Below are 72089 nucleotides of genomic sequence, written 5' to 3'. Positions count from 1 at the left end.
GGGGTCTTGGGAAGCTTTACATTCTTTGCTTCCACACACACACACACACACCATTTACCTAGATGTTGTGAATGGGTACTTGAGCCATGATTTTGACATGCTTACACAGCTCTGCTAATGCACTTCAGCCAAACCCTGGGTCTCTTCTGAGCAGTTTCGCTGGAAAAGATATTCATTTTGCAACATGCAGAAATGGAAGGCAAGATGGAACCCTGCACCAAATGGCTTTTGGACATGTCTAGAGCAAGACAAAAGACCGAAGTGAGAAAGATCAAGAAAACACGAAGGATTTCCTATGTCTTTCCCCCACACTCACTTCATCAAACTGGCTTGAATTGCAAAGTCCATAAGATCTGTAGGATTCTGCTCCAGGAGGAATGAAATGCACAGGGAAGGTGAAGATGCCTGTTTGCAGTACCCCCAGATCGTACTTTCGTACCTCTGGTGTATAGTAGATTCGTACCCCTGAACTGTCGATCAAACCTTTAAAATAAAAATAACCGCTCCTTCAGCAATGACTCCAGAAACATCTCTGGTTTACATGACCCATTTCCTTAGTTTTCCATCCAGCCTGTGCATGTCTGAATGCTCACTTTTCCCAGCTCCCAGGTCCACATCCCCAGTCCCCTCAATAGCCAAATAGTCACAGCTTGACTCTCAGCACCCTGTACACATCAGTCTATTCTGCTCACATCTGTACATTTTTCTGTTCACAACTGTACCTTGAGTCCCTTGTGTTCTGTGTTCTCCTTTACCTTGGCCCTCTTCCCACCCCTGGGCCTCCAGGCATGCCTTGCTGTTGTGACTTTGGATAATTTCCCATTCTTCAGGAGGGAGCACTGTCTAGTTATCAGCAGAGGTGCCTGAAGCAACAACACCTAGAGTGTCTCATTCCCAATTACAGAACTGGAACAGGCACAGATTGACAGGAGGGCCTAAGCCCTCCACCCTACCTTCAGTGACACAGTTCACTGTCATGTGCAATATCAAAGTCATGCAAGGTGCATGGTTGCACAAATCTTCATTCACAGTGTATCTCTGTCTGACCCTGCCTATAGGCTCAGGTGATTCCCATCAAAACTTTAGTTTTGCCTGCTGTAAAATTATAATAAATAACACAGTTGCATCCTTCATCGCTTGTCATATGGATTGAGTGCTGGAGGTCATGGTAGAAGCCTGAGGTGATACTATTAGTCTCTCAGGACTTAATCCTGACCTGATATACCTATTTCTCCTGTAGTCAGTCTGACACTTTTCACTCTGCTCCTCTTTCCCACGATGCCCACCTTTTCTTGATGTTCTTCCTAACACTCCCATGTACCGTACCTGCTAGTATGTACCAGCAGATAGATGTGCTTAGGTTTCTCTGTAACAAGACTTGTCTAACCTAGGCAGGTATAACTTCAGAATTCTTCCTGAATTCCAGTTAAGTTTCCCCTTACTGTCTGAAGGTTGTACTGATCAATACATGGAAGGATTTCACACAGTAACTGGTTCCTAATTGGTATGTAGGTGAGGTCTGAGACTACCATCCTGCTGCTGTTCTTTGTCGGACAACTATCCAACATTACCCACCTGATACCAAGTAAAAATTGCTGTAATGGATTTCCAGTCGGACATACTGAGGGTCCCAAGGTGTCCCAATGGAATATGCAGCATCATCTGGAAATTGATAAGACTTGTGGAGAAATAAAGTTACATAGTTACATGAAGTAATTAGTAAATTTAACTCTTCTCTCTCTCCTTTTTTTTTTTTTTTTTTTTTTTTTTGACAGAGACAATATGGAAACTTAGAAAAATGAAGATTTGATTTTCTTGCATCTGTGAATATATTTTCAGACTTTGTTAAAAACAAAAATGTTGTCAAAAATTCTTCCTGTTCTATTTTTTTTTTCTTCTGAATTGAAAAAAAGAAGAATTTTCAAAATTTATTTTTCCATGCAGGATGGTGAGGTCTTACTGGATAAGCTGACAAAAAGGGTTACCACTATTCACAACAAGAAATAAGGAAGGGGATGGGCCCCACAAACTCACCTCTCCTCCAACAGCCCAGCCCACAACCACCTGAGAGCACAGGGCAAAATCTGGGTTGGCTCCGTAGCAATCATCTATGCCACTTGGTAACACACTGGCATTGCCACAGGCATAAACCAGAATATGATGAACTAAAGTTATGTTGTGTGGTGTTATTACAGGTTCAAACTGTAAGCAAGAGAAAGAGACAAAAAATGAAGTTATTTTCAATCCTAAAATGTTTATTTCCCAAGCAACAAGGAAGAACAGCTAACCACAGCTTGAGTGAACAGATAATCAGATTCACAAGACGAATGGAAAACTGGATGATGGTTTATCCACTAATTTCAATATGCACCCAGCAGAGTCCATTTTTTCCAGAATGGAATTGCACCTTCCTCTAAAGCACATTTCTTTAGTCAGAATTACAGGGATGTCTATTTGCCCTACTATGTTGGCGGTGTGATTCCAGACTAGAAATATAACTAGTTTACCTCATGAACCACTTTATTGGCTGAATAGCAAGATAAAGAACCTTGACCTTGGATGCTTGATCTAGGTTCACTGTAACTTGCTGTCCCCTCAGCTGTGCCAACACAACTATAGTCAGTATAGTTTAAAATAAACCTGCAAATAACCTGCATCTGTTTATGAATCATTGAAGTTTTACTAGTACCATTGAAATCAGGCCTCAAAATCCTGACGTTACCACCACAACTGACTAAAACTCCTGAGTTTTTTCTGTAGGCTTGTCTTTCTGTCTTTTAAATTCTCACTTTTCAAGTCCATGTAAATTCTTCCTTCTGAAATTTTATGTCAGTTCATTGGAACATCTCTTTTTTAAACCTTCAAAACCTGCAAAATTAAGAAGGGTTGTGTGTCGTTAAAGCAAAATTATCTTAATTTGAGAATTAAACTAGGTTTGGTAAGTTCATGTTTTTCCTTTCCTTTCCTCTCCTCTCTTCTCCTCTCCTTTCCCTTCCTTTCCATATTCAATCTTGAAACTGCTACAAGTGTTAATATTGCCTTTTATATAGGTATGCTTAGAAATTTCCAAGAAGAAAAAAGGAAAAGTCCTTGAATTCTTTTCAAATACAGAAAATTCTGCAGGCTCCCTTTGCTCTCAAAGACACTGATTGGTAACATGGCCTGAGTTCATTACACTGAGAGAGTCAGACTTGTAGGAAGATTTCTTCCAGTGTGATGTACATTAAGACAAAGATAATGCCAAGGTTAGAAATGAGGCAGAGAATATTTTTACACAATCCAGACATTAACTGGCTCATCCCAATGGCAGTGAAGGACACATGGAATGCTCCCAGATTTATGCTGAAAATGCTGTAAGGGACAGACTTGCAAGCATAATTGAAGGAACAAGTTTGTTCTGCCCTGTTTTTTTTCCCCCAGGAAGACAGCCACTAAGTTTACCTTGTAGATGTGGTGTTTCTGCTTAACCATGGGCAGTGGGAGAAAGGTACAGGCATACTTGGTTTCTTCAACGGGAACAGCAAACTGGAAAAGAAGCAGACACACAAATCACCTGAAGATTCCTCTGGCAGCACAATAACGTGAAGGAAAGTGGAGGATCCAAAAGGAGGCTGTGCAAGGAGAACGAAAAACAGAACTGGACCCTGTTCCTCCAGTCAGGAGGGAGGGAAAGATGATGCATTTAGCAAGAGATTGATGGGGTTTTGGTAGCAATGAGTTAAATGATTAAAGGTTCAAGAAGACAAAACTCCATTCTGGTGAAGAGAAAATATATTGGTCAGCTCCACCAGGTCTTAACAATTAACCTGTTCGATCAACAATTTTTAATTCCTTTATGTCTAGAGTTTCAAGCACAACACATACATATCATTTCTTTTCTGAACAAGTCTGTCCTCCACTAACACATCCCAGGTAGTCTGCTCCAGGATTCCAGTTCAGCTATCCACATCTCTGAGCAAGCACAGCTTAGACATTGAGTCTGGGAGCTAACTGTTTTTTGTCTAATACTTACGTTGTCCAGCCTCAGGTCATAAGTGAAGAATATTTTAGGGTCAGTTGAGTTGGATGGACTTCTGTATCTCATCAAGAAAAGAGATTTAGAAAATTTTTGGCCCTTAAAGAATTGGACTGTGTCATCAGTGCCAAATGCAGTAATGAGACGTGCTGTGTCCATCTGTAATGAGAGTGTTTCATTGGAAAATCTTACTTCCTTCCCATCAACGATAAACATGTCATTCATTCACATCGTATGCGTTATACCACTGCACACATATTAAAATCCAATGCAATACTAACCATGTGCAGTTAAAAGTCACCTGTATTATAAATGCAAATGTTTGGTATGTATGTTACATGTGGGCAATTAGGCAATGTATCAGAACACACAACAGGAACTAACCACTGTAACACAAAATTTGCTTTGTCCAGGCACAAAAACAATATACACGTATATTTTGTGTGTGTGTGTATATATATATATACATATATATACAGACACACACTTTTTTTTTCCTTACAAATACAGGGTGCTGGCTTTAGAAATTTTTACTAAGAATTGCTACAAGACAAATTGCTACAAAATGCTAACAAAACTGTAGCACCATGATTCTCCATTAGCAGCTAACACTGAGCATACATTCCTGCCTGGATCTGCCCCACTGTGTAAGAACAGCAGTAGCCTTGGAAGTCTGAACCTTCTTACCATTTAGAATGGGATTTTATTTTCTTCCAGTTAGTGAAGGTAATCAGAAAGGTCTGTCACTTCAAAGGAATATAACTAATTTTTTAAGCATGTGTTTGAACTCTGGAAAAATGTTGAATATACACCTACCTCTGGACAAACATTTTTGCGTAGACTAAACTTATATGCAAGCTTAGGAAAACACTGAGACTTAAATCATCACAATTCTTTGATGGAAAACATTGTAAGAAAATATAAAACACATCAACATCATGCCCTTGAAATGGGCATTGTAAATGTGTCTGTATGATCCCATATTTTTCTTCATATTCCTGTAACTTTACTGTTGTGAGAAAATCTTGTTATTATCAGATATGATCCAGAGAAACTGGGACTACAGGGGGACATGAGAGCAGTTTGGTTTGGTTTGTTGTTTGACCAGTCCCCTTCCTTACTGTGATATCCAGGTCATTTGAGTCACATGTCCGGAGGTGGCGCTTGAACAGCATGGTGGTGGAGGTCTCGTTCTCTGTCACTGACAGTAGTTGGTAGTCCTGGCTGTCATCTTCCTCAAGGGTTGCCTCATCTACCACATGAAAATCCTGGAAAAGGAAGAGTGGTAAAAGCCATAGAGAGGAGATAAAAACTTCCTAAACTCCAGGAAGTCATGTTTCTAATTACTGTTGGTGGCACCTGAATAATCTAAGTATTTCTTTCACCAAAAAATCTCCCCCACTTTCACTGCCAATATCCACAAATAAATCAAAGATAACTCCCATCCAGTCCTGCTACATCCAGCTTCTCAAGGGAAGAGCAGCCCCTGCTGTCCCGTTGCCCAGAGGATGGCTTGGATAGGGTGGATTCTGGATGATCTTCCCCACTCCCTGACAGAGAGAGTCTCCTCCTGCATACCAGGGTATTTTAGCACATTTGGCTAAGTTACACAGGAACTGGGAGGTAAAGTAAGCCCTGCTGAAAAACAGGGGTAGTTTAAATATTAAATATTTGGGGCATACCAAAGCTTCTAAGATCACAATTTAAAGATAAGTATTTTGCAAGTGAAGTACTTTGAAATAAATATGTAAAATTAAATATACCTTAAGAAAGAGAAAGGCAGTGAACAGCTGTAACAACAACAAACAGAAATCCAAAGAGATTTTTTTGGCTAGTTTTTCCACCCATTGGTCATTATTCAGATAATGAGTTTGGCACGGTTGAAGTAAAAGGGAAGATTAAAACAAAAATCAAAGATGCAAGAAAAAGAATTAAGGGAAGAACACAAACAGAAAGCTCCACAAAAACGCCATTTACAGTAACTAGCAATTTTTTCCTCAGTCAGTTCCATGGGTTCAGGAGAAATGACACACATCCTACAACACATGTAGATTTTTGTGTTCAGTAATGTGCTTGCTTACTATAATGTCTCCATATTTAAGTAATTGGGACATATTTTCTTATATGTAGTAAAACTGATAAAAACTAGGATGTTTGTGGGACTGAAGTGATTTTCTAATTTAAATTAAGAATTCCAGCTACTAAGGCAGAGAAATACTGAAAATGTTAAATATTTAGTCTGAATATTATGGAATGTTTAATATTAATAATTTTGAAACTGAATATTTCAATTTCTTATTTTAGGTTGTACCTTTTAGGAGTTATTAAATGCTTTCATTATACCCTAAATTATTATTATTATTATTTTGTAATTACTCTTAAATAAAGTACAAGCACCAGTTTCTTCTAAGTTGACCATATTACTTCCCCCCTGTAGTTTCATTTACTCCTATAATTCATTGTGTCATAATCACAAAAAAGATTTGAAACTCAGTATTACAACAGCTTGGCAAAAAACTAGACTATGAGTGAAGCTAGCTACCTTACCTCCTCCAAAGTTCACTGACTTTAGAAAAGCCTAAAGACACATTTCATGCAAAACACATTTTACTGTTATGTAAATAGGGAAAATAAATTGTCTGAGCAAACTAAAACCACTTTGAATTGCAAATATTTAATCGGTGTAACCTTTTTCTTTTCCTGTGTCTGGATAATACTAAACTGTTTCTCTTTCAAACAAACACACACTGTCCTTGTATTTAGTGCCCTATTGGGCATTTTTTTCATCTGCAGTTCAGCTGTCCTAACATCAGGCATCTAACCTTAGTTCTTGGAAAAAATACCATAGTCAATGGAAAAAATCATCAAGCCCCAAGGGTGTCCTATCCTATTAATAATGGAGCATTTAACACTGTCAGGAAGAAGCCACCTGTGGAGGTGAACACATCTCTCCACTTACTCCAGAAGAAACCCAGAACACTAGTTCAAACCAGATGACTGCCTCTCCAACAACTTTACTTTGGTAGGAGGACTCCCATTCACAGTACTCAAGTCAGAGCTAGGCTCCAAGGAGGTCTCTCACTTTACAAAGCTAGACCACAATTCTGATAGACTTAGGCTATGAGCTCCTATGCAAAATCAGGATAGCTAAATAAATAAATTGCAGAGAGATGTGAAAAGTTGTTCTCCTCCCCATCCACTCAACATCTGTAGCGAGCAAACTATAAACTTTCATTTTCTTGAATTTTATTTAACCTTTTAAGAGGAAGAAAGTGAGGAAAAACAGAAGAATTTCACATCAGAATCCCATCTGAAGTAACTCTCCCAGCAACCTTTTCTAGTTTAATGGTAGGTGACTGCTTCAATCATATCTAATTAGTTCTAGCTGTGGTTTTGACTCACAGATGGGATCAGTTTATTTGCCTAACAACATCTAGTGTCATCTGGGATATCAAGTGTATGTAAGGTAGCTGCACGGGGCTAGCAGCCATGATATAGGACCTGCAGAAGATCTGGGGCCTTTTGGGCTCTTCCAGTCGGAGGCTAATATAGCATCTAAAATGGTCCCAGATAGCTAGCTTTAGCCAGTTAAACCCATATGCTGTCAAAACAACACACTGACAATATGGCCTTGTCAAAGAGGGATGCAGAAGAAGACTTTTCAGAAGACTTTTCAACTTACAGAGAAGTAGACGCTGCCATTAGGGAAGACACCTCCAATCACAATGTCAGATCCAGGCAACTCTCCATGAGGGCTGAATCCAAACGCCACCCAGCCAGTTGTACGAACCTGCAGCTCAAAAGTCATCATCTCCTCTTCATCATGGTCCCAGCGAAGGTATACCATGTTTGAAGGATCCAGGTAGACAGAGAAACGTAAGAGTGGAGGTGCAGGCTGACCAGAACAAAACCATGTGAGGAACAAGAGGAAGAGCATGCCCTTTATTCTTGAGAAGAGAACAGACATTATCCACAGGACCACTGCAATTTCTGTGTTCTGTTGATATCCTGAGCAGCTATTCTGCTGTGAGGGGCCCATCTTATATGGAATTACATGAGGCTGACCTGTTGCCAGAAAGGGGAACTGGAAACCGACTGTTTTATATCTAATTTAACATTTAAGAAAGGTCAACACCTTACATAATATGTCCTGGCACCCTGCCTCTGTGAAACCATACTAGTCCATCCCCTGTACATATTACAACATTTTTAAGAGCTCTTTTGTACACACAGCCAAAAAAAGCAATAAAATGTTTTTGTTTTACCCAGTACTCCTTAGACTAGGTGAATGATGTCTCTTTTCATAAAGGAAAAATGGCTCTTCTGACTGCCTGTCTTTCCTTGCAAATGCTGAAATGAACCCTGACTATACCACCCTATTACCTGTTGCAATAATTATTGGAAAGTTTGCCAGGAAAAGGCTGGTGAGCTTTAGTTCCTGGTTTATCAGAGGAAGCTATGGTGAAGCTATATAAAGAGGGCTCCTGTGGTAGTAATCTGGACTGGGGCTATATGGACAAAAAGCCCTATCATAGTACTATAGAATTGTTTGGGTTAAAAGCAACCTAAGGTCCCTTAAAGATCATCCAGTTCCATCCCCCTTGCCATTGGTAGGGACATTTTCCACTAGATCAGACTCCTCAAAGCCCCATCTAACCTGAACACTTCCAGGGTGGAGTTACACAGCTTCTCTGAGCAAACTGTCCCAGTTCCTCACCACCCTCACAATGAAGAATTTATTCCTTATATTTAATCTAAATCTACTCCTTCACTTTAAAAACATGACTGGTCACTTGTCCTTTCACTACACTCCTTTCATAGAGAGTCCTCCCCACCTTTCTTTTGAACCCTCTTTAAGTACCGTAAGGCCACAATAAGGCATCCCCAATAAGGTATCCCAGAGACTTCTCTTCTCTAGGTTAAGCAACCCAAACTCTCTCAGCCTCTCTTCACAGGAGAGGTGCTCCAGCCCGCTTATCATCCTCATGGCCCTCCTCTTGACTTGCTCCAACAAGTCCATGTCCTTGTGCTGGGGGCCCCAGAGCTGAACGCAGTACTCCAGGTGGAGTCTCATGAGAGCAGAGTAGAGGGGGAGAATCACCTCCCTCAACCTGCTGGGCATGTTTCTTTTGATGCAGCCTAGGATAAATTGGACTTCTGGGCTGCAAGAGTACATTATTGGCTCATGTAGAGTTTTTCACCCACCAGAACTCCCAAGTCCTTCTCTACAGGACTTCTCTCAATCCATTCATCACCCAGTCTGTACTGATGCTTGGGATAGCCTTGACCCAGGTGCAGGACATTGTATTTGGCCTTGTTGAACTTCATGAGATCCACATGGGCCCACTTTTCAAGCCTATCAAGGTCCCTCTAGATGGCATCCCTTCCTTTTGGAATATCAGCTGCAACATTCAGCTTGGTGTCATCTGAAAACTTGTTAAGATGCACTAAATCCCACTGTCCATGTCACTGATAGAGACATTAAACAGTACCAGTCCTAGTACAGACACCTGAGGGACACCACTTGTCAGAGGTCTTCACCTGCATATTGAATCATTGACCGCAGCTCTTTGAGTATAGCCCTCCAGCCAATTCTTTATTCACTGAATAGTCCATCCATCAAATCCTTGACCTCCAATTTACAGTCAAGGATGTTCTGTGGGACCATATCAAAAGCTTTGCACAAGTTAATGTAGATGACTTCCATTGCTCTTGTCCACCAATGTTGTCATTCTGTCTTAGAAGGCCACCAAGTTAGTCAGACCTGACTGGCCCTTTGTGAAGCCATGTTGGCTGTCTCCAATCACCTCCCTCTCTTCCATATATCTTAACATGGTTTCCAGGAGGATTCAGAGTACTAATAAGAAAAACAAAAAGCCTCAGCTGTCTTCCAACCAGTTCTGCCAGGAATTGCCTTGTGAATCTCATCTACAATTTGCCTAGTTGCATAATGCACTACAAAACATAGCCCAGGTCTGTGGGTTTTGAAGAAGGTTGTAGTTCATTCTGACTTACTTGCTATGAAAGCCTAGAAAAGCCCATTTGTATTGTTCTGCTAAGACAAGTGCTTGCAGGAAAAATGAGTAACAGAGAAGGAGAGATATCTAATCTGATCTTCAGGTTTAAACAGATCACATTGCATACAGATTTCTTGGATCCCCACTTACTTTGCTGACAGCCTTGCTGTAGGCAGCAAGTACATTTGTGGTTTCTTTTATGAATTATGTAGTACAATGCCAACATTTTAAAGCTTCTCTGCTCCAGAGAGGCCCAGCACACTGTTCTAGGGACACCAGCCAGGACTGAGGTCTGTGATAATGTATTAGGACAAAAGACTAAGATATCACAGGGTGTCAAAACTGAGGGACTTCAGCCCGCATGTGGGGAGAACTCAAGACAAGAGTTAATGATGAAGAGGGAGGGAAAAAGGGAAGGGAATATACACAGCTACAATTAGGATGCTCTGCAGACCTGCTGGTGTGAGAAATTTTCATCATTGCTAGTTCTCTATTCTTCTAAGCAGAAAATCTCTTTTTTACACTGAGAGGAGTAAGATATTAGGGGATGTAACTGATACACTGCTGGAAGACATGGTTATCCCAGGATTACAAGGAGGGGTGTCTTAGCTGTGTGACAAGGATTAGAATTGCATGGTTTCTTTGATGAAACAGGATGTGGTGTTTGCACACCACTACTAAGGGGCATGGGAGAGATATCCAGGAACAGTAAGATACCACAGATTATCAGTGAGCTACATGCCAAAGATGATGATAAAATGACAGAGGAAAGAAGATAACCCTTTCTTTAGAAAACTAAGTGCTCATACAGGAACCAAGTGTGAAAAGAATAAGGAGGGTCAGAACCACAAGGCACAACAGTACTTCTGAGGATCTGCCTTATGCGGCAGATGGAGACACACAGAAAGAAGAGGAAGTAAATGATGTTGCACTGCATTTTCTGTTTGATATACATCAAACTCAATGTACAATACGAATATTGACTGCAATGGGCAGGTCCTTAGAGGAAAGGGCCTTTTCCCCACTGTTTCTCTCAAGTTCCTCATGATTGCCCTGACTCCTTGGGTCAGTGAAATCCCCATGTTGCTGAGTGGCTGCATAATTTCCAGTGTCTCTGCCCAAGCCTCATGCTAAGTTGTGGATGTTGCTTCATTCCCCAAAGCTTCTGATGGGAGAGATGGGGAGGGAAACCTTTCCCCATTTGGAGGTAGACACATCTACTGTAGTGATAGTTGATTGATTCCTGTTAGCTCAATGTATAAAGGTTTCTCAGGAAAACAAAGACCCAGTTGCTTCTTCTGCTTATCTTTCATTAACACAGGTGAATGTGGCCTCCAGAACTCAGGACTGCCTCATCTCATCCCAATTTGATTCCTCCTCCTCCCAGCCTTTAAGTACATTTTCTCATCTCTCCCTAGAGCCATTTCAGCCCCTGCCACTTTGTTTCTTTTCCCTTCCAGCATGAACCACAAAACAGTCACAAACTACAATCAGAGACTGGCAATCCATGACTCTGGGCAGACCCAGGTGGAAGGTTCACACAATAGTTTACTAGTACAAGCTTCCCACATGGGTGGAGAGCCAGACAGTAGTAGCATGTTTGAACTAAGAGGTGTCAAGACGGAGTCTGAGAAGGAATTCAGTAATGGGAGCACCAAAAGCAACAGTATTAAAAAAATAAAAATAAAAATAAAAAATCTTGGTCTGTTCTTGTTGGGTTCAGACTTTCACAGTGAGTCATACGCATATTATTGGGGCAAATAAGATATACAATGGCCTGGGTGATAAGAGAGCTGAGCACTAAACTCTTCAGAAAACAGACCTGCCATTCTTCTCCTGCCCTTGGCTCTGGAAGAACTGGACTTCTGCTTCTCAGCAGGGAGACAGGGTGAGGGGTCACCTACCTTGCTGTTGTTCCCACCCATCGCCTTTTCTCCCTCAAGCTTTCCCCTTTACCCAGCTGCTGAGTCTTCCCTCTCCCCTGCCAGTACACAGATTGCAGTTGACCTCTCCACTGTTTGCTTGTAGAGGAAAATGCCTGACATGCCCCACCCTACACTAAAAAAGTTCTTGTTTTTTTCCCAGTGGTATAGAGGAGAGAGCATAACTATGGGAAGACAAAATGGCTTGCTCTCTTTACAAGTAAGCAAGCCATCACTGAGGATCCATTATTAGGTTTCCTTTAGAGAACATTAGGAGTATGTGTAGTAGATTTTTTTTTTTAATTTTATTTTTTCTGGGTGGCTTTTGCAGCTGCAGAGGTTGTGCAGGGTTCATCTAGTCCCATGACCTGTGGGGAAACAGAGCTGGGATGGGTAGTGGGTGTGGAAGAATAGGGAATATCCTGACTGACAAGCAGTGGCTCAGTTCTCTGAGTGTGGATAAACTTACTACAGCTTGTAATGTAGCTATTATGTTACTGCTGAGATGCTCATCAGTTGTTGGTAGCCATCCTGTCCCCTCTGGTCATCTCCAAAGGTAATGTCAGTAGGTCTTAGCACGGTGCGCACAGTCAAGAAACCAAATTGCTGTTCCTTAATATCCCAGCTGCATTGATTCAGTGAAACAATTACTGAACTCAGACCTTTTTTTTTTTCTTTTCTTTTCTTTCTCTGTGGTACAGATAATGTTCCACATAGCTCAGCTCTACCTGTATATAGATAAAATAATGTGCTTTTCTTGCTATGTTGAGGTGTGGCCCTAAAACACTCTCTATGCCCAGGCTAGGTTTCAATGTTCTAGATCTAAAGAGAGACCTTATCACCCCCTGTTCTATGAGATGTTCTTGGTGAGCTTATTACTTTTTTTTTATTGGGCGTTGAAGAGCCATTAGCAATGCACTTAAAACAGACCACATGCAGCCTGTTCTAACGCTAGATGGCATCAGAACATTAGCGAAGGACCCCAAACGAGCACACAGGCATCACCTCGTGAACAGCTGCACCTCCGCGTTATTCCAGCTGGGGCTGCAGTGTTTCAACATTGCCGCCGATAACTTTATCAACCCTGAATAAAAGAACCAACTTCAGGACACAACACGAGTAAAAGAAGTACATGGAAGTGAGGATCTGCACGGTTTGGTCTCGTCTGATCTTGGGTCTGGCAGTGACTATTTGTTTGACTGACGGCAATTGCACTTAGATAGCCTCCTAGGAGGGGCAGTGGGGTGCCTTTTTTTTTTTTTTTTTTTTTTTTTTTCTTTTCCCAAAATGCATCAAATACCAGAAAAGCAGCAGAGCCAAGGTGCATGTATTATCATTAGTTTTCACAGATATTTTCTAAATGATGTTTCAGGGAGAGAAGGAATACACTTCACTTGTTCAATGAGCACCTATATTCGCACAGCTTGATTTCCTACAGATTTGTGTCCTACATCCTGTAAATACCCACTTTTGCAACAGTGCTGGTTGCCGCAACTTCTCTTAAACTCAGTGACATCAGTCTGCAGGTAGCTCAAACAGAGCAGGAGTCGGAGGAATGTTCTCAATATTTTGACTTTTCCTTTACAGCTCGAAGAACTGGATGCTACCTGTGTCTGATGGATCTGCTTTTTTCTGCAGAAGATTGTGAAAGCAGTGATGATATCTGAGGACTAGATCTTCCTACCAAGGCATTTCTATCTATTTCTGTCATCTCAGAAAAAATAAATAAAAACAGAAAATAAAAAAATCCAACAGTTATCTAAAAGAGGCCTTATTAGGAAATAGTTGGAAGGTGGAAATCACTGTGGAGGCTGAAGGAATTAAAAAATAACAGCAGGTCAGCAAAGAAGGGGAGACAAAATGCAGAAGAGACAGCTACAGTAAAATGCCATCTAGCTGCCTTCTGTGAATAGGATAATCACAATGAATTTCAGGCTCTGGTGGCTTTGTCGCTTTTTTCTATATGCTCTGAATGTCTTGAAAAAACACAGACATGCCAAGAGAAGCAATATGATGCTGCTTACTACAAAAAGCTATTGAAATGTATTAATTGTGAAGAAACTGCAGCTCCAGCACACGAACCCATACATTAGACTGAGTTTGCAGCTTCATTATTACTAAACAATACTATCAAAAGCAGGTTGGCATAAATGACCCCAAAACCTTGTCTCAAGGTAGAGCAGACAAATACAAAGTGCAAAATTGTGAGAAAACAGGTATTTTAACTTGGAGCAGCCTAAATAGTCATCAAGTGAACATACAACAACAGAGTTGGAGAATGAACAGCAATTGAATAGAAACTACAATTTCTTTTTCCAAGGAGATAAGAATCTGACCTTTTATGTTACATGATAATGGGATAAGTACTCTTACTGTTCTTAGTCTACAAAGAACCCTTGCACTTAAACAGAAACCTTTTGCTTCTCATCTTCTATGTTACTTTCAAGAAACATCCAAAATATTTTCCACATATCTGCAAAAGCCTATCTGAATATTCCCTAAAATTGCTGATGAGTCTAGCTCCATTCCCATCAGGGCTGGGATTCCTTCTCCGTGAAACATGGCAAGGACTCTGCATACCTCCCACTTGATACTCACCCTCTGGGTATTGTGTAATCACAGAAATAAATGCAGTGCATAAGAGAATTCACTTTTTCTGGCATATCCTTCCATTGAAAAACAGAAGCTTTTTATAGTATTCAGGAGAGTTCAGCTGAACAGGAGTCTCTCTGAAGCCAGAGATACAGACAATTCTGGTACTGCATGTTGGCCTGCTTGTCAGTAACGTCTGAATCACAGCAGAATGACATTTTACTGCCAGAATACTATACACTTAATCTCTCAATTACACCCAGTAATGGGCTGTTGCCCAGTTTGGGTCACTTATCTTCCAGGTGTCTAGTCTTGAGTCCCAGGACTTGCCTGAAACCAACACGAATGGTCACACTGTATTGTGCAGCCCATTTTCTCTGAGATGGCTGTTTCCATTAACTTTATATTCAGCAGCACACCTACGGTAGGGCTCTTGTAATGCAGTCACCTCTGTACCCTATCAGATGCCTTGTTTATTCCTTGTTGCATTAGAACTGTTTAGGGAGCACGTTCTCTGGGTTTTTCTTTTGCAGATGGGGCCTGTGGGAGTTTGCTGTTATGGTAACTCTTAACATCGACAATCACCTAGCTCTCTTGGGACTACTATTTTGTACTGTTACAGCAGCAGCTGCATTTTGTATGACAATTTCCTCACTATGTGCTTTCATATTTTGCAGTACTATCCATAAGCCGCAGTAAAGTAAATGAGTCATAATGAGGTGGGCACCAAACAGATTAATGTTTAAACTGAGCATAGAAATAGGGTTCCCAGAAATCTTGTGGTTTTTTGTTTGTTTGTTTTTGTTTATATTTGTGTTTTTTGTTGTTGTTGTTTTGTTTTTGTTTTTCCTGACTATTAAGTTCCCATGGAGAACAATTTCTTTGAATCTAAACAGCTTGCTTTAATTCCTTTTTCTTGTTGATATGAATATTGAGTGAAGTCCCTGAAGAAATGGGCACGAAATATCACCCTTTGTTGTTGTGGAAGAGCAAAAGAACATAATTTACATTCCTAAGTCTGCTAAGGAAGTGTGACAATGGCTTCCATCTACTGCTTCACACAAAAGAGATAGAGGAGGAAAGTGGAGATGCTGTGTTTGATTTCTATTTTTTATACAGAAGCAAATCCAGCAAGCCTATCTGTGAATTATTCCATATTTATGCTGATGTAAGTGAAAGGATTCAGACTCTTTAGTCAATGCATTTTTTCTTTTAGCTTCAGGAAAACCTAAAATTTAGAAGTATGTTGTAACATCAAGAACCAGCCACTCTGTCTCTACAGTCTCCATTTTATTGCTGCTAGTTGTAAAGTATCTCTGAACATAGCAAGGATGGAAGTGAGGAAAATGAATGTTTTTCAAATTCTGGTTTGTTGCCTGGACTATTTCAAAGTAAAATGAACATTAAATATACCTACAATATGCACAGTCCATGTTCAGACAGATACAGGTTATGCTCCTGAGTACAAGTACCTATAAAATATACCAGGAATGCAACTGAACCAATCATTACTTCTACTCTGCATTACTTAATTGGTGGGAAAAAGAAAGATTTTTTTGGAAGAGCTGTTTCACCACTGTGTTCTGTTTGATCACTTTTGATTGGCTTTTCTATTTCAGTATCCAAAAGTTTCTCCGGAATAGCATGTTTCATTGTGTGATTTTGTACATCATTTTCTGTTGTTCCTGTGGAGGGCACAGTGAGAGTCAGTCTTTCACCCAGTTCACTTTTCACATTGTCAGCTGTATCTTTCCAGATATTTTCTGTAATAATAAATAAATAAAATGATAGGGTGAGACTGTGGATTATCAGCAGCAGCTAAACACATGATCACTACAAACTCACAAAAAATCAATTGAAAATTTCTGTTGTGATCTCACAACAACCACTGATGAATTCTTTTGCTCTGAAAGTGAAGTGCACTATGGTATGGTGTCAGATACCATAACTACTTTGCTGTCAACAGGGAAAAGCTCTTTCTCTGTGAACCTTTAGTGCTACCAGTCTTCTTGCTAGGATCCACTATAAAAATAAGTAATGGGCAGATCTATTTCTATAGAGGTAAGAAATAGTTGCTCTATTCACTAGAGTCCAGTGACTGTTCATTATCTGCATAGTGTGAACTATCACCTCACCTTACATTGGTCAGATGCTATTAAATACAAAGAAATACCAAACGCTGATATAAATGCAGTTAGTTTTCCAGGTAGACATGCTTACGGATATTCTCTTTTTTCTTTCCTGGTGTAGAGAAAGAGCCATCACTCAGCTTCCTTGAAACCTGCATTTTCTGTTTTGCTCTGCATATTTTTGGTTCCTGGATCCACGCATGTTTCATTGCTTCATCTGGAGTCATGCGCTGAGCAGGTTCCCACCTTAAATCCACAGTAGGCAAAAAGTTATTCAACAGTAACTATAACTGAAAGTTAATTTAAGCCAAGAGATTCAGTATTTGAAAGTCATGCCATGAGGCCATTTTTTGAAACAAAAGAATTTTAACAGAAAATAAAGAAAAGTCTTACTTGATCTTCTCCATCCTTTTACTTGCTAAAAACTTTTTACTTACTTCGGCACTATGTGCTTTGCTGATCTGATCTTTGCTTTGCTCTGTAGTATCTAGATATTTTTAAATACAAAAATGTGCAGTTTATAGTGTTATTAGGGTAGTGACCCAACTGAATATTTGTTTCAAAGTTTTCACATTCTGTCAATGCAAGCTCCAAGAATGGGAACACAAATCAGACATAGGGTAATTCATTAAAAGATAAATCTTTCCTAATTTAGCTGCATCTGAAACTAATGTGGAGAATTAGCTTAACAAATTCATGAGAGATCTTATTATGGAAATGGAAGGTGATATTTTTACAAAATTCCTAATTTTATTTTACCTTCTCACATCCATTCCCTCACAGGTTCAATTCACACAGTTTTCACATCCACACACTCACAAGTACCAAGTGTTCTGGCCAAGATCACTTGTTTGTCAAACAGAGGACAAGAGATGACATCTACTTAGTCTTCACTACATCTCTGGGGTTATTCTTGACAGGTGACAATGAAATAGTCCTTGGACAGATTTTCCATATCCTTTAGAAGTCACCTGGTATTTGGGCATTTTCCTCCACATAAGAACCTTTCTGACTTTGATCTCCATAAGTGTTGGAATGTGAGGCAAGGTAACTACTCATCATCTGTTTTCAGTTGTAGATTTGGAATATGTATCTGTTTTGTTCATTTGCTTTTGACTAACAGGAAAATGAATGGTGTGGGTGATATTCTGCAACCTTTCAGATTTTTCACTGCTGGTCACCTGTGCTGTGGTATCACCAGAATGCAGGCTTCCTGGCTGTCCTGTCTGTAACACAAACACTGTACTTCCCAGTTTTACAAGTGGGACCGGTGTCCTGGGAACGGTATCATTTGTTATCAATGTGCACAACTCTTTGAGCCCTCACTGTGCTGTTTACTCCAGTGCTTAAGCAAGCATACATTTCCATTCACACTACATTCATAACAATCCAAATATTTATGTCACAAATCTCTACATTAGTTGCAGGGTATTTCATTCTGATTTGCCCAATATCAATGCTGTCTAGAACTGTACAGAAATAAAGTAGAAAAAAAAAACACATACTCTTGCCATCACAAGAGCTGACTGAATTCTTTTTCAGTCTCAAGTTTTTATCTGGAAAACGGGTATATATAAGTTGAACAACACTATCTGTGAGGTCATGGCAAACGTACAAAGCTGCTTTGGACAAACACAGATTCACAACTTCAAAAGACTAAATAGTTCATTCTTTCTGTCACCAAATGAGCTTTCATTTCAAACCTATGAAAATTAAAACAAACAAATGAACAAACTACAACAACAACAAAAACCACAGCATAGATGTTTTTTGTGACCTGAAATTACTTGCTTACAGGTATTTTTGCTTCACTGAAATTGTTTCTAAATTTTATGATTCAACCAGTGAACCAAAATGATTCAATGATTCATACAGCTTTAGCAAACAGGGAAGAACATTAAAAGCAATCTTCTTGTGCAAGACACACGAGAAGAGGGGGAGGTAAGTGCAAACTAGGTTGGATTTCTTCAGGAAAGTAACCCATTACTGCTGGGAAGAATCTTACAGTCAATGTTAAACAAGACAAAAAACATTAGCCTTGCATCAAGCTTGCCTCCAAAAGCTTACTCCACCTATAACAAGAGGTAAATATTTAAGGCAACCAGACAAAAGTTTGTTCCTCTATGCTCAGTTTTATGGTTCAATGGATGAGTAAAACCTCATTAGTAGCCATCTCCCAAGAGATGTCATTTTAACTATTACTAAAATGACACCTCATATCATGGAGTCTCACCGTGTAAAATGCTTAGTAACCTGACCTCTTTGGAAAAGACATGATCGTATTTGAGCCATGAAATAGCTTGTCTTCCCCAACAATACTTCTTTTATAAAAAAAAGTCCCAATTACTTTGTGAAGACAAATGATATGCTGCTGACACTGAAATATTTCTCCCTTCCCCCACACAAACAAAAAGATACTTTGCCATTGATGCTCTCACCATGAGAGTGGTTTGTTTTTGGAACAGGTTGACACAGGCTGTGGACTCTCCCTCTTTGGAGATATTCAGAACCTAACAGGACAAGGTTCTGAGCAACCCACTCCAAGTTTGCCCTGCTTGGACTTGCTCTACTACTTCCAGGGACTTCCAGAGGTCCCTTCCTACCTCAGTTATTCTGTGGTACTATGTAAAAAGTTCATGGCATAGAGAATCTGTCAGATTCCTAACTTCTGTGAAGACTGTAAACATTTCCATGTTATTTGCATATAGCATTTTAGAAAAATGCGTCAGTCATCAATTTCCTTTAAGAAAACATTTGTATACTACTTGCCCTACTAGGCCTACAGTAACAAAATTCTTGACTGGAGTGAATTCAACATATTATCTTAGAAACTATAGGACCTGAGACATATTAGACTCTTCTTGCATTCTGAGATTTACTGATTTATAAAACTTTATTCCAAACTTAAGAATGGAAAAAATACGGTCTATCAGATAATTCTTGAAATGTACATTGTGTTGCTGTCAATGAGAAGTAAGTATAACTATGGTAAGGAAAAAAAAAACAGCATGCAGAATACAAGGTAACACTCCAGTGAATGTGCTAAGCAATTCTCCACACTAACTACCACAGTCAAGAAAGAAGTGAGCAAGCAAACAATACTATTGATTCTGGAATGGAGACATGCTTGAATATATTTTGCCCTTTTACCCTGTGCAACAGGGGATGTCTATAGCATATTATAACCAAAAAGAGCCTAATCTCATCCACGGAACATACATACAGACAGCGAGATCGTTGCAAGCAGATATTCAAAGAAGCAGAATTGTTTTCATACATATACCGTAACATATCATCTGATTGCCATTTCCAAGACCTAGCACAGAAAATATGGTCAAGAAATTCAAGTCAGCCAAGCTAGCTCCTGATATATCTCCCACTGGAGGAAATTTTGGAAGACTTTCTTCCCACCAGAGTGGGAAGTTGATTTAAGTATAAAACCAAACTTTGATTTCCAAATATACGCTGCCTTGGGACACTGCATTATCATTATTTGTGTTAATCTGAATCACAGAATCACAGTCATAAAATGGGTTGGGTTGGAAGGGACCTTAAAGAGTATCCAGTTCCAACCCCCCTGCCATGGTCAGGGACAACTTTCATAAGACCAGGTTGCCCAAAGCTCCATCCAATCTGGCTTTGAACCCTTTCAGGGATGGGGCATCCACAGCTTCTCTGGGCAACTTGCCTCATCATCCTCATAGGAAATAATTTCTTCAAAATATCTAATCAAAATCTAACTTCTTTTAGTTTTAAACCATTACTCCTTGTCCTATCAATATACTCCCTGATAAAAAGTCCATCCACAGATTTCCTGTAGGTCCCCTTTAGGTACTGGAAGACTGCTATAAAGTCTCTCCGGAGCCTCTTTTTCTCCAAGCTGAATGACCCCAACACCCTCAGCCTGTCTCCATAGGAACGATGAAATACAAAGGCCTCAATAGGCAAAAAATGTTGCTTTTAAAGTTTAGTCTGCAGCATAAGAGGAAGGAGAGATGTTTTTAGACATGACAGTGTCAGGTTTTTTTTTTTTGTTTTTTTTTTAATGTAGCTTGAACTAATCCCTTACACTGAGTCTTTGTGCAATGATTTTTCGCTGCAATAAGCTGTGAATATCTGTAATAGCTACCCTAGTACTACCATGAAGGGAAAAACAAACAAACAAAAGCACACACACAAAAGCCAACAGATACAAAGATTTTAAAGGCACAAGAAATTGAAAGCAAGTTCAAAAACAGTCTGCTGCATGTAAATCAGAACTATGAACTCACATTAGACATCCTTTCAGAAAGTCCAAGAAACCAGCATCATGAGTTTTCAACACTGTGCTTAAATCCTTTGAGTCCGGGCATCTCTTTTTTCCCTTGCTATTGGTTATGGATTTAGGAAAACCTTTGGAATCTTAAAAAATAAAAACATGATTAATCACATTAAAAATCTTCACCAAAACTTTAAGAATTACAAAAACAGTACGCATCCATCCCACTGACTCCAGTTTTGTCCTGTTCATTGATTGTCTGCCAGCATTGTGGCAAACAATACTGGTTACATCCTGGAGATTGCATCTTACACTAAGTGTTTTGTTCATTTTTTCCAAAACCACATGATATGCAAAGAAGTTAACTTAGTCTAAATTAGTTTCCCAAAAGCCCGTGCTCCCTTCTGAAATAACATTTTTTAAGAAGTAACAATAGAATGGATTTCCCAATTTCTTCTCTCTCAGCGTGGCAATAAGAGGCCCATAAAAGATGAAGAACAAAGGAACACATTCATTTGTAGGCCTAGTGTTATCAGTTTGCTCTATCTCAATACCTCTTTCTGAAGGAAGTTTTGTCAGCTAAGAAGCAGCTTAAGTTCTTCTGACCCTACTTTCTACCAGTGCTCTATTAGTGATTAATGAGCAGAGGAGTCCAGCAAGGAAAAACAAACAGAATCAGTTACCAAAGAATGTTCGCTTTCTTGATGCAGCCTGGATAAAATCAGATGGTGGAAGACCCAAAACCTTCAATACAAAAAACAAAACAAAACAAAACAAAACAACAACAACAACAAAAAATTTATGGAGTTACTGCTCATTTCATAAACACATAAACATACACAACAGCCATCAGGAGAGATGTGATATTTCATCTTCCTCCATTTGAAAAGAAGCTGAATGTAGCAAATTGCTATGAAATGTCTACAAACCATTTGCTTTTATGTCATTTATTGTGGAAGGAATTAATGGATTCCCTTAGAGTTGTCTGCACATTGAAAATGTCTTCTCATAAGGGTTGACATTAGGATCTTCATTACCACAGAGGACTCTAAGAACTAGCATTTCTGTTAACAAAATATGTTGTAGGAGGCCACAGGGAGAGATGCTGTCTTTGAAAAATCTTGTACAAACTAACATGGCACTAGAAGGATCAGAACTTGGGGCTGAGTTCAACATCAGATTGCAGTGTAGTTGTTGGTATGCAGCAGCTTTCATGGGTCAGCTTTGCACCTACTCTTAACATTTGCACTGGGTACATGATCTGAGGTAGGATATGTCACACTACATTCCTGAAACAGTTACAAAGATGATAGAGCCAAACTCTTTGGTAGGCAGCCAGTATAAGAAGGGGCAACATCCACAAACTGTGGTTTGAGAAGTTCAGGGTGACTATTAAGAAAAACTTTTTCACCAGGAGAATAGAGCAGCACTTGAACAGCTCATGCAGACAGGTGGTAGAAACTCCAGACTTTGAGGTTTCCAAGATTTGCTAGACAAAGCCACAGCTGACTGACTGATGAGGAAAAAATCTTACTCTCAGAAGGAGCTTGGACTAAAGACCTTGAGAGATTTCACTTGACTGTCAGTTCTGTGATCTCTGAGAGAAGAGGAGCCTGTTATATAATTTGGATTGCGTTTCCTTCCCCTTAGATATGCTTCTTCTGTGGTAGCTTCTTTGTACAAATTCTGAGCAGATTAAAATGTGTTTCCTTCAGTGAATGTACAAAGAAGCATTTAGCACAAGAAATAGAAATAACAGTTTCTCATTAGAACCCATCCTTTCAAAGAGCCTTGTGGCTGCAATAAACCTCCCTCTAAAAGGCTGTCCCTTCATCAATTATACTTCTTCATTTCTTGAAATTTCTTTTTGTTGCTGGCAGCATAGTTTATCAAGTGAATATGCAATTCAAAATACAGTCCCTGAAGTTACCTCCATGATGCAAGCAAGTTGGTCAACCTCATTTTCCCCTGGAAACAGTGGGTAGCCTGTGTAAAGTTCAGCCATGATACAGCCTAAGCTCCACATGTCAACAGCCATGGCATAAGGATGACCAAGAATCACTTCAGGTGAGCGATAAAACCGGCTCTGAACGTAAGTGTACACTGTAACAAAAAATATAAATAAAAAAAATGACAAGAAGCAAAATATTGTAATTGAGACAGAAATATGCATTCCAGATTTCACAGGAAAAGTGATATCTATGTTCAGGCACCATATATCTACTCTAACTACTAGCTCCCATTAATGGACTGCTCACACAGGCTCTGAAAACCTTCCCTTATCCCATTCTAAAATCAATGAGCAATATGTTTAGCACTATTTTATTTGAAATCATACTTCAATAGGTTTAACTAAAAGAAACTGTGAAATATGTTTCATTTGATTTGTGTCAGGATGAAACAATGCTAGGGCCTCATGATGAAATGTAACTTTCTGTCTAAGAAAAACAGAGTGGTTAGTGTACATAGTTCTTGTATTGTGCTAACTAAAGGTCTAGCAATTTGTGTAAATAGAGGGCTTGAAGGACGAACACTGAGACTCGAGTCTGAGAGATAAGAGGACCAAGACGTTTTTTTTTGGAAACTGCTGATTTCTGCATGAGATGCTGCCCAAGCCTCTGATGTCTGGCAGAGGGATCCACCAAATAAGGAGAAAGGGGGGAGCTGAAGGACAACCGAAAGACAAAGCTTGGGAGGCTACGAGTCTCAGCACAAGAGACCCCCAGGAAGACCACCATAGACTGATATGCATGCACCGAGATTGGGTCCGGATTCTGGGAACTAATTATAATAACCCTGCCTTTTCTAGGAATAGTGATGAATATGTATTAGTCTAGTAGTATAAAAATCAACCACCTGATTTAATAGGTGTGCGTCCTGGTGGAGCAGAGACTCCCGGCGCACCCAGCGCTGTTTGCTTGCCTCTATTTACTTAATAAATCACAAACTTTGATTAAAATCCTATTTGGAATTTTAGCATTTATCACAAAACTCTTCTTCTAATGCTGTGATTCACCTTACTCTGTTCACTTTCATACTTGCAGGTCTTCCCCTTGAATGAATCAACAGTTCTTTGTTATCACAATCTTGCACTATAGGAAATACTTTTTTCTACTGATACCTAGGGAACATCTGTTGCCTTCTGATTCCCCTGTTAATGCATTATTGCCTGAATTATTGCCCCACAGCAACTATCAAAAATCACATTCCAAGTTTGGGACTCCTAATGAGTAGATTTATCCTTTTACCTCTTGTCAGTTCAAACAAATGAAAACAATTAGAGTATACAAGCACTTTTATTTTCTTATTCTTATCAACCTGATTGTTACTTTATTTATATTTTTGCAGTTCTTTAAATTCCCATATATTCAATATCTTTCTGGAAAGAAAGTGCCCTGAATAAATAGCTAGTTCTTCACAACATGCAATTTCACCAAATCTGTGCAGATAGAGAGCACCATGGTGGTAATCTGTGCATTTGACCAACTGTATAATTGTTGTCTGTTTTTCTGTCATTTTTATCACAAAGTCAAAGCTGACTTTTTTGTTTTATACTCTTTAATGCTCTACCAATTTGAGGGTTGCACTGAGTCTTGTTTCAGCTGACAGAGTCTCAGTCATGATTCTCCTTTCTTTCCACTGATGCTTATGTTTCAAATTGTTACTGTCTACAAATATTTTAGGCTGCATCTTCAGATTGCATTTTACTCAAATATGGGCAAACCTAAAATGATTACCTGCTCCTACAAAACTGTGATGTAAATCTAATGGGCTGAATCCCAAAATATAAATGAACGTGTTTGGTTCAGTTTATATATCAGACTTTCATAGGAAAATAAAAGAGCAATTAAAGACTTGTTTTGGTTTTAAAATGTAGTCTAGATTTCTTTCTGTTTTTCTTTTCTGTTTCCTCCCTCATTGTATTCATCCAAAAAGTGCCAGTTTTTTAACCATCCCACTGGGAAAGGATCTCTGGACATGATCCTGATCCTACAAACTATTTGTTAAGACATGTAACTCGGATTATCTGCATAGGCCCATTTCAGCTAACCATTTTTGCAAATGCAGTTCTAAGTTCAACAGCAGTAGAGGGCTGATCAGGCTTGGGACAAAGAAAAAACATGGTAACAGCTTACTTATTTCCTACAAGTATATGTTCCACCATCAATGGCTGAACAGTTTGTCAGATTTTGATTAGGGGCATAGGCCACCATATTAGATCAATCAAAGATTTAGTTTTTCCCACATTATTAAAAATTAAGAAAACTTATTAAGAAAATTACATCAACTTGACTTTTCTGCAAACCTCTTTGGTGTTCATAGCAGCTTGATCCAAAATCGATAACTTTAACCGAACCTTGGCCTTTGTGGTATAATAATATGTTCTCCTACAGGGGGAAAAATTACAGGGGAAAAGAAGGTTAACACCCCGTTAGGTTAGTGAACACTTGGGTAAAGAAACAGCACATATCAGGTCTACATTTATCTGCATAACAAAAGCTTAAAATTTCATCTTCCCTGGGAATGCATTTGCTAACATGAGTAGGCAACCACATCCAGGAATGTGCAAAAGCAGAGGGGAGATTTGTAAACGGACAGAGTTTGAAGGCTAGGCAGGCACACTGGTCCCTGACATGCATTACAAGCTACTGCACTGCACAGTGTGTGGAGCTATCAAGGCACCAGCCAGTGAAAATTCTTGCTGTGTGAGCATAATGAGCCCCTCCAAACCCATTGTCATTAACTTAGTAGAAGGCAAACTGTATCTGGTCACATGATGATCTAACCAGAACCATTATTTTTGTAACCACAGAAAGCCTTTGCCCCATGAACAAGTTGTAATTCACATTTCTTCCCTCTATTTTTTTCAACCTCCTCCAGACTCTGTAAGCATATCTCCTTCCACCTCACAACAGTGTGGTGTAGAGATATCAAAGTAGCAATGAATTGAAATAGTACAGTCCTATCGACATATTAGTTGGGTGCTAGTGGAGTAGCACTGTGCCCCTACGGTTCCAACTTGAAAAGTGATTCCTATACAGCTAGCTCAGGAATATCTGCATCAATGAGCAAACATAGCTTATTAGCTCTCTGCTGGGTAGTTGAATTCTACCCTTGTTAAAAATCTCTTGAAATCAAGAATTTCCTTTGATTTTCTTTCTGATCATATGGTCTTTTCCACTTCTCAGCAGAGAGATAGCTACGTCTATCAACAAGTTTTATACCAATTTCACAACAAAGTTTTGAAGGACTGAACAGTTCCTAGGTCGATGTTAACTAGTGACAAAATAGTTTCTTGTGCTATTAGATTCATAAAAATAGGAGATAGGAGATGCCTTATAGGAGGAAGATGCTGATACTGATGAAAGTCAAGACAATGATTCATTTCCCCTACCCAGATGCTCTTGGTCCTGTTATGGGTTATATCCTCTCTCTGCAGCTAGCTATCCTTCCATGCTCATGGTAGTACTCATTCTCTAATACCAAATCCCGCACAATGCAAAGAAACTGATTAATGGCAACACCAGGTTCTGGGGGCATTACTTACCTAGCATGAAGTCCACAGCAACTCTGTACCCTAACTTACATTAAGAAATATCAGAGGAGGCAGATGTAATAACACATGCGAGCTTCAGGTAACAAAAATTCAAGTAATGAAACCACATTTGCAGAATGAGAACAAAATTATCTTTCAGTTAAACCGCTAAGTGTTCACTAATATTACTCTATTTAAATGCAGACTATGCTCATTGATCTTGGCAACCTCATTTCATGTCAGTGGCTGCCTGGGAAGAGATTTCCTGTTAGGGCAATTGTTTCAGATTAGAATATTTTGACTATCTTGCAAGCCTCACTTCTCACTGTAAACTGGTCTGCTAAAGATGTTGGCAAGTTCACAAGATACAAATAGTACTTGACTTTTTAGAGTTCTGTGTTAGGTTACATTAAGCATAATTCCATCCTTAGCATTTTTACTTGAGAGATTATTTATTTATTTATTGGTTCATTTATTTATTTACTTATTGGTTCATTTGATGTTTGGGAAAAAAAGTCAAGAGAATGGTGTACCTGAAATAAAAAGAGATTAAAAATACTAAAGAATTTTCTTAAGAATAGAATAAAAAATTATTCAGAATAAAAAAAAAATAGAGAGAGAGAGATAAGATTGGGGCTTAAGGAGAATGGAAATGTTTCATCCACCTTGAATGCTTAGCAGATATAACAGGAATTGGATTACAGATATTCCTCCAGAAATAGGTAAGAATCCTGACAGTGTATTATAGAATTGTTTTGTCACTTATTAGGATACTTAATTTTATAGTTACACATATGAAATTAAATATGCAACAGGATTAACCTGAAACAGCCTACCTTGTGAATAACTCATTATATTATAATGCTCCTCATATTGAATTATTTAATTTCACAAATACCTTTTTCTGTCTCTAAGCAAAAAGCCATTACCTGCATTTGATCCATCTTTACATATGTTTTGGCAGCCACAAAACCATGTATAAACTGCAGTGAAGAAACTGAATCAATGGAAAGAATCACTTAATCCTAGAACTAATAGCATCTGAGAGAAATTAGAGCTTCTGGACAAATACCCTACTAAATTTTAATGATTCTACTGAGAGTTCCTCTCAATCAATAAAAAAATAAGATTATGTGCAGAATAACATGTTAGGAATGACAGTACTTACAGGTTTCAGATCACAGTGAATGATTCTTTCCTGGTAGAGCACTTGTAAACATCTCAGCACACACTGAGTGAAGTGTCGAATTAAAGACAGACTGAAACCTTGGAAATTGTTCTTTTTGATCAACTCATACAAATTTATTCTGTGAGGATTGTGGGGTTGGAAGAAGAAGGCAGAAAGCAGAAAAAATATTAGGGAACTTATTTTTAATGGCATGAATAAATTAGAGTGCATTAAGAAAGTATTTTGTCTGTCTTCCTACCTGAGAGAGGAGACTCATGAAGAATAAAATGACCTAACTAATTTCCTCCTTGAGAATGATGTTCTGCATGTAATATGCATAAACAACTCCTTGAATCTTCAGGTCTAATGAGGACATAATGTCCATAGACATGCTTGCTTACTAAACTTCATGCTGTTATGCAACTGTGCTGATTTTCACCAAGTACAACAATCATTCAGGAACTGAGAGGAAAAAAAAACATTCAGTCTCCTTTCTCTCTCATTTATCTTTGTTTTGGCACCTTGTATAAATCCATTTTGCCTAAAAAGTCTTTAATTAGTAATAAATTATTCTTGATAAATACCCATAAATTCAGGTCTTGTTAGGATCTTAAATTCCTTTATCATCATATCTTAGCTCCTTCCAGTACTGCATTAAATGATGTGACTGTCTTTTGCTCATGTGAACAGTGCCCTGAGACCTTGAGGGCACCGCAAGGCCTGATATCCCTGTTCACTTGTGGAGCTCCCCCACCCACCCAGGGTCTGGGACCCCATGTCAGCACCATGGCTGCCGGCCCCTGCCCCAATGAGGCCAACGGCAGGGCCAGGCTCCAGCTCCCCACAGCCCTGCCTGTGGGCTTATGGCCCAGAACAGCTTTGGTGCATCTCCATCCCCAGGAACATAGCCAATGCCTGTACTGTTTCTGTTGCCACTGGCTGCCTGCACCAGGTAGGCACCAGGCCCCATCACGATGGACATGGGGAGCCTCTGATGCTCACAGGATCCTTCCAGGAGCCTCGACAGCCCCAGGAGCCTCCACAGCCCCAGGAGACCCCAGTTCCCATGTCACATCAAGGGCATACACCAACCATAGCTTTCTGCCTTCCCCACTTGTATGTCCACTAGATTCAGACAAAGCCCATTCCTTTGGAAGTAAAGTTACCAGGACTTGATGGAGCACAAAGTTCACAAATTAAGGGTTTTTTTTTTTGTTGCATTTTAGAAGCAATCAAGATTTTATTGGGCAAATACTTTTTATGACAGCCAGAGTCTGCCACTCTTCTGTAACAAGCTGAATATGTTGACTATACCATGAACGTTTTCCTGTGAATTTTCCATAGCAACTTTCTGAAAAGACTCATCCGTGTCTTCCCTGGAGACAAGTAGTCAACTCTTTTCCTGTGTGTCTGACTAACAGACTCACAAGCAGCAGTGCAATTACTTTAGGTGTATTTGAGGTCAAGACTTCCATACGATGATGGAAATTCAGCAAGTGCTATAATACATTGTCCTGGTTTCAGTTACGACAGAGGTAATTTTCCTCCTAGTAGCTGGCAGCGACTGGGGTGTGAGGAAATGGGAAATTATGGGTAAACATAAATGTAAACATAATTACAATCTGATGCCCTGATTATAAGGAGGCTGGTGAATAAAATGGTCTGACTTCCTTAAAGTTTATCCAAAATTCCGCCTAAGGTGTGTCCTGCAGAACACATTCACAGAAAGCAGTATTTTATAATAATTTAATATAATTCATGCTTCTACACCCTGAAGTTTACCAGTTCTGAATTCACAATTTTACTTATTTTCCCATAGGTGTCTCAGGGAAGAACACTTCGATACATAGCACAGAAGATAAGGAATAGATCATGTCATTGTCTATATAAGGTCTGAAGGGGCCTTTTTCATTTCATCTTTGCTGATCAAAGACTCAGCTATGCAGTTGAATTTAGACAGTATTCCTTTCTTGGAACATTAAGAGATGCAAATTCTTCCGAAGGAGGCATAAAAATGGAAGCTCGTAAGGCACAAGATCTATAATGCTCCTTAAGTTTTATGTTAAGGAAAATATACTTTACCCCAGCAGTTCAAATGAAATACAGAAGTGATTGCGAAAGTAGAAGTATTCCTTCATGTGGATAATATTGTGAGTATCATCTTTGTCCTTCTTCAGAAGAGCATCAAGGATCTTAACTTCCACCAAAGCCTGACTGTGAAATCTGCAATATCATATGACATCCAAATGGATGAACCATTAACTCAATCTAAGTTTATTGCAATACAAACACTGCAAACACCACAATTTTACTATAAACTCAATGTGTGAGACAACAATTAAAAATTCATCATTCACCATTCACTGTTAACTACTTTAAATTTGATTCACTGTTGTTTCCTAGTCTAAATATACCAGTCTTAGATGGCACTTAACAGTAGATATATGGACTTGACTGAAAAAAATAAATAATGAAAAATAGTTTCAAATGAACATTCAGAGTAAAATCCTGATGCTTTCAAAATCCATTGGAATGTTTACATTTACTCAAACAGAGTAATATTTCACACATAGCACAGTGAGACAGTCAGTTTTGACGAATATCTTTACTTTCAGTGTTCACGGAGGGGAAACACTTAGCAGTTAAAGCTCTGAATACAGCTATTCCTGGAGTCAATAGCGTAATTTAATGAACTTTTTGGTTCTTGGATAAATAAGGAGGAGGTTAGAAGAACTGCCATCTTGGACTTCCAGAGGGTAAACTGTTTAGGAGACTGGTTGGTGGAGTCCCTTGGGAGGCAGTCTTGAAGGGCAAAGGACTCCAGGAAGGCTGGACACTCTTCATGAAAGAAATCCTAAAGGCACAGGAACAGACTGTCCCTATGTACCAGAAGACAAGCTAATGAGGAAGAAAGACAGCATGGCTGAACAGAAACCTTTGGCTAGAGCTCAGGAAGATAAAGTGTGTTTATGACCTTCGGAAGAAGGGGCAGGCCACTCAGGAGGACTATAATGATGTTGTGAGGTTGTGCAGGGAGAAAATTAGAAGGGCTAAACCCCGACCTAAACTCAGTCTGGCTTCTGCCATAAAGGAAAATAAAAATGTTTTTAGAAACACATAAACAAGAAAAGGAGGACTAAGGAGAATCTCCATCCTTTACTAGATGTGGGGCGAAACAGTAACAAAGGATGAGGAAAAGGTTGAGGTACTTAATTCCTTCTTTGCCTCAGTCTTTAGTAGTAAGACCAGTTGTCCTCTGGGTATCCAATCCCCTGAACCGGTACATACGGATGGGGAGCAGAATGAAGCCCTCATAATCCAAGAGGAAATGGTTAGTGACCTGCAACACCACTTAGATGTATCCAGTTCTATGGGGCCAAATGAGATCTACCCATGGGTAATAAAGGAGTTGGCAGAAGTGCTCACCAAGCTACTTTCCATCATTTATCAGCAGTCCTGGCTTTCAGAGAAGGTCTCAATTGACTGGTGGCTAGCAAATGTGATACCCATCTACAAGATGGGCTGGAAAGAGGACTCAGGGAACTACAGGCCTGTTAGGTGCTGGTGAAGCTCATGGAGCAGATCATCTTGAGTGCCAGCATGCAGCACACACAAGACAAACAGGTGATAAGGCCCAGTCAGCATGGATTTACGAAAGGCATGTTCTGCTTGATGAACCTGATCTCCTTCTGTGACAAGGTGATGTGCTAAGTGGATGAGGAAAAGGCTGTGGATGTTTTCTGCCTGGAGTTTAGCAAAGCTTTTGACACTTTCTCACAGCTTTCTCCTGGAAAAACTGACTGCTCATGGCCTGAATGGGCATAGGCTTTGCTGGGTAAAAATATGTCTGGGTGGCAAGGTCCACAGAGTCATGATGAATGGAGTTAAATCCAGCTGGAGGCTGGTCACTAGTGGTGTCCCCCAGGGCTCAGCACTGGGGCCAGTTCACTTCAATATCTTTATCAATGATCTGGATGAGGGGATCAAGTGCACCTTCAGTAAGTTTGCAGATGGCACCAAGTTGGGCATGAGTGTTGATCTGCCTGAGGGTATGAAGGCTCTACACAGGGATCTGGATAGACTGGACTGATGGGCTGAGACAACTGTATGAAGTTCAACAAGGCCACGTAATGGGTCCTGCACTTGGGGTACAACTACCCCATGCAGCGCTACAGGCTGGGGGAAGAGTGGCTAGAAGACTGTCCAGCAGAAAAGGACCTGGGGGTGCTGGTTGACAGCAGGCTGAACGTGAGCCAGCATTGTGCCCTGGTAGCCCAGAAGACCAATGTCATCCTGGCTTCTATCAGAAACGGCATGGCCAGCATGGCTAGGGAAGGGATTGTCCCTCTGTGCTCAGCACTGGTAGGACTGCACCTGAATTACTGTGTTCAGTTTTAGGCCTCTCACTACATGAAGGACACGGAGGTGCTGGAGTGTATCCAAAGTAGGACAACAAAGCTGGTGAAGGGTCTAAAGAAAAAGTCTTAGGAGGAGCGGCTGAGGGAGCTGGGGTTATTCAGCCGAGGCAAAAGGAGGCTCAGGGGAGACCTTGTCTCTCTCTAAAACTACCTCAAAGGAGATTGTAGCAAGGTAGGGGTCCGTCTCTCCTCCCAAGCAACAAGTGACAAGAGGATAGGACAAGAGGAAATGCCCTCAAGTTGTGCTAGGGGAGATTTAAGTTGGATATTAGGAAAAAATTCTGCACTGAAAGGGTTGTGCGACATTGGAACAGGTTGCCCAGTGACGTAGCTGAGTTACCAGCCATAGAGGTATTCAAAATACATGTAGATGTGGTGCTTAGTTACATGGTTTAGTGGTAGATTTGGCAGTGCTACACTAACCATTGGACTTGATGATCTTAGAGGTCTTTTCCAACCTGAATGATTCTGATTCTGTTTCTCATCTGCTCCTTTGACTTCAGTTAACACTAAACTCAACTGACAAAATTATAATCTGTCACATAAATGAGAAGATGTTTCTTAGGAACATAGTGCAGAATTTTCTATACTAAGATGAGCGACTGGAGCCTCCCAGACTATTCTTGGTGTTTTGGGGTCTTGTAGGAAAGTAGGCTCTCAGCAAACAGTTGTGCTGGGCTGGTTACCTGTGCTGTGTATTAACTGTGGCACAGATAACAGACCTCTTTGTAAGTATGGAAAAACTGTGGCTGCTTTCATAGGCTGTCTCCACTAGGCCCATGCCAGTTCTGAGACCCTGACTTAACCTTTCTTCACTCTGTTCTGAGTGTGTTTAATGAAAACCTGTGGTACTGGAGGCTTGGTTTTGCTTTGTTCACATTATCTCAGTTTGTCACTGCCTATATAATAAAGAGCTGATTGTATTGGTTTAAATTCAATGGATGTCTCACCTTTTCTTATTCCTTATTATTTTCAGTGCCACTAATTCATTGGTTTTATGATCCAAGCATTTAGCCACCTGCCCAAATGATCCTTTTCCAATGACCTCCAACACTTCATATCGATAAGCAATATGGTCATGTAAAACCTTCAAAAGAAAGCAAATAGTTCAGATTCAAATAGCAAGGCAAAGATCAGGCTTTAAAGTAGTTCATGAAAGAGGCTGGATTTGTAGCAAGTGAAGTCTACATTAACCAACTGTAAGAGAGAAAATAACAAGTGCATGGTTCATTAATCCACCCACCTCGCATCAAGCCTGAGGAAAAGTAGGTATCTCTTTAGGATTCTCTTCTGAACCTTACTATGATTATTACTGATGTTTTTGCCATGTGAATATTTATCTTCAGGAAACAACATTTATCTCATATTGATCCCTTAAGAGTCGACAGACAGTCACTACAAAATTATTGATCTGAAAGCGAATACCATAATGTTTCCACTTACCTTTAGGTAAGAACCATTCTCATCATCATAACAACTATTATTCTGGGCTTCAGGAAAACCTTCAATCTTTTTAGCTTCCAGCCCAAGAAACCATAGCTCTGGATAATTGAAAATTTCTTTTTGTTCATAGACTGTTAACTGGTTTCTAAAATTTTTCAGGGCTTCTAAATTAGAAAACAAGAAAATAAGAACAAAAATCAGAATCACAAAATCACAGAACAGTTTGGGTTGGAAAGGACCTTAAGATTCCAAACCCCCTGCCATGGGAAGGGACACCTCCCACTAGATCAAGTTGCTCAAAGCCCCATCCAGCCTGGCCTTGAACACTTCCAGGGATGGTGCATCCACAACTTCCTTGGACAACCTATGCCAGTGCCTCAGCACCCCCTGAATAAATAACTTATTTCTAATGTCTAATCTAAACCCAGCCTCTTTCAGTTTAAAACCATTATTCCTAGTCCTATCACTACAGTCCTTGATGAAGAGTTCCTCCCCAGTATTTCTGTAGGTATTAGAAAACTGCTATAAGGTTCCCCAGAGCATTCTCTTCTCCATGATGAACAATCACAACTCCCTCACAGGACAGATGCTCCAGACCCTCAATCACCCTCGTAGTTCTCCTCTGGATTTGCTCTAATATGTCCATGTCCTTCTTATACTGGTGGCCCCAGAGCTGAATACAGTACTCAAAGTGTGGCTAAATACATTGTCAATGGCAAATTGTTTTTACAGTGGAACATTTTAGAGTAAAGCATGTCTGTTTGAACATGAGGTTGAGTAGGTGGCTGCTAGAGGTTCCTTCCAACCATCATTTCTATGATTCTATGTTGACATTTTGTACAAATTTATGGTTCTTTTTCTTTCTTTTCTGACTTACTGTTCTATGTTCAACAAAACATTCATAATCTCTCAGCTAGATTCTGAGAGCTGAGGTAAAAATGATTTGATTTTGAGCAAAGTCACATACCCAGATGTTTTTGAAAATCCCATCTGTTGTCTATCTGTTTCAGTAAGCTTCACAGATTACATGAAGAACTGTATGCTTTTTATTGATTAGATTGTCATATTTATGAAATGACAGTAAGCTTTAGTTGACCAAAGCTTTTAAGTACTTGTTTTTCTAACAAAAAATATCAAGTTCAAATGCATGAGGCTGGGAATTAAGTGGGACCCAAATCTGCTGTTCTACTAATCCTGATTCTACCTGTACAGAAAAACTTCTACCTACACTCCCTTTTATATCATTTAAATCTAGACAAATAAACAGAGATTATAAATCAATGTGTTCTCTAAGCATGCACGTGGGTGTTTTGTTAAACACTAGTAGATTTCCATCCATTAATGCAGTGATGCTAAATCGTTTGAAGACAAAAGGCCACCACATTTTTTTTCCAGTACTGTTCCTAAAAATAGGTCCACTCATCCAGAAACCTTCTACATCTGAGGAATCCCAAAATGCAATTTAGCCCACATAGATAGAATGTGACACAGCTACAAGCAAGTGGGAAAAGTGTTTTATCACCATAATAGAACACTGCTTCATGATCTGTCATAATTTTTTGACAAATACAATTTCTGTTTTATAATGCATACATCTCTCATTTACGTATTTGTGTTAGTCTATTAATTCTCATATTTCATTTATTGCATTCTCATATTGCAAGTAGAATTGTTAGGAATCACCAAGCCCATCCATATTCCTGCCCTCCAAATTGCTTATTAAATATTTCATGGAACATTTAGCAAGGGACCTCTCATCAGTGAGCATCCTGGTTGCATGCACTCACTATCTATTTGTGCAACCTGTCACTCCAGTCTTTTTAGCATGCTCCCTTATATTCTACCTGAAGCAGTCATAGGCAGCTTGACACTGGTGCTGGTGTTTTCCAGTTCTGATGATTTTCTCTGAGCTCTGGTATCATTTTCAGAATGACTCTTTAGAAGGTTAAATTGTGGAAACTTACTTGTAATTCCATTTTCCTGACAAGCAAAAAAAAAAAAAAAAAAAGTAATTTCATTTTCAAATATTTCAATATTTCATGAATATTCAGCTATCTACAATTGTAGAAAAACAAAAACAAAACAGCAACAACAAAACCCCAACCTGCTACATTCCTAAAGACAGGACTACAAGAGCTGGATTTCTTGAGTGATCTTTATGTCAGTTTTGTGCTGAGACAGCCTATAGAATCAAGCCATAAGGACATGATGGAGGGTTGGATATAAAAGGAAGACAGATAAAAGAGACAGAAAACAGTGTGCTCTGGGATAAGAATAGAAGGCGTGGGGTCCCAAGATATGTTCTCAATCCCTTCAATGAAGGGAAAAGACTCAGCTAGAGAAGATACATCCAGTGCATAAATACCTGGCTGAAGCTACAGGGAGTGATTTGTCTTCTGTGAACACAGGATGAGGAACAAGGACTGCTGAGCAGAAACAGAATCCAACTGATGAAGCAGGGCAAGATTACCTCTGCGAACAGCTTTGCTAACCAGGCTTAGCAAGGCTTACAATTAGGTACATCAAGGAAGAGTTTTCATAACTTAAAAGGCTCTGATACTCATGGGGGAGTTCAGTCACGTAAACAGTTGTTGAGATAGCAGTAGCAATCCAGGAGATTTATGAACTGTGCTTTTAACGCAGATGATCTGAGATGCTCTGCTGGACCTGCTGTTCTCAAGCAGCATTGCTCATCTCAATTGACTGAAGATGTAAAGGTGAAAGAAAGGGCAGTTTGCCTGCAGTGACCGTATGATTGTGGAGTTCAAAATCCTGAAAGATATGAGTGAGAAAAACAGTAGAACTACAAACCTTGGTGTTCAAAAAAGTACCTTTTGAATTGTTCATGGATCTTTGTATAATCCTATGGAAGCCTGCCCTGGAGGGCAAATGAAACCAGAAGGGTTCATAAATCTTCAGAGTAGATCTCCTTGAAGTACAAGAACAGTCCATTCCAACATGTAGAAAGTTAAGCAAGCATGGTTGAAGGCCAACATGGATGGAAATGGAACATTTGATCAGGTACAAACACAATAAGGAGTACAAAAAAGGTGTAGACAAGGATCGGTTATCTGGGACACATATAAGAGGCACTACACAAGCACACAGTGATGTTTAGGAAAGCAAAACCTCAGCTGAATTTGCAATTAGCAAGGAATGTTTCTCTAAGTACACCATCAGCAAAAAGGAAGGCTAAGGGAAATATGAATGCACTGCTCAGTGGTGTTTGGGACCAAATGACCAAGGACATGGAAGATACTAAGGTATTTGATGCTTTCCATCGGTAAGTTATGCCCTCAGGCCTGCTAAGTCCCTGAGTCAAGGAGCAGAGTTTGTAGAAAACTCTCATCTAACTGCAGTAAATCAAGATATTTAAGGACTACATAAGTAGCTAGACGTACCTAAATCTACAGAACCAGATGGGATGGACTTGAGAATGTGGAAGAAGTAGCTCTACATCACTGAAAGGCTGGTCTCTATTATATTTGAAGGCCATGGTAATTTGAAGACCTGATAATGTGGAAAAGTCAAACATCACACATCTTCAAAAAGGGCAAGAAGAAGGATTCAGGAAACTACAGGTTGGTCAGCCTTACCTCAGCCCCTGGGATGGCTATGGAACAATTCCTCCTGGAAGCCGTTTCCAACCAAATAAAAGACAAAAAGTTTATTTGAAACAGCCAGCGTAGATTTGACAGAATAAATTGTGAGAAAATTGTGTCTGAACAACCTGATATCCTTCTCTGATAAAATGACTGTCTTGGTGAATGAGGGGAAAGCATTGGATGCTGTATACTTTGACTTCAGCAAAGCCTGTGACACTGTCTCCTACAGTATGCTTATGTCCTACATGGTAAGATCTGGAATGGATAAACAGATTGTTATGTGAGTCAAGAATTGGATGGATGGTCAGATTCCAAGGACTGTGATCAGTGGTAGTTGCTTACCAACAGCCACCCTCACAGACTGATACTAAAGCTAGCAGTCTTATTGTGTTTATCAATTACGTGGACAATAGATGAGTTTGCCCTCTCAAATCTGCAGGCCGTATCAGAGATCCTCTCCAACAAAAGGTCAGCAGGCTGGAAAAATTGGCTAATGGGCATCTCCTGAAGTTGAACAAAGACAAATGCAAAGTTCTGCACCTAGAACGGAATATTCCCTTGTAACAGAACAAGCTAGGAGACAAATGAAAGGATACAGTTTTGCAGCGAAGGTGCTGGGAACAAACTGAACATGAGGCAGCAGTGTGCCCTTCCCCTTCCAGCAAAGAAGGCCACACACATCCTGGGTTGAATTAGCAAGAGGACAGCCAGCAGGGAACTCATTCTCCCCCTCTCTTCAGCATTCATAACAACACAGAGTGCTGAGTCTAGGCTGGGGTTTCCCAGTACATGAAAGACATCAGCCAACTGGGGTGAATTCTGGGGAGAGGCCAGGGAATGTTTAGGAGCCTGGACCACATGATGTACAAAGAGAGGCTAGTGGAAATGCATTTGTTTAGTCTGCAAAAGAGGATGCTTCAGGACTGGTCATATTGCTATCTACAGTTACCTGCCAGGATGATATAGGGAAAGCAAAGCCAGTCTCTTCTCAGGGGTGCGTGGTCTTAGGACAAGATGGATACCTGGCTAATGGATGCAAATCACAACTTGGAAAATGTTGGTTAGATATTAGGAAAAACATTTTTACCATGCGGGTGGTTTGCTATTGCAAGAGGTTGCCTAAAAAAGCTGTGGACTATCCATCCTTGGAGATATTCCGAACACAGCTGGGCAAGGCCCTGAGCAACCAGTTCCAAGCTTGATCTAGTTGGAGTGGGAGGTTGTGCTGTTTTCCAGAAGACACCCAACCTAAATTATTCTTTAATTTATTTATAATTCTTCAGTATGTATGACTCATAAAAGAGGAGCAGGGTAGAGACACAAAAGATCAGTCTGTCTCAGTGCCATAATGATACAAAAGCCATATCCAAAAACCAGCACATGGCTGCCAGCACAAGAAGAACCCAGTAGATGTGATGTAGACCAAATAGTGGGCAGTCCTTGTCCATCAAATCATTGCAAGAAGTCTTTGGTTATATGCATCTTGATGCTTGTGAGTTTTGGATTAAGAACATGTAAAAACATGAAAAGTTTTATTTTAAAATCATCTTCCAGTATTTGCATCTAACCTTGCTGCTTTCTCCTCCCCCCTGCCCCATCTTTTTTTTTTTGCAGGGCAGCCAGGTACGAGGAGCACAACAGCTCAAGGACAGGGGGGCAAGATGGAAGAAGGAATGCCAAACGTGAAGACAGTTCAGACAGTTCCTGTGAGGTTAGGTGTCCATTAAAATCTCAGGAGCTTTACACAATCATGCTGATAAGCAATTTATATGTTTGACTATTTATAGTTCTTCCTTTTTTTTTTTTTTCTGTAACTGAAAACAGAAACTGATGTAAATGTAAGCTCTAAATAATTTTACTTTCCTCACAAAACACATTTATGACTTTTTTCCACTGACACTTTCTTAGCAATACTAGAGAGAAGCTGATTAGCCAATGAAAAACAAGATGCCTAAGAACTTTATAACTCACCTGAAGAGGGGGGAGCACATTCTGCAAGCTGTTATTTGTTATCTGACACAGGCTGCTTTCAAGGGGGGGAGGGTTTGCAGAGTCTGCAGCCAAACCATGCTTTGCTTGGCCTTCCAGATGTGGGAGGGAAATAGCACTGTGACTGACTTTCTAAACAGAAAGCATAAGTAAATATTACATAACATCCTAGCAAGCAATTCTGTGTAACAGCTTCGAAAAACATAAGTATTTAAAACCTTCAAATGGTGTGCATGGTTCACTTCTGACACCTAACGGTGAAAGCAAAAAGGGCAGATACTCCCCAGCATCTCCCAGTTGCACTAACATGCAGGAGGAGGTTGTCTAGGCAATCCGGCAGCTTGGCACATTCTGGGGCATTCAAGTTTCCCAAGAACATCTGCATCCAGCAATAGAGGAGTGACTGCTTCAGGTGGAAAAGGTGTTGGGCTGGGAAACTGAACAGCCACTCCAGGCCACAGGAGTGGGGAAAATAAAGTGTATGTAGGATAGACACAAAATGTAAATGGTAAAAAACTTCATTAAATGGTAAATGGTAAACTTCATTCTGCCAGGTGGCAGAAGAGAAATTGGGACTGAAGAGGAGTCACTGAGAGGGTCTTCCCTGTTCTGTTTTCTCAGCGTTTCCTTTCCCTCTCATTTTCCATACAGTTCTCTTTGCCTAGGCACCTTTGTTAACATTTGATTTGTTAATGAGAAGGCATGTTTTGTGCAAACTGTATTGAAAATGAGATGTTTGTAATCATTTGAAAGTTCCAGTATGATTAGTCTTTCCTTTAGACTTGTCCCTTTTCTTATCGTAAAATATATGCCTATAACACTCGTTTTCTAAGATCAGTCTTTTAAGTATGTGGTTCTATGAATGTTAGGACCTCTAATATCTTGGATATCTAGAATGAGAGAAATCACCCACTTACCAACAAAGAAAAAATTCAAGGTAGACTGTTTCTTTGGCAAACATTAAATATATATATATATATATATATATATATATATATATATTTGAAATAGATCTGCAACATAGATCTGATCATCTATGCACTATCAGATGAATGACTGGGTCTGTTGAGTTAAGGCTACAACCCGTATGAGCCCATGAAATTTTTGTACAGGGAAAAGCATAAAAATATATTTTTCACACTTTTGACGGAAACAGAGAGGTTTGATATTTTTCTCAAAAAGCAAAGAAACAAAACTCTCTATCAAACCATCTTGAATGAGTAAGATTTTTTTCCAATACTATAGAAGAGTCTTTAAAGCCTTAGAACTGAGATTCCAGGGAATTTTCATTACAACTTGAGGAGACAAAAGTGGCTGTGGGCAGGAGAAATGCCTCACGTTATTGAACAGCTAGCAAAAAAAAAAAAAAAAAAAATACTCTCAGGCACTTGGTACAAAGTCATACAACTACAGGGAAAATGGGAGAGGGCAGGGAACACAGGACTTTTCTATGCTCAGATTTATTTATTACGTGGAATCTCTTAGGAAACAAGCATTTAGGTATTCTTTAAAGTCAGTTGAAGAGTTACCTACCTGATGGAAGACTCTGTTAGATCCCAGATGATCACTCTCTTGAACAGTCAGCTGAGGCTGAGAAAATGTATCCACATGAGAAGACTGTAAACATGAGATGATGTTTTTTTAATAATAATTACTCTGGGGAAAAATGCATTTTTTTAAATATTTTTATTTATATTTTTTTTTTGCGTTTCTTTCCTTTGTGGCAATATCTGTGTCAAAACAGTGTTTGAGAGAGGACCACAAAAGCTGCTGAAAACACACTACCCTCTGGCAATTCCCCTCCCAGTTGAACAGCTGTTTTGTGGGCAGGTGCAGAGACAGCTTGCTTTGCCTATTGTGCTTCTCAGCATGCTTGATGTGCCCATGTGGTCAACAGAGTGGAAGGGGGGCCTTTGCCGTCCTTAAAATATGTGCTTGAAAGTATATAGTGAGCCTGCTTGGACGGACAGCTTAACAATGCCTCATAAAGTAGACTGTAAACCCATCCACTGTTAATAGCAGAATTATACTAATTCAACTTGTGGTATAAAAACACATATCAAAGTTTAAATTTACTGAGATAAAGAAAAAAATCCAATTGGTTCCAAAGGAGAGATAATTTTACAATAATAGAAAAAGAAAAAGGGGGAAAGTGCTAAGTAGCTTGTCATTTTTAAGATTCTGCTGGTGCTTTCAGCAGTTTTCTTATAAATTGCATTGCACTGTACATTCCTGTCCAATATGAGACTGCAGTGATTTGAAGAAAACTGTAAGACAATTTGGATATTGAAACACAACAGCAGCTTGGAGCTCTGCTCTATAGACTCAAGTGAACTTCACCAGGTTTGGTCAAATATGCTTCCTTGTCTCTGGGCTCTGTAACATAACGTCATTCCATTCATAGTCAAAAAAATCATCTTTAACCAACTAGACACAACAACTCCACTGTAGGATTCTTGAAGTGGTAGAAAACCATTATTTTCTCTAAAAGCAGAGAAACATGGAAGCATGGGAGGGAACTTTAGTTTAGCATTTCAAAAAACAAATTTGCAGCCAAAATTGTCTTATGGATGTAAGCTGAAGATTAAACATTCTTCAACAAAGCATGGTATTCTTCTTTACCTGTTTTGTAGCCAGGGCTTCTATGGCCTCTACCTGTCACACAGTCTTAAATGTGCAGATCACCTGATGAAGAGAAGCCACTGCTCTTTGCAATGACATTTATCCTATCCAGTGCCATGATCAGTGCCAGAGGATCGTTATTTAAAGGCCTTTGTATTGGGCTTCATTAAGTCCACATGAAAATAAGTGTGCACGTGGGAGGAGTATTGCTAGTGCTTTGTATAGGCTAGCACCATAAGACACCTGCCATGATGCAGCCTAGCCACAGTGAAAGGGACTCCATGCCACTTTCCTTTAGGCTCACTGTCTGAAGAATCATACGCTGTAAGTTTAAAACTTCCCAACAACAACCACAATAATTGCCCCAAAGAGAAACACTGGATTACTGCATGCTACATATGAATGACCTAGAACACAATATCCTTCTCCCAGTGTTCCAAATGTCCTTGTGATCAGTATTTTGCAGTGTGAATTTGCATAGATGCATATTTGCCAGAACATTTTCACAGACAAACACTTTGCATGTAAACTATATATCCTGCACTTCAGTGCAGAACCAGATTTATTAAGAAGATGAGTCTGGAATCCACACTCACAACTGTACCAGATGTGTCAACCCAGGACTTAATACAACTATTGATTTCAGGACATACTACATTTCTTTTCACACCTCATCCATACTTTATTCCCAGCTAGTTTTATTTTTCAGTTTCTGGACCTGATGAAAACATTGCATTCCATTTAGAAAGAGTTTCTTAAATGCTGTGTGCTTTTCTGACTACGTCAATACAATGCCAGACTTTTAAAGAGAGTCATCACTGAAAAGCAAATAAAGATACAGTTGACTTCACATACCTGTACAGACTGTAGAGTCTTCACTCCAAAATGGCATTTTATTTCTTAGCAGTAATTTTAAAAGGCTATGCAGTGATGCCTATATTATTAAATATAAATTTAAAAATATACTGTATTTACTAACATAGCATAATCAATTCACAAAATGACATTAAAACTCAGCAAGAGCTAAGGATGCAAGTGAGTGAGCTCCAGGTCATGATGCTGCCCGAATTCTGAATCTATTTAATTTCTATTTACTATGGAAAAGATTAGCAAGATTTTGAGATAGACAATTCTCCTTTAATACTGCAAAAGCAAAATCAGTCCATCAGCCCATGGATGTGCCTTTTTTTAATTGCAGAAAATTGTGATTCTCTTTGCCTCTCTTTTTCTAAACCTTCTTAATAAGGATGTAGAGCACTTCAGTACTCTTTGGGAAATTTAGTCAAAACACCTTAAAATCAATAGCTGACCAATTCTCATAAAATAAACAGTTAGACATCATAGACATTTACCATTGGAAAAACTGATCTGTGCCTACAACAGTCCTGCCAGTACCTGACAAGGGAGCAGATGGATTGATCATGTAAGTCTGCACAGTGACTTACTTGATAGTCTTGATCCAAATGACCCATCAGCTGCTCCTGCAAAATCCTGTACATTTAGTAATGGGAACTACAGCTGAACTGTTGTGCATGGTTTAATCTGGCAGATGCACTCTAAAGAAAAACTGCAGCAACTGTTACTATTCCATTCCACTTCACTCCTGGCTGTTGTACTCATATAGCACTTGGCCTGTCCTACAACTAAGATACCGCACTCCAATCCCAAACTAAAATCTCCTGCTATTCCAGCCCTTCAAATCATGTATTACTGGCTATTACCTTGCTAATTGCAATTGTCACTCAAGAAACAGAACAGTGTCCCCATTCACTACCTAATTTGCAATCACAAGAGGCATTGAGCACTCACCATTCTGCAAAATCAGAAAGTGTGACACTTTTTCAGAATACCCAAAATGTCAGGTTTTTTTTTAATTATAATTCAATTGACCATAGAAATCAGAAATGTATTAGAATTTTAGAAATGATAAAACACACAACTATATAAAATGTAGACTCCATAGTCTCCTTGTTTAAATGGACACCTGCCCACTATCAAAATTGAATTAAGCTTGTAGAATACATACAGAGAATGCAACATAATGTTAAATCATGCAGTATATTCAAAAGCCATAGAAAATACGTATTTGCTCACTCAAAATACAGCAGGAAAATAAACATTTTCCTTACCTTGTCAACTATTTCTGTCAGCATAACTGCGAGAGCCATTAATTGCAGGACAGAGGCTGTTTATTCCATTCGCAAAACACATTTCAGGAAGCCCACCTTCATCTAGTTAGAGCAGAGCAGGCTCAATTTCATACACGGTACCCTGATCAGAAAAAAACCCTTCTGCTTGGCTTCAGATTTAAATTTTTATCCCGGAAATATGCCAGTGACTATTAGCTGCTCTAGTATTCTTTTGGTGGCCATCTGTTCCCTTTCTCAGCCTCCTTCTAGCCAAATATAATTTTCCATATTTATCATGGCAAGTCAGTAATAAGAAAGACAAATATAACAGGATTGGCTGTTCTCCTTGCTGTCTCAGTCTGTTCTTCTCACTGAGATCGTGTGCTTGTGAAATCAAAAACCACTTGAAATCATATTTTTTCAAAACTTGTTGCAGAGACCTTGCTATACTTTGAGTTAAATCTAGTCACTGAGACTGTCAGCTTGGAAAATGAAAATAGATTAATACCTCAAGGGCTCGTTTCTCATTGGTCATGACGTTTCATTTACTGAAGACCAAACTATGGTACCTTGGTCTGTGGTTCTCATTAGCATCAACACAGAGCTTCTCTGCCCTGTGAGATAACGAGGCTCTCATTTTGTTATAAATAGTGAGACACAGCTTAGCTGACATCCTGTCTTTCCCTTACCTCATTTGGGTGTTGTGCATGTGAGAGGGAGCACTGGTGGACGTGCTCCTATCTCCCCAGCATCTTATGGGAATAGCTAAGACAGAAAAATACCATGTGCTCTCCTCCTTCATACAGTGAAGGAATGGCATGTTCCCTGCCGGTTCTAAATCTGTCGACAACCCAGAATAACTCTACTTTCACTCAGAAATCAGGCTTCACAAAGAAGAGATACATGCTCACCCACAGAAGCTATTCTAGAAGACAGCTACCTTTGCTGATGCTCCTGTAATGAGTTTTTCCACAGTGTTGTCAAAGGACAAACAGCTATTCTTTTGCACTCATGGAGGTCCAAGCAATGCCCTTGCCTAATACTATTGTTGAGGTGCACATCCTAAAAGGCAAATCACTCTCATTTCTATCACCTCCACTTCTCCATTCTCCCCATATTGGAGCTCTCCAGTCAACAAATCCTCCCCAGAATTACACTTCACAGAATCACAGAATCACAGAATCACAGAATTTCTAGGTTGGAAGAGACCTCAAGATCATCGAGTCCAACCTCTAACCTAACACTAACAGTCCCCACTAAACCATATCCCTAAGCTCTACATCTAAACGTCTTTTGAAGACTTCCAGGGATGGTGACTCCACCACCTCCCTGGGCAGCCTGTTCTAATGCCTCACAACCCTTTCAGTAAAGAAGCTCTTCCTAACATCTAACCTAAAAATCCCCTGGTGCAACTTTAGCCCATTCCCCCTCGTCCTGTGACCAGGCACGTGGGAGAACAGGCCAACCCCCACCTCTCTACAGCCTCCTTTAAGGTATCTGTAGAGAGCGATAAGGTCACCCCTGAGCCTCCTCTTCTCCAGGCTGAATAAGCCCAGCTCCTTCAGCCGCTCCTCGTAGGACTTGTTCTCCAGGCCCCTCACCAGCTTCGTCGCCCTTCTCTGGACTCGCTCAAGCACCTCCATGTCCTTCTTGTAGCGAGGGGCCCAAAACTGAACACAGTACTCGAGGTGCGGCCTCACCAGAGCCGAGTACAGGGGGACAATCACCTCCCTAGCCCTGCTGGTCACACTATTTCTGATACAAGCCAGGATGCCGTTGGCCTTCTTGGCCACCTGAGCACACTGCTGGCTCATATTCAGCCGACTGTCCACTATCACTCCCAGGTCCTTCTCCGCCTGGCAGCTCTCCAACCACTCATCTCCCAGCCTGTAGCTCTGCTTGGGGTTATTACGCCCCAGGTGCAGGACCCGGCACTTGGCCTTGTTAAACTTCATGCAGTTGACCTCAGCCCATCGGTGCAGCCTATCCAGATCCTCCTGCAGAGCCTTCCTACCCTCGAGCAGATCGACACACGCACCTAACTTGGTGTCATCTGCAAACTTACTGAGGGTGCACTCAATGCCCTCGTCCAGATCATTGATGAAGATGTTAAAGAGGACCAGCCCCAGCACCGAGCCCTCGGGGACGCCACTAGTGACTGGCCTCCAACTGGATTTGACTCCATTTACCACAACTCTTTGGGCCCGGCTATCCAGCCAGTTTCTAACCCAATGAAGCGTGCGCCAGTCCAAGCCAAGAGCAGCCAGTTTCTTGAGGAGAATGCTGTGGGAGACGGTGTCAAAAGCCTTGCTGAAGTCAAGGTAGACCACATCCACAGCCTTTCCCTCGTCCACCCAGCGCGACACTTTGTCATAGAAGGAGATCAGGTTCGTCAAGCAGGACCTGCCTTCCATAAACCCATGCTGACTGGGCCTGATCGCCTGCTTGCCCTTCAAGTGCCACATGATGACTCCCAAGAGGATCTGCTCCATGAGCTTCCCTGGTACTGAGGTCAAACTGACAGGCCTGTAGTTCCCCGGGTCAGCCCTCCGGCCCTTCTTGTAGATGGGCGTCACATTCGCTAGCCGCCAGTCAGCTGGGACCTCCCCCGATAGCCAGGACTGCTGATAAATGATGGATAGTGGCTTGGCCAGCTCCTCTGCCAGTTCTCTCAGTACCCTTGGGTGGATCCCATCCGGCCCCATCGACTTGTGCACATCCAAGTGCCGTAGCAGGTCACCAACCAGTTCTTCGTGGATGGTGAGGGCCACATCCTGCTCCCCATCCCCTTCCACCAGTTCAGGGTACTGGGAATCCAGAGAACAACCGGTATTGCCGCTAAAGACTGAGGCAAAGAAGGCACTGAGCACCTCCGCCTTTTCCTCATCTCTTGTAACTAAGTTTCCCCCTGCATCCAGTAAAGATTCTGGAGATTCTCCTTTGTCCTCCTTTTTGTGTTGATGTATTTATAAAAGCGTTTTTTGTTATCTTTAACGGCAGTAGCCAGATTGAGCTCCAGATGAGCTTTGGCCTTCCTAATTTTGTCCCTGCACAGCCTCGCTACATCCTTATAGTCCTCCCTAGTGGCCTGCCCACTTTTCCAAAGATTATAAACCCTCTTTTTTCTCCTAAGCTCAAGCCACAGTTCTCTGTTCAGCCAGGCTGGTCTTCTTCCCCACTGGCTCATCTTTGGGCACATGGGAACAGACCGCTCCTGCGCCATTAGGATTTGCCTCTTGAAGAGCGCCCAGCCTTCCTGTACCCCTCTGCCCTTCAGAACCGCCTCGCAAGGGACTCTACCAACCAGTGTCCTGAGCAGCCCAAAGTCAGCTCTCCAAAAGTCCAGTACAGTGGTTTTACTGGTTCCCTTCCTGGCCTCGCCAAGAATAGTGAACTCCACCATTTCGTGGTCACTCTGCCCAAGACAGCTCCCGACAATCACATCCTCCACCAGTCCTTCTCTGTGAAGAGAAGGTCTAGCGGGGCACCACCCCTGTTAGGCTCACTAATCAGCTGCGTCAGGAAGCTATCTTCCACTTTCTCCAGAAACCTCCTAGACTGCTTTCTCTGGGCTGTGTTGTGCTTCCAGGATATGTCAGGGAAGTTGAAGTCCCCCACGAGTACAAGCGCTGAAGATTTCGCAACTTCTGTCAGCTGCCTGTAGAACTCCTCATCCGTCCCCTCATCCTGGTTCGGCGGTCTATAGCAGACCCCGACCAGGACACTAGCCTTGTTGTCCCTGCCGATCCTAACCCAAAGGGACTCGATCTTGTCATTCCTAGCCTCGAGTTCTACAACATCGAAAGACTCTCTAATATAGAGAGCCACACCGCCACCCCTTCTGTGCTGTCTGTCCCTTCTGAAGAGCCTATAGCCAGTCATTGCAGCACTCCAGTCATGAGAGTGGTCCCACCACGTCTCCGTGATGGCAACCAAGTCGTAGCCTGCCTGCTGCACGATGGCTTCCAGCTCCTCCTGTTTGTTACCCATGCTGTGTGCATTGGTGTAGATGCACTTCAGCTGGGCCATTACCTTATTCCCCGGCCTTGCTATTGTTCCCCCTGGCACAGCTCCAACAATCCTTGCTTCACCCCCATGCCCCTTCTTACCTAGTTTAAAGCCCTATCAATGAGCCCCGCCAGCTCCTGGCCAAGGATCCTTTTTCCCCTAAAGGATAGGGACCCGTCTACGGCCATCAGACCAGGTGCTGAATAAACTGCCCCATGGTCGAAAAACCCAAGATCTCTGCGTTGGCACCAGCCCCGGAGCCACGTGTTTAACAGGTGAGCTTTCCTGGTCCTCTCCGTACCCCTCCCTGTCACCGTAGGGATGGACGAAAGCACTACCTGCACTCCCGCTCCGTCCACTAACCGTCCCAGCCCCCTAAAGTCTCTTTTGATTGCCTTCAGGCTTCTGTCTTCAATGTCGTCACTGCCCGCCTGGACTATCAGAAGAGGATAATAATCAGAGGGGCGTACCAGGTTGGGAAGCTTCCTGGCAACGTCCCTGACCCTGGCCCCTGGGAGGCAGCAGACTTCCCTACGGGTAGGGTCAGGCCGACAAATAGGGCCCTCTGTTACCCTAAGGAAAGAGTCTCCCACAACAATCACCCTTCTGTCTTTCTTGATGGAGGCAGTCCTGAGGCGTGGAGTCGACCTCCTCGCCCTAGGCATCCTCCTGGGAACACTTTCTACCTCTTCCTCAGTTGCTGTTGATCTCTCAGTCTCCAGGGCCTCAAACCTGTTGTGTAAGGGCACCTGGGAAGGTGGGGCCGGAAGGGGAGGGCATCGCCTGCCATGTCGAGCAGGGACCTGTCTCCATTCCTCCTCAACTCCCAGATCCCCTCCCTCTGCCCGACGGCGACAAGGCAGGGGCTCCACCCCCATTTGGGGTGTCTCAGCCCGGTACCTCTCCTTGAGGCCCTGCAGGGAGTTACTCCACCAGTCGATCTCCCGCTCACACTCCCTGATGGCCCTCAACCTCTCCACCTCCTCCTTGAGCTCCGCCACCATGCGGATCAGGTCATCCACCTGCTCGCACCTCACGCACGCAGCGTCTCTGCCTCCCGCCGATGGCAGCAGCAGGCTCAGACACTCCCTGCATCCGGTGACCTGAACCGCTGCATTCTTTAACGGGCAGTCGGTCTGGGTGTGTACCGACCTCCTGGAGAGCCCACCGTGCCTGGTGGAGACCATTATCGCCTCGCTAACGGCTGTCGTTAAGAGGTGTTTCACATGCAAGAAAAACAACTTCTCATTGTCTAGCCAAATAACGTCACAGACTGTCATGTCAACAGTGCAGATTCAGCCCTAGGAAGTCATGGAGATGCCATGTGCTGGAATACAAATGAAACAGCACGAATATGCATCAAGTGTGTTTAAGCTAAATCACTCCCATACAAACATACACAGACAAGCAGGCATGTGTGTGCACATACAGCTAGTTACAGCCCAACAACTGTCTCCCATGGGTATTTCTGTGTAGGTTTCACAAAGGTTCACAAGAAGGGATTTAGCTAATGTGGTGTGAAAATACACATTTGTGATGCTGGAAGTTATCAGTCCAGTCCACTGTGGATATCAAGTATATGTACTACACAGGTGGTAACTACCACTACTCACACTTACTCACAGCACTCCGTTCTTATGGCCAGTGGTGCTAGATATATGAGGTGGGTACGTAACAGAAAGCTGTACACTGTATTCCCTCTGGTTTGTTTGTAGTGCAGCCATGCTGTTCATTAAAAAGATGTGTAGGACAGCTTTGCATAGCTCCACAACCTTCTGGGCCTTATTGTCCCATCTCAGGTTTTGACTTTTAACTCGTAAAGAAATTATTCAAGTCATGAAGGAATAAAAAAAAATTTAGGATCACTTTTTCTCATGCCTGAAGAGGACCAATTATTTTTTTCAACACTAGAAACTACTGTAAGGTTTTCTCTTACATTTCTCAACAACACTGTCAAAGTGAGAGAAACCTACCAAGTTCCAGTCATGATAAAGTTAAAAGTGCAGTCATTTGAAGTAAAAAAATATGCATAAAATGTTTCAGCTATAAATTACTAAGCATTTTTGTTAAGTTTGAAGGAAATATTTATGGTCTGTGTCTCTGTAACTATTAACAAAATACCCATTTCTGACAGATAATTAAATAAAGGGCTTAAGTTCAATGGTAGATAAATTCCTCATGGATGCCATCACTAAGGTATCTCAAATTTTTATATCACTGAAGTTAGATCTGATAAATTCTGCTCTTTATACACTTCACTGTGCACCTCCTGCACTGCAATGCACCTTGTAGAGCTAGTGCCACTAATGCAAAAGAGATACCAAATGCTAAATTTGAAAACATTTTATTTGCCTACACAGTCATTCTACTGATTTGACTAAAGACAGAAGATACAAAGGGGCAACAAACTGAACCCTTTGTGTCCTGGTCCATGCAGTGGCTTAAATAAAGGCTTGACTGCCTTGCTAAGCCATTGCAAAAGGCATTGCAATGGAGAAAGTGAAATGCTGCCACTGCAGACTGAAACAAGTACGGTGAATACAAGTCCCTGAAGTGACTGGAGTTGCCAGAAAACACAGATCATGTTTCTTAAATCATTCCTGTTTTATTTGTTGTAATAAAGCATATGAACTATGTCAATAACACTGCTGCTTAACCAGTGAAAAGGGAATGGGTGATTCAAGATTTGTATGCATAAACTTGGGCAAAGATTGCACCAGATGAACCAATGAGGGCAAGTTTACTGGAAATGGAAAAAACAGTTGCACAATTTCTGACTTCTTCAGAGTACGTCTTCCACAGGAGAGTGCAAAAGCTTGGAAAATGATAAATTCACCTTTCTAACATTTAAACTATTTGCTACGAAGATGCTTCTCTAAAGCTTATTAACAATTCCTATCATGGTTGGGATATGCTCTTGCTATTAGCAAACAAGAAAAACTAGTAATGCTTTTCAGGTGTAAAAAAAGCTCTAAAGATAAATAACAATCACAAATGCAATTTAATATATGAGGAAATTAAGCACTGTGTATCTAAGGACATAATTATCAAAACTTTGGAAGATAATTCCTAACATGAGAGCAAGGGTCCATGACCAAATTTAGATAGAATTTGGATACATGGGGATTTTCCAAACAACTGTTTGGCTGTATAAAGCCACCAGGACTGTAGCAACATTATAATTTCTAGGAAACAGATTGGGCAAATAAAGGACTTAGCCTAGAAATCAGTGCTCAAACATATTTTTTTCTAAAGCACCAATCTGCTCTTAGGACTATTCCAAGAACAGAAAATATGGTTATTCCTGGACTCACAAACCGAAGAGGAATCACATGAGAAGCAGGAATTGGATATGTACCAGATAAGCTTATTTAAATCAAGTGGGGTACACAGACAAAACGTAGCTCCTAAACAGATTGAACAGTCATAGGGAAAAAAAAAAAATATAGGCAAATAAGATTATCATTATCATAATGGAAAAGTATTTTTCACTTTCCTATGAAGCCCTGAAAGACCTGCAAGATTTTCCTGGAAGGATCAAGATCTCTCAGTCTTTGTATACTTCATAACTGCATTTACTAAACACCTTCCCAAATGCCATTGATTTCAGGCATGCAGTTGTACATTTAGATGGCTTCCTAAATAGTGCCATCAGTGGAGGAAAAACAGGTGCTTCGTTTCACAACTTTATTACTTCATGTGAGTTATAAGAGCATAACATTGGTAGCACATCAGTGAACGACCCCTCACATTGATTCTCCTGTAGAAGGTCAGTTTAAAAAAAAAAAAAAAAAAAAAAAAAAAAAATGTTTGTTAAGTTTAAACTTAGGAACATTCATTTTTTAAAAGGCAGATTTCACCGGGTTTTCTATAGAGCACTTTTTTTTTTTGTCTAAAATAAGAAATAGACTAGCTGTTTATAGGATATAAGTTAAAATGTGGTTAATAAACCACAAAGCCTCTCATGTAAATGAAGAGATCATTTTGAAATCTTTTGCAGAACCCTAAGTACTCTGAGATTCTACAAGTTATTCACTTGCTTAACATTTATGCAGAAACCTGTAAGATACTCCTGCAACTTAAAAATGTAAGCATTAACTAACTTCACTTCATTAATAAGGTTAATGTTTTCATTAAAAAGTGACATGTTAATTACCTTTTTCCATACAAATTAAATTATGATTTATCCTGAAAAAATATATGGAATAGATAGTAGACAATACAATTGATCAAACTGTCTTCTGTTTTCTAGTATTTGTTTACCATTCCACACAAGAGATATATCATAACCTAATACAAATGTAGGTACTTTAAAGAACAAAAACAAATGCTAACCATTATTACCTTAGGCTGGATTCTTCTATTTCTTCTCATTCGTAAACAAGAGTTATTGAAGAAGCTGAAATCACAGCAGTTATCGTTGCTTCTTTCTCTCCCCATAATGACAAAGCTCCATGTTTTAAATCTGTCTCCATTAAATTGTTCTCTTGTAACTTAAACCTGATGTTACTGTTTGTCTAATCCAACCCTGCCATACAGGTGCCCCTGTATCAATAATAGCATGTGCGGTTTGATGATTTTCATGGGTGAGCTCGCTGGAATTAAATCACATGTTGTTTTACCATAGTTCCACAGCATTGTCACAAACCAAGTAATATTAAACCAAACTGAGAATATTAGCATATTTGCTGACGTGCTATGAAATCTTTGAGGACCTAGCACAAGCACAACATGTTCATCAATTAGGCTCAGCATGATTGCAAAACTGTCCCTTGAGACACCACAAGGTGCATCATTTTCTTTTTTTTCCTTCCTTTTTTTTTTTTTAATTCATTTTTCAAAGACTCAGCTATAGATTTAGTTCTGCTAAAAACAAACTTTATAATGAAGGTAATTCAAACGTAATTCATTTAATTCATAGAGTTTTACTGTAAATCCAAAGACTGTCCCCATGCATTTCCTCTTAGCCCTCAAAAATACTTGTGATTTTGGAGTGACTATTTCTAGGTAGTTCTGTTTCTGCTTAGGCTCTACGGGCACCAACAGCCTTTTAAGATACACTATCAGCAAAACAAATGCTTGCAGAAGGAGTGGCTTTTGCTTTGAATATGAAGGGAAAATACTTCAGTGATCTTTTATTCAGCATGCTGCAATCTATTTTTGTACTCCTAACAGGCTCCATGGGGGAATAACCAACACTTAATCTTAATTCATTATTTTCTGTACTTTTCTTGAAGAATGATAAAGCAATTCACATTTCATAAAGAGCAAAAAATGCAAAGAAAATCTTTGTCAGAGTGAAAGAAAGATTAAAAAAAGCAGAAGAACAACACAAGCTTATTACGATGAAGCCATAGTGGATTTGGAATAAAAGTGAAAAATCTCCAAGTCTCCTTTTGGAAAACACTGAAATTAATACCATTTACATTTCTTATAAGTTTATAATTTTATATACTGTTTGATCCTTGTTTCCATGTTTATTCTCATAAAATAAGATTCAGAACCCCAGAGACACTGAAGTTACATTTTCTTCTTAATCAATTTTTATTTTCTTTGTAAATTTGAAACAAACAAAAAAAACAAACAAACAAAAAAAAAAACACAGGAGGATAGGAAAGAGAGGAATTAAATAAAGACAAGTGGAAAAGAAAACCTAAATGCCAAGAAGTCAAAAACCCAAACTGTTTTAGTACTAAAAATAAAAATAAAAATCTGAACACCGTACCTCTTCCTCAAAAACAAACAGAATCTCAAAGCTTGAGAAAGATTTCAGAGAAACAGCTAAGATTTTGTTTTGGGAGATTCCGCAGTAAAAATAAAAAAGGAACAACTTGCACTATGAAGACTATAATGAACAAATTCTGCCTTTGCCTTCATATTCCGCTACAGTTCACATCAGTGAAGAGTTCTGCTTCTAGGACTCAAATTTAGAGCTTTCCAATCAGACAAGAAAAGGGATGGGAAATGGAGAACCTGTATGAAATCAAATCAAATAAGTTTTTGTGAAGTCTAGAGAAAAATCGATGATTCCTCAGATCCTGAACCACAGTCACTATGAACTAAGCAAACAACAGAAAAGTGAGCTTTCATTCAAGCACTGAGAAACTTATTATGACTCCTAGTTTTCACAAACACTTATGAACCTCACAATCAAAAGATGCCAAATAACTGATCACTTCAGTATAGGTTATGATACATGCCAAATTAATTTGGAGGTGTCAGGAGAGGACAAATTGGCTTTCATTCAACACTTGAAAAAGTCATACTGGTTTGGGAGGAGAGGAGAGACGAGTAAGCAAATCTGCACCATCTCCTATTATTGCTCAGCACATACATGGTGCGTGGCAGTGGCCTGATATCAGCACACTGCTAGAGCAAATATGCCAGCAAGAAAATAGCGGATGTTAAGAGGTGCTGAGTCTCCATGTAAATTTAATTTATACCTCCTGCAAGGTCATAATTTGATTTGCAGTTGTGAATAACTGCATGGGTATATATAGCAAAGGGAAGTCTGAACAGGATGTGGTCCAGATTTCCCAATTTGCTGACTAACCATGTGTGTCACAGTCCCTTGAGAACAGTACCACCTTCCTAGAAGTTAAAAGTCACAGAGCTCTCTGCTGTTACAGCATCTCCTTCAGTGTTTAAACATTTGCCCACTTTACGATGGATATAATATCCACTGAATAGACCTCAGGCCTATTCAATCAACAATGCCACTGATACTGCATGTTCTCCTATATCTTTCCAATACACATTAGACTAATATTTTCATGTCAGTCTTGCAAGTTATTTATCATGAATTTATCTTCCTAGAAGTTTCTAGGACCCTGTTGCTAATCATAGGCCACACCTCTTGCACTGCCATCAGAAACACTTAACTTCTTCATACAAAGGGTGCCTGAAGTAAAATCATAGAATCACAGAATCATAGAATCGTTTGCATTGGAAGGGACCTTAAACATCATCTAATTCCAACCCCCTGTGAGTCAGGGACACACTCCAGTAGACCAGGTGGCTCAAAGCCCCATCCAACCTGGCCTTGAACACTTCCAGGGATGGGGCATCCACAGCTTCTCTCGGCAACCTGTTCCAGTGCCTCACCACCCTCTGAGTGAAGAATTTCTTCCTAACATTGAATCTAAATCTTCCCTCTTTTAGTTTAAAGCCATTCCTCCCTTGTCCTATCACTACACTCCATGACAAAGAGTCCCTCCCCATCTTTCCTGCAGATACTGGAAGGCCACAATAAGGTCTCCCTGGAGCCTTCTCTTCTCTAGGCTGAACAACCCCAAATCTATCAGCTTATCCTTATAGGAGAGAGAGGTGCTTCAGCCCTTTGATCATCCTCATTGCCTTCCTCTGGACTGGCTCTAATATGTCCACGTCCTTCTTGTGCTGGGCGCCCCAGAGCTGAATGCAGTACTCCAGGTGGGGTATCACATGAGCAGAGTAGAGGGGGAGCTTTACGTCCCTCGACCTGCTGTCATGCTTCTTTTGATACAGCCCAGGATATGGTAGGTTGCAATTACATAATTTGTTCCTTAAAAGCACACATTCAACAATTCAAGGCCTCCACTCCCTTACTTCTTCCCCCCTCTTTGTTTGCACACTGCTAGTATGTATCATTCACTACACCTCTGATTCTTCTGGCTACCTTATGGAGCAAAACCCTTGGCTATATATAGACAAGACTACATACAGACAAGCAGCTGCAACATTGTTCTTTACAGCTGGGCACTACACTTGAGCATTAACTTTGATTATTTCCTCTAGTTTCTTACTTGCCATAATTGAGAGAATTGTGCCTCACTGGATGGATTTCCTGCTGCTTTGTGAGGTCCAGTAACTGTACATACAAAAACAATGAAAAAAACGCACACAGGTTATATAGTCAGGAATTGCATAAAATTTCTCATTCTGTTAGGCAGGCAGATAAAGGTGTAATGCAAGGTGCAGTTGTATGGAAGGAGGAACCAGGGTATACTGTAAATATATATACTGTAAATGCTGTTCTTCCTCAGAAGATCTAATGATCTTCCTAAGCAGATCTAATGATTATGTGGAGGTACATAAAGACAAGATGCAGCTTCTGGGGACATCCCTCTGCCTGCACTTTGCTTTTGACTAGCTCTGAGTTGCTCCCTCTGGATGTTTTGAGTCATTCTGCCTTCCTGCAAGGGCTGTACATGAAGCCCAGGGACCTAATTTAGGAAAGATGGACTACCTACTGCTGGTATCTACTTTTAGATGTTGCGAGGTATCTACATTTAGCTACAGAATTTAGAGGCAAAAACCTATTTTCATACATGATGAAGACACTTAGGCATTTCAGAAATGCTGGTGCACTACTAGCATGGTGGTTTGTTGCTCTCCAGTTCCTCCTGCTCTCATCCAGTGTATCATTTAGGAGTCCATGTCCAACTCCTTCCCCAGTCTAACAGTAGCAATGAGCCTCTGAAGAGGCACAGCACTACAATTACAGCTAGAAGGACACAGCATGAACATGAAGGGGTACAAGGCACAAGGGTCTGAACTGTTTCTGATAGTAGCAGCACTAACATTCCCACTGCACCTCCTCAGGGAGTTAACAGCTCCTGGCAGTGCTTGTGTTTGGCAAAAGGGACACATGAGCAAGCCTGGGAGACCAACTTGATTCACCCCTGATGTTGATGTGTCATCAACTGGCAACCACCAGCCTAGAGAGAGATTTTTCAGTGCCTGGATACCACAGTACACTCTGTGTACTTCAATAGTAAGTGCTTACAGATTTTACTAGATTCAGGTACTGACACAATCTCAACCACAGAATCATCTAGGTTGGAAGAGACCTCCAAGATCACCGAGTCCAACCTCTGACCTAACACTAACAAGTCCTCCACTAAACCATATCACTAAGCTCTACATCTAAACATCTTTTAAAGATCTCCAGGCATGGTGACTCAACCACTTCCCTGGGCAGCCTATTCCAATGCCTAACAACCCGTTCAGTAAAGAAGTTCTTTCTAATATCCAACCTAAACTCCCCTGGCGCAGCTTTGGCCCATTCCCCCTCGTCCTATCACCGGGAACGTGGGAGAATAGACCAACTGCCACATCGCTACAGCCTCCTTTAAGGTACCTGTAGAGAGCGATAAGGTCACCTCTGAGCCTCCTGTTCTCCAGGCTGAACCACCCCAGCTCCTTCAGACGCTCCTCCTAAGACTTGTTTTCCAGACCCCTCACCAACCTTGCTGCCCTTCTCTGGACTCGCTCAAGCACCTCCATGTCCTTCTTGTAGCGAGGGGCCCAAAACTGAACACAGTACTCAAAGTGCGGCCTCACCAGAGCGGAGTTCAGGGGGACAATCACTTCCCTGGACCTGCTGGCCACGCTGTTTCTGATACAAGCCAGGATGCCTTCTTGGCCACCTGAGCACACTGCTGGCTCATATTCAGCCAACTATCAACCAATACTCCCAGGTCCTTCTCTGACAGGCAGCTTTCTAACCACTCATCTCCCAGCCTGTAGCTCTGTTTGGGGTTGCTGTGCCCCAGGTGCAGGACCCGGCACTTGGCCTTGTTGAACTTCATACCATTGGCCTCAGCCCATCGGTCCAGCCTATCCAGATCCTCCTGCAGAGCCTTCCTACCCTCGAGCAGATCGACACACGCACCTAACTTGGTGTCATCTGCAAACTTACTGAGGGTGCACTCGATCCCTTCATCCAGATCATTGATAAAGATTTTGAAGAGAACTGACCCTAATACCGAGTCCTGGGGGACTCCACCAGTGGCTGGCTTCCAACTGGATTTAACTCCATTCACCACGACTCTTTGGGCCCAGCTACCCAGACAGTTTTTAACCCAACGAAGCATATGCCAGTCCAAGCCATGAGCAGTCAGTTTCTTCAGAACGCTGTGGGAAATGGTGTCAAAAGCTTTACTGAAGTCAAGGTAGACCACATCAACAGCCTTTCCCTTGTCCACTAAGTGTGTCACTTTGTCATAGAAGGAAATCAGGTTTGTCAAGCAGGACCTGCCCTTCATAAACCCATGCTGACTGGGTCTGATTGCCTGGTTGGCCTGCAAGGGCCACATGATGACACTCAAGATAATCTGCTCCATGAGTTCCCTGGCACCGAAGTCAGACTGACAGGCCTATAGTTTCCCAGTTCCACCTTCTGGCCCCTCTTGTAGATGGGCATCACGTTTGCTAGCCACCAGTGGACTGGGACCTCCTAGTATGTGTACTGTATCTCAGTACATGCTCAGTTTTAATACGTTAATCTCACTGTATTAAAGATGATGTGCCAAGAACTCCATAACTGGCACATGTGCATTGCTACTGTTGGTTTAAATTTTAAGAAAAAAGCTAAGTACATATTTTGCCTCATTTTTTCTTGGAAATGAGGAATATGCTAGAAACTATGTCCCAGTGGTATTTCAGGAGAAATATATATCTAATTAAGAAGCTTTCCTATGATTTAGAGGAAATATTTTAATAATACTCTCTCCATGCGCATTATTAAGACACAGAATATTAGGGAGATTTCAAAGAAGAACTATTAAATTAACTGTTATGTTGTTATACAAAGAATAACTGAAGTTGAAGTAGATTATTTCAGGTCTCTTTCAACCTAAACAATTCTGTGTCACAACTGCATCAGTTGACAAGAGAAGACCAACCAGTATCATCTACCTGGACTGGACCTCTTCAAGGCCCTTGACATAGTCTCACAAGACATCCTCATCTCCAACTTGGAGAGATATGGATCTGATGGGTGGACCATTCAGTGGATAAGGAATTGGCTTGAAGGTTGCACCCAGAGAGTGGTGGTCAATGGCTCCATGTCCAGGTGGAGGCCAGTGACGAGTGGTGTCCCTCACGGGTCTGTCCTGGCACCAGTACTGTTTAATACCTTTATCAATTACATAGACAGTGGGATTGAGTGCACCCTCAGCAAGTTTGCAGATGACACCAAGCTGAGAGGTGGGGTTGATACAACAGAAGGAAGGGATCTCATCGAAAGGGACCTGGACAAGCTTGAGAAGTGGTCCTACATGAACCTAATGAGGTTCAACAAGTCTAAGTGCAAGGTGCTGCACTTGGGCCAGGGCAATCCCAGACATGTGGACTGTCTGGGTGAAGAACTCATTGAGAGCAGCCCTGCAGAGAAGGACTTGGGATTCTGGTGGATGAAAAGCTCGACATGAGCCTGCAGTGTGCACTTGCAGCCCAGAAGGCCAACTGTATCCTGGGCTGCATCAACAGGAGTCGTCAGCAGGTTGAGGGAGCTGATTGTCGTCCTCTGCTCTGCCTTTTTGAGGCCCCATTTGGAGTGCCGCAACCAGGTCTGGGGCCCCAGCACAAAAAGGATGTGGATCTGTTAAAACAGGTCCAGAGGAGGGCCACAAAGATGATCAAGGGGCTGGAGCACCTCTCCTATGAAGAAAGTCTGAGAGAGCTGGAGCTGTTCAGCCTGGAGAAGAGAAGGTTCCAGGATGACTTCATTGTAGCTTTTCGATACTGAAAGGGGGCTTATGAAAAAGACAGAAGGCAACTTTTTGCTCAGTCAGATAATGACAGAACAAGAGGGAATGGTTTTAAGCTAAAAGAGGATAGATTTAAATTAGAGGTTAGGAGGAAATTTTTCACTCAGAGGGGTGGTGAGGCATGGAAACAGGTTGCCCAGAGAGGTTGTGGATGCTCCATCCCTGGAAAGGTTCAAGGCCAGGTTGGATGGGGCTTTGAGCAACCTGGTCTAGTGAGAGGTGTCCCTGCCCATAGCAGGGGGGTTGGAACTAGATGATCTTCAAGGTCTCTTTCTACCCGAGCCATTCAATGATTCTATGTTATACAGAGAGGTTGTGCTTATCTGCCTTTTTACTGATATTACCACAGTTGTCTCACATTTTGGACAATAACCTTCATTTTCTTACCCTCTGTCAAAGATATCCCCTGCAAATTCAACAGCAGAGTAACAATATGATATCAGAACAGTAGTATGTCATATTACACGTTAGCAAAACCAAAATGTGGTCATAAACTCTTTTTCCCCTTACAGTTAGATCCACAGAAAACATGAAGAATGTATAGAGGAGTTACTGCAGTATATGATGGGTAATACAGCTCAGGAACTATACAGATCATAGAATCTATGATTCTATGATTCTAACTATACAGATCAAAATTTGGGAGCTAGGCACAGTTCCCACTTAGGAACAGGCTGACTGTGATAAGTGAAGGACAGAATGTTTCACATCACTTTAATAACATACATCCCCACCCTTTCAAGAGCAGCTGGAAAAATCTGCCTCCGGATTTATTTGGCAAGAACTATGAATCAAAGCAAACCAGAAAGGGGAGCAGGATCTGATCTCAGAGGAGATGAGCTCACTCATGTTCCAAAGCATACAAAAATCAGGAGAGAATGTGTACACTTATTTTTTTTTATTATAACTTCATTGGGGCTAATGAAGATATAGTGCACAAAGCTGATGAATGAGGAGAATCAGACCTTCTGTATACAAGCATATAAATTAGAGGTGGAAAATATATCCCATACAGATCATATTTTTTCTTTAAATGATGGTTTCAAAACTATTCAGTGCCAAATCTGTATTGTACTGACTTAAACGTTCCCAGGAACTTCCCACTTCACATTTACAGTTCCTTTGCAGATAGCCTAAATTCAGCCAACTCTTAGTAAATTCTGCCTTTGCTTTATAACCACACCTGAACCTTCTTCCGTAAGTCCATCCTGTTTGCATAACACTGTCTGTATGGCTCTGTCACAGAAGCAGATGAATTGGATGGGAGCAGCCAGACAAGGCACAAGAGAACTTGTAACTAGCAGCAACTTGTTTAACCTCTACTTTACATCCTGTTCTTTTCACATTCCACAGGGTGCAGCTATTCAGTAGGAAGGTTCAACAAGAATTAATACTTCCAGCAGCCAATTCATTGGATCACTGACTTTCACCAGGAACATGAGAACAGCAGATCAAAACCAATAGCAAAACCCTGATAATAAGTAAAAGAATAATTGTAAACACTGAAGCAGAGATTATTTTTACTGCCTAGAATGATCATGATCACAATTTGGATAATTCAGGAGGGCCTGACTAATCTGACAAAAGTGAAAATCACAAGTATCACTCAATAGAAATCACAGTATTGCAAAATCAGCTATGAATTCCATATTTAAAGACTTATGACCAAGAATGTATTGGCAACATCAGGAATACTGTCATTAACTAAAAGTGCTCATTTAAGATCGAAGCCTCCATTCTGCACTCAGGGTTTTAGACACCTGCGAAACTATTGATAGGAGGAAGTTGTACCTCATGTCTAATTTAATACAAATTTTATACCATTTTGATTTTTTCTCTCACTCGTATTCTATTGCCACCTCCATAACTCTCTCAACCACTGATTCCTTCCCTTTCAATGCCATTTAGCAAACCAAACCAAACCAAACAACAAAAAACTACTTCCATCACATTGGATCATCACTAGTCTCCTGGTCTTTCACCAACATCCTTCCAATCCCCTTTATAATAATTCAAGACGTGTAATGCAGCACAACAGTTTACCTACTAGCAGTGTTTAAAATATATGAATGATTACATAGAATGACAACTTTGTTTTCTATTATTTGTGTAAGCCTGGATCAGAGAAAAAAGAAAGAAAAAAAAAAAAAAAAGAAGAGAGGATTATGTGAGAATCAGGATTAAAAATCTTGCATTATTACTATGAATTTTTGTTTCCACTCAGAGAACCCACAATTAGCAGGTCCCCCAGTCAATAAACCTTAGAGTCTCCTTCAGCCATCAAGGAGACAGACCAACACACCTCAGAAATCTTTGGACAATCTTTGGCAACAACAGTAGTAGGTGGTCAAGAATATGCTGGCTGTGTCACAGAAGTTATGATTTTTTAACATTAGGGCTGAATAACAACAGCAGCTCCTCCTGTTAGAGGAAGATGGGAGGTGCAATGCACTGAATATGAGGTTCCAAGCTGCAAAAGTAAGTGGGATCCACCTGCTTTTCTCTTCTGAACAGCCTATGCAGGCAAAATCAGGAAAGAAGCAACTTCTTGACGCAACAATCGAATACGTAATGGAGACTGAGCAACCCAAGCTGGTACTGCAACTCTCCCACTCCTTAGAGGAAGGTTTGGTTTAAGGTGCAGGAAGTCAGATTTTCCTGCACTGCTTCAAGATCGTATTTGTACTGTTCTTCATAAGGAGCACAGAAAAAGAAGGAGGATTTGGTTGGTTATATACCATCTAGCCCTGATCAATTGCTGCCTATTGTTATCTAATTTTAATACAGTGAAGCACTATAGCATTTTGAACTATTGGTAAGTTAATGCCTCTGACTTCTGAGTTCTACAATTTTCTTACCTTTGGATGTGCTGGCTGCATTCCTTTTCCTGATTTAACTATGTTGGGGAAGATGACAGATCTGCCTTTTCTTACATTTTCTGACTTGTAGGTAACTTTGTTCCTATGAAATGGTGACAGAGAAACTGAATCAGCCAGACCACACTCATAAATCACATCATATTTCTACCCAGGTAGAGGTAGAATTATTATGCTTCAGAAAATTATACCAAATATTTGGAAAATAATTATATTTTAAAGTTATAACTGAATGAAACAATTTAGGAAATACCTACAATTAATAATATAATTAACCTATGAAAAAATATTAGACTAAGATTGTATTCTTGATATACTTTGATGAAAGGTAAGATGATTAATGCTTATTAAATTTGTATTTGTTTTTCTATTCTAGACATTCTGGATTTAAAAGAGATAGTTGTACAATATAACCTTAGAATGCCTGCTAGCTGCTGTTTTTTTTTTTTTTTTTCCTGTTCAGTAAAACCTATTAGGCATTTAAAGGGCTGCACTACATGTTAGGGAACCAATACTGTACTGTAACGTAATATTTTATTTATTAAGTGATAAGAGTGTTGTGTTTTTTTGTTTTGTTTTTAATAAAACACTTCTTTTCAAAGAATTATAGACATCAAATGCAGAAAAGACTTATTGATCATCACCAAGTCAGTGCATTCATGTTTACTATGGGAATTACATTAGAATCCCACTTTGCTAAGACTCCAGTCTGGAAAAATCAAATTGTAGGCTGTTGATAACTGAAGGATGCCAGTCACTGCCAATGCAAGTATGATGTATTTATCTGAACATTCTCATGCTTGTTGTGTCTTCTACTGAAACAGTACAGTCAAAAAATCTACAGCAGATCTGAAGAACACTGGCAACAATTACCTCATGGTCTCACAGACCATCTAGTTGTATCCCTTTTTAAAAATTTATTGTAATGCATTATTTTCATTCACATCCTCTGATGTTCACGTTCCGTGACTGTTTAGTAAGTTTATGCTTAGGAAATAAACATGTTAACCCTATTGTAGTAAAATAATAACGTACTGCCCTCTAATGTTGATTTCCTGTATGCTGTTACAAACTTCTGTTTGTATGCTAAGGAACATGTACTTATCTCTTAAAGTTTCTTCTGAAATGGGATTTAAACAATTTTTCTAAAATCCTTCAAAATTAGCTCTCAGCTGTTCATGAAAGGAAAGAGAAAGATAATCTGTTATCTTTGGTTCTGCTTTATAAGATGCTTTATGCAGATAAATATAATCCGTCCTTCATGTTTGATCAGTTCTATTGCCTTATATTCAGATGGTTTCTTTGTTCTTAAGAGTCTAGGAATTTTTAATGACACCATAAATATGATTACCTTGGCCCCAAGGACTACAGTTATGGAAAAGAGGTTGGGTAATTGAGATACCTGGATGCTATGTAGAGAGAATTTTAAATATACTAAGGAAGATGTCAATTCTGTAGACTGCCAGTTAGTCAAGCTTGTAAATTTTGTCATGGTATTATTCAGTTAAGCTAGAAAAAACTAATCTTTAGCTTTTAAAAAATTAGACTCATATCCAAAACTAATTAAAGAAAAAACAGGGAGAAAAAAAAAAAGCAAAGAAAATAAAATTTCAGATTTTCATTATCCCATTAAACAAAAGTGTGGGAAAAAAACGTGCCCTAAGTCTTTGTTTAAAATGTACACACGCATCCTGAATATTGGGTGTATGAGGACTGGAGAGATTCAGCACAGCAGAAAATAATCTTTATCTAAAGATTATCTAATCTTTAGATAAAGATAATCTAAAGATTATCTTTATCTAAAGATTTATCTAATCTTTATCTAAATAAGATCTGTTGTTTTTTTTTTGACAGCTTCTCACTTCCTCTCACAAGAACGATGTCACACATGAGTGGAGACAGACCAACAGTTCTTTGAAACTGTGGGACAAACTGTTTTATAATGCAAAGAGCAGTTTCCTGCATAGAGGATCACAGGAAGTGGTAACATTGGTTTTTCATCTTTGTGGTTTGTACTGATATACTTGATAAAAGAAAGCTGAGATGATAGAATTGATCAAATATGAAAGACAGGTGATATTTAACTGCTTAGAGATAGGGCATCTTCTAAGTTACACTCAAAGCCCCTGCCCAAAATTCAAGAGCAGTTTAACCAACAGCAACCTTTAGAATTGCATGGAATTCTTGGTATAATTGGTCTCAGGAAATGGTATTTTGGCATTTTTGTTCCTGTTACAAAAATAACGAGAAGAGTTATTTCCCTATTATATTCCATGGCTCACCCACCCTTCTGGTTGATATACTCAAAAGACAGAGCATTTCACACATTATCTAAGTATAGCCAATACAGCCATGGCAGAATGAGGACTGAGTTTCAGAAGTGTATCATATAATGAATTATCCACCAGTTGAGAGCTTTTCTGAATCAATAGACATATAAAAAAGTCCAGTGCAGGGCTGAGTCTAAGCATAGAAACAAACCCCTAAACACATTATTTTCAAGAAATTCTCAGTAGAAAAATATTTTCTCATAAGCATCTCCAAAACTACACAACTTTTATCACAAAGATTACTCATATAAACTATTCCTTTAATTTGCTATTCCTCAGTTCATTTTATCTAACCCCAACATCCTCAATTATAATTGTATACAATTACTTTTTTATTTATATTTTTCTTAATGCTGTTTATTGTTTTATATCATGAAATTATTCATCTTTGTACACAGATTAGAAAATCACTATGAGGAAAAATGTTCTCAAAACCATTTAAAGTGTTTTAAGGAAGACGTTATTCTTCCGAATCAAAACCACTAAGTCCTTTTCTGTACTGTGGTATTTCAACACCATAGAAATAATTACCTATGACCACATTACATCAGCTGTTCTTTTTATGCCACAAATTCAAATTCATTGCAAAATCCAGGCCTCACACACACAGTGAAGATTACTTTAGCACATTGTTAATCTCATTATAGAGAGCAAAACTCCTACAGGAAACAGATGAAAGTTCTTTACAGATTACAAATGTAGAATACTTAACAGAGCTCTTGAGCCCAGATAAGTCAGTGAACATAGATGAGGAACCTAGATCTAAGAGCTCTGTTTTCATTATGATGCTGGAGTTTCCAAACACCCATGAACAACAAGCCTGTTCAGCATCTCCTGAAATCCTGTGTTCATCCACATCAGGAAGGCTGAGCCCTGCTCCAAAGCATCAGTGTTAATTGCCATGTTGTTGTCAACAGATCTTAACACTGGAAGACTTGTCTTCCATGTGAACCAACAAAGTCTAAAAACAGTATTTACAGGACTCAAAAGTTTGAGGCTCAACGCATGAGTGGGTGCAATAGTTGTACCCAAACACACATATTTATACCACCAATCAGCAGTACTTTAACTTCTGCTTTGTAGGTTTATGCTGGTCTTACTTGTCTGGCAATTTCCTCCTCTTTTTTTCTGGCATTATCTCTACTCTCAAAGAGAGTAGGAAGTGAGAAATGCACTGATGACATAGAAGGTCTGTAAGTACATAAACATGCTTTATAAATATTCAAAGTAATTTCACACTTTTATGCCCCTGAATTTTAAGCATTTTTAACTTTTTTAATGCTTGTTTCAGTATAAGCTTATTTATCAGTCTTGGAGCATAGTGTCTCCAGGCTGCCAGAATTCTGAAGTGTGTCTGTGATGCAGCCCTGTTCTGCATGACCAACCTGCATTCCTGTGGTCATAGCAACTGAACCGCACATACAGCAACGCAGAGACAGCTTTCACCTATGTTATCATTGATTCCACCTCTAGGAACACAGTACATCTGGAGCTGCCATCAACACTTGAAAGGAACTGTTGTTCTGAAGTAAGAGGTGATCTCTAGATCAGACAGATTATCTACTGAAGTCAGTTGCAACTGGAAGGAGTTGGCAGCAAAGTTTACATCTAAAAATAGTGATCTAATCTTTAACAATCATGTTGTTATTCTGTTACTAATACAGATGCACTTCAGAAAGAGCAAGTATGTGAAAACTGGACTCTGACTTGTTAAGGGATGGATGCACTATCTTTCTGATTGCTTTACAAACTGAAATCATATGCATTCCACATCACATCACCATGCAACCACAGGAGCAATGATGCACAGAGATTTCTGTGTAGTGCTGTTTAATATTTGGAGCAGTAAGAAAACTGTAAATTAAATTACTTTTCAGAGGAAAAAAAAAAAAGCAAGTTTCCCAAGACTGAAACTAGCTGTAATAACACAACTCCTGTTACTAACAGGAAAACAAACAAACAAACAAATAAATAAATACTAGTTATTGTAACAATTACAGCTGTCCAAATCAATGTAGCCACTTCTGACCATGCTCTTTAATAACTCAGGACAGAAAAGAACAAGTCTTTTATGTAAATAATCCCTACCTATTGGCAAGACCTGTTTTCTTCAGGTTGTGTACAGAGTAGCCTGGAAACATAACCAGGAACATTTAACTTTTACCTTGAAAAGGCACTTTTTTTCCTCTAATTGTCTATATGGAACTTTCATTCAGTGAGAAAAAAAAAAAAAAAAAAAAGCATAGAAACAACTGCAAAATCCTCATGAACTGGAAACACATACAAACCTAAGGAGGGTCCCTTAGTGGCAGACTGCTATGTCATTTCTGAAACTATGAAAATGCCAACACTCAGACCTGCGCAACACAAGTCTCAACTGTATGTTTCATGGGAAAAAAAAAAAAAAAAAAAAAAAAAGATGAATGGAAGGTCAGTGAAACCTGGGATTCCTAAATCTACTAATTGCAGGAATATCTTCCAAAAGCATAGCATTGAGGAAATATTTTCCATTGTTATGTACATTTCCCTGTATAGCAGGAAAAAATATAACATCATGAGATCTTAATTTATCCTTAAAAAAAAACAAACAAACATAAAAGCAAAACAACTCATGACAGTTTAATTTCAATAGAAAGAAACCTGATGACTGTGATGCAGTGAGTGACCATACAGATGTTCTTTTGCATGTCCATTTCTTTCTTCTATAAAGAAAATGACTGAAGCATGAACGGAGGGTATCAGATTGGGATGCTGCATTGAACCACCCTGAGGCCCAGGGCTCCCCACACCTCCTGTTCCGCTGCAGCTGCTTATTCACCATACATCTCAGAAGAGGGCTTGTTAAATAAGCACAAAAAGTCAATCAAGGAGAGGAATAACACAACATCCACTTCCTAGTTGTCACAAGCATTATTCTTAGATACCTACCTTTTCCTGTGCGTACTTCTTTTTCAACTTTGGAAGCAGTCTCAAGCTCATCTGCTGACAATCTGCGGTAAAGTTCTATTTTTCTGATGCACCATTTTAGCAAGCTAAGACAACTCAGAAATGAGGCAGACAGGCACGAGAGACATCAGGCATATGCCATCCCAAAACTCCCTTAGTCCAGTTCACCAGGCCCTACCTCACTCAAAGCTAAGTGATTCTACGCCAGCAGTCAGGCATCCAAAATCTGGATAAAGTGCAATTATAAGTCACAACAACGAGTTTCCTTGTTTCTGAGAAACACACTTTGATCCACAGATTCTTTATAAGTCTTTCCATACGGCAACGTGCCTATTATTTTTCATATGTATTTGTTAGAATCTTGTTTTAATAATTTAAATACTATACAGTTAAAAATTAGTATCATACCATACTTTTATTCTAAGCAACACCATGCTTTTACCTGCATAATTACTCTGAACAATAGGCCCATATATTCTTTTAACACTATCATGTATGTTAAGCAACCAGGAATCTTCAGTTATGTGAATACAACTCACTCGTTCATGACCAAATCCTTTAAGTAATACAGGACCAAAAGCATCTACTGTGGCATCTGGCATAACCAATATGCTTACACTGGAAATTATTTACATTTGTGGACTAATTATATCTAAAAGCTCCATCTTATGACAAAGTAACCGTCACTTCAAGTTTTATAAAATTCAATAAATACGCAGGATATCAGTCTTCACCAAAGATCAAGGAGCCCAAAGCAAAAACCTTATTGTCTGAGTCTGAGCAATGCTATTGACTTCCAGTAAATTATTCACATGCAAAAATATTTGCAGAACTGTAGCCAAAATTTGGAAATGAACTTCAAAATTAATTAATGAATTATTAAGATTAGATTATATATTTTATTTTACTTTTTTTAAATACAACATTCTAAATACCATTCATATCTATATTACATTGTTTTAAAAAAATGAATAGAAACACATAAGTTATGCAAACACTAACAGATTTTGAGAGTGAAGAGAAACTTTCCAAGAACGGAGGGGTAAAAGTGATGTTTCTTTCCATAAACATTTTTTAAACTGTAACTTTCACTTGTGTTAAGAATCCATTTGAGATTAAAAAAAATCCGTAATTGACATAGTATTTCTGACTATTTTAATGCCACGTTCAGATATCAGAGAATGACAATTATTATAAACCCCTATCTCAGGGTATAACCCATAAAAGAACTGGTGACCAGATGTCACCTTGATTAAATAATATTATTATTCAATAGCACTTAGGGATGCCTAGCATTTTACAGAATAAAAACTCTGTAGTATTAGAAATGTACATAACAATTGTCTTGCAAAAAAAATGATGCCACGAAGCTTTTGCTGCCTGCTGGTTTTCTACTCTCTACTTATAAGCAAAACACTTTCCAAAGTCTTTTCTGAACACAGTCCTTCACATGATACCTTGTCAATGACCAATTAACTGCTGGTAGCGCTGGGATGCAGTGGTTTGACTCTTGCTAGTCTGGAGAGGCCAAGTCTAAGACCATGAGTAGGTGACTTAACTGAAGCATATTTCCCAATGTTATTAGTGCTTCCCGATGCAGCTGAAAATAATTTTAAAACGAAAAGAAAGTGTAAGCAGTTTTAAGAAAAAAAAATCCTAACTTCCGTATTTTTATAGCATTCAGAGCAGAACAAAAAAGTATTCTAAAGACATTGCAATAAAGATCAGAACAACATACCATAAAAGCACATGAAAATCAGTATACTTGCAGGGAATCAATCTATTTGGGAGCCAGTACAGCAGGTATGGCACACAGTTTTAAGTAACAAGCAACACGGAGGAACACCACCACGTGGCACTGGACAAGCACAAAAACATCGTTCCTGGTCTACTGTGCATTTTCAGGTGCTCCACAGACAGTCACAGAATGGAACACAAAATCAAGTGACAAAAGAAGGCTTGAGAGAAAGGAGTCAAGCAGAAAATAAATGTGTGCATTAAAGGAGAGTAAATATTAAGGAAAACCAAAGTAACAGTCAGGAGACAGCAGCAGCAGCTTAAACATTCTGACAACCTAAAGCTTCTAAGTATTTGCTTTACTAAAGCAGTTAAAACACTGCAGCACATTTCTATTATTATTTGTTTAGAATATATAACAATGCAGCACATACCAGAGATAAAGAAAGCTCTTAATAAGAGAGAAGAGGCCACAAGACAATCTCTTGATTAAGATCTGTTTCACACTCTGGAAAATATTTCATTATCCTTCCCACATAAAGGAGTTAAGGATAATGCTGTAAGAGGAAAAGAAGCACGAAGATAGCTTTTTGTTTTGTTTTCTTTTTTAACCTAGGGTTAAAAGAATATCTTGCATTTTAAGAGGGCGTTAGTTGTTCCAAAATGTTGTTTGTTTGTTTGTCTGCTTTTAGTAGAGAATTCCAGAAACTTAAGACAACCAACGTATCTGTTTATAGTTACAATCTTAAGCATACCTGGTGGTATCCATTTAGGCTTCTTCTCCGTTACAGGACTTGATGCATGTAAAGGCCTTCCAATTGGTTCTGAAGAACTGGACATCTGTGTTGACTCAGATTTTAGTTCCGTTATCAGTGAAGGAGAAACTACAGGCGATACTTACAAAAATATAAGCAGCCTTAGAATAATACTTTTACAGAGAAGTTATCACACTGTATAAAATGATAGATCCTTTTACAGCAAGACCTCTCTGAACTGAGTGAAATAAATATGTATGTTAATAATGCCTTATCTTCCAAACAGCAATATATATTTAAACAGTCAGTCCTGTTACATGCTGGAATTTCAATATTAGTTTGTAAATAAGCACCACAAGAATTTCTTGTTAAAGATGTTCCAGATGCGAAATTGCTAAAAGCTAAGATTCTTCTGTCAGCTAGTCAAAGCAAACCATTCCTTGTCATAAATAAAACTAAAGATAAACTAAATTATGTATTGTAAACTCAGTATTGAAATTAAAAGACATTATCAAGTCACACAGAAGATGAACACAAGGGTAAGAATTTTCTTAAGCTATTTAGGTGAATGTAAATTGTGTTAGCAATACAGTGAACAACTTAAGTCTGAAAAAGTTGCAGATTTAACACTTTCACCCAACAGTTATTGGCACTAGCATTGTTTAGCTACCCTTGAATTAAAGATTCATATATGTAAATGCAAGAATACACCCTGATATTATATACATATATATATATTTTTTAATCCTCAGATCACTCAATATTATTTAACCTTTTCTTAAAAGGTAGTTTTAAAAAGAAAAATTATTTTTATAGTAAGCAATGTTTGTTTACTATAAAGCCTTTTTTATTTCAGAATATTTTTCTCATCACCATTTCCCTTTTACTCTGCATATAGCCTTCTTCACCATAATTCTGAAGTCAGTTTATCAGCTAATCTTATTTGTTCCTTCAGGTCTTTTAAAATATTTGTTTTTAAGTAAGAAAAATGATGATAAGCACCAAACAAAAAACACTGTCAGACGTACAGACGTTGTTCCTCGTATACAAAAGGAACTTTCATTATAAAGGAGTTTATTTCAAATTCCTAGTAGAAACTTACCTGTAGTATTGTTCTTGGATGTGGAAGTCTTCTTTTCTTTTTCAGCCTGCCTCTTTTGTTTGGTTTCTTTTTTATTTACTTTGGCTTTCTTCTTTTCCATAGCAAAGTCTTCATCATCCCCTTCATTATAATCTGAGTCTTCTTCTGATTCCTTATCTATAGCAAGGAAAAGGGATTTCATCTCTTTACAGAAAATATAATTTATTATTACTCCAGGATCTTCTAATCTCACTCTGAATGTAAAGAACCAGTGTATCTTAAGCACAGTTTTGCACATATTTATATGATGAACTGAGAAAGAAATAGCTGTCACATTCTGTATTTACAGATTTCTCTCTCTGTTTTTTTTAGTAACTCAACACACCCTGGCATAAACTTCAAATAATAATGCTTTAAACAGTTTTTTAATTATCAATTAAAAATATCCCACATGTGCAAGATGAAAGAGTTAAAATTATTTGACAGAACAACGAATTTTTACATATTCTTGCTCTACAGTGGAATCATAGAATCATTAAGGTTGGAAAAGACCTCCAAGATCATCTGGTCCAATCATCCCCGCTACCAATGTCACCCAATAAAGCATGCCCCTAAGCACCAGGTCCAACCTTTCCTTAAACGCCCCCAGGAACAGTGACTCCACCAGCTCCCTGGGCAACCTGTTCCAAGAAATGTCTCATAATTTCCAACCTAACCCCCACCCCCAGCACAATTGGAGGCCATTCCTTCTAGTCCTACCACTAGTCCTACCTGTGAGAAGAGGCCAACCCCCAGCTCCCCACAACTTCCTTTCAGGTAGTTGTAGAGAGCCATATGGAAATTTGGAAAAAAATAGAAATATGAAGATAGGGAAAAAATGGAAAAATACTTTGTCAAAAACCAGCTGCAAAAGTTTTATAGGTTTACTATTTAAGAAAATAACAGACACTGGCAAGTCTTAGAAATAACTTTCTGACAA

At 39.9% G+C, this 72089-nt stretch overlaps 3 protein-coding genes across 8 annotated transcripts in view; all 3 read right to left on the bottom strand.

Moving 5' to 3' along the window:
* LOC118157830 (putative DBH-like monooxygenase protein 2) overlaps positions 1-8659 on the bottom strand; it is an 18519-nt gene extending 9860 nt beyond the window's left edge. For 2 of the 4 annotated variants that reach the window (XM_035312326.1, XM_035312342.1), the window contains exons 1-7: positions 7698-8659; positions 5137-5283; positions 4013-4174; positions 3442-3525; positions 2035-2202; positions 1576-1678; positions 317-483 (exon numbers count right to left, since the gene is read on the bottom strand). In XM_035312326.1, the coding sequence (XP_035168217.1) occupies positions 317-483; positions 1576-1678; positions 2035-2202; positions 3442-3525; positions 4013-4174; positions 5137-5283; positions 7698-8054 (1188 nt within the window). In that variant the 5' untranslated portion in view covers positions 8055-8659. Of the gene's footprint in view, positions 1-316; positions 484-1575; positions 1679-2034; positions 2203-3441; positions 3526-4012; positions 4175-5136; positions 5284-7270 lie in introns of all 4 variants that reach the window. The other 2 variants (XM_035312350.1, XM_035312335.1) reach the window with 2 other exon arrangements.
* A 7158-nt stretch (positions 8660-15817) lies between these two features.
* On the bottom strand, positions 15818-44131 carry DYRK4 (dual specificity tyrosine phosphorylation regulated kinase 4). Of its 3 annotated transcripts, none has more exons than XM_035312374.1 (14): positions 43844-44131; positions 40626-40682; positions 39075-39224; positions 35343-35478; positions 33499-33662; positions 33006-33142; positions 29720-29860; positions 27638-27776; positions 25240-25321; positions 22864-23036; positions 21617-21677; positions 20947-21076; positions 16767-16921; positions 15818-16309 (listed from the first exon to the last, which is right to left on the bottom strand). In XM_035312374.1, the coding sequence occupies exons 1-14, from the start codon at positions 43880-43882 to the stop codon at positions 16071-16073; spliced, it is 1803 nt and encodes a 600-aa protein (XP_035168265.1). In that variant the 5' UTR covers positions 43883-44131; the 3' UTR covers positions 15818-16070. The 3 variants fall into 3 exon arrangements, with proteins under 3 accessions (XP_035168265.1, XP_035168258.1, XP_035168253.1); XM_035312367.1 differs by having other exon boundaries at positions 40626-40709; positions 43844-44129; XM_035312362.1 differs by lacking the exon at positions 43844-44131 and adding an exon at positions 43160-43352 and having other exon boundaries at positions 40626-40709.
* A 23054-nt stretch (positions 44132-67185) lies between these two features.
* RAD51AP1 (RAD51 associated protein 1) overlaps positions 67186-72089 on the bottom strand; it is a 10028-nt gene continuing 5124 nt past the window's right edge. Inside the window, exons 7-9 of the mRNA XM_035312476.1 lie at positions 71132-71287; positions 70030-70170; positions 67186-69137 (exon numbers count right to left, since the gene is read on the bottom strand). Coding sequence (XP_035168367.1) covers positions 69010-69137; positions 70030-70170; positions 71132-71287 — 425 coding nt within the window. The 3' untranslated portion in view covers positions 67186-69009. The remainder of the gene's footprint in view (positions 69138-70029; positions 70171-71131; positions 71288-72089) is intronic.

Source organism: Oxyura jamaicensis, chromosome 1 (genome assembly GCF_011077185.1).
Source record: "Oxyura jamaicensis isolate SHBP4307 breed ruddy duck chromosome 1, BPBGC_Ojam_1.0, whole genome shotgun sequence".
Taxonomy (NCBI): domain Eukaryota; kingdom Metazoa; phylum Chordata; class Aves; order Anseriformes; family Anatidae; genus Oxyura; species Oxyura jamaicensis.
The sequence above is the reverse complement of the archived record's forward strand: the minus strand, read 5'-3'. Positions and strand labels throughout refer to the sequence as shown.

Coding starts and splice junctions, on each gene's coding strand:
- DYRK4 (XM_035312362.1), bottom strand. CDS start 43,213: ATGTACAGGATTTTGCAGGAGCAGCTGATGGGTCATTTGGATCAAGAC. Junction 40,710..43,159: donor ATTTGGATCAAGACTATCAA/GTAAGTCACTGT, acceptor TCATGTTTACAG/TCTTCTCATGTGGATACATT. Junction 21,077..21,616: donor AAGAAAGCGAACATTCTTTG/GTAACTGATTCT, acceptor TTATTTTTTAAG/ATTCCAAAGGTTTTCCTAAA.